Below are 72,089 nucleotides of genomic sequence, written 5' to 3'. Positions count from 1 at the left end.
TGATTTAATGGTTTATTATGTTATGTGTAGCTTTCTCTTAAAAGGGAATATTGTGTCATACATTGCAATGTAGGCTAAAGAGACATGTTTAGATAAAAATGTTTTAACAATAGGATGAAGGCAAGACAGAAAGTATAGAATAACATCATAACCAAAGTTACTTACATCAGTCACATTCACCACACCAATCTGGGGTCGGAAAAGGTCCACCTTAAAGGTTTTCTCCCAGTATGTAGTCAACTGCAGACAAATGAATCATTACAACATTACAACAACGCAGAGAAACACTATGTAGAAATGGATAGAATATTGTCTCACCAGAGGAAATTCATCAGGATCAATCCAAACTATGCTGAGATCTGGGTTTTTAGTATTGTCCCTTGCAACCTCCTTTAGAATTTCCAGGAATTCGTAACCATCTATGAAATTAAAAAGAGATCAGAAAAAAATGAAATGTTAAAGTCTTGGTAATGGCAGTAAGAAATTGTCAGCTTGTTATTCTCTGTTGTATGGATTAAAAAACCTGGATCCTCCTCCTCAGCAAAGGCAACAATGTGGATTCCGTCCATGTCATCCTCCTATTGATTGAGCAGAGACAGATCACTTCAAGCTAAGAACCAGCAGCCATTTAATGTACTGTTAACCTTGGCCTACTGTACAGATACTCCCACAATCCAGTCTTGCTCACCCAAGTCTCAAACATGTCCTCAGCACGAAGCTTCCTCAGAGTGGGCCTGAGTGAGGATCAAACACTGTGATTTAAGAATGAAAATTCATATTTTAGATGATCTTTGGCAATGGCAAAGTTCTGAGGATGCCACTGATATCACCTTCTGTGTTGATTGACAAAATCCACTATCTCCTCCTCTGTGTTGGGTTTGCCAGGGATGGTGACAGGCTCTTCCATGAAGGGCTCATAGAAATCGATTTCATTCATTTTCAGAGTCAGTTGTTTAGCCACCTGCAGCATGAAACAGTTATAAATGAAGGCAATACATAATACCTTTTCATTAAAGATGGAGGACACATAAGTATCCTCTCATTCTTGTGGTTATAAATACACATTCTTCTAAACCAGACTAATATATGTCATGGTTTCATTCTTGTTATCGTGGGAATGTACTGTACGCACCCTTTTGTCAAAAGTGGCAAAAAACTTCACATATGGTTGGAACTTCTCTGCGGTCAGCTGAAAGGCCTTATAATCTGAGAAAGAAAAATAAATTATATATATATATATATATATATATATATATATATATATATATATATATATATATATATATATATATATATATATATATAAACACAAATCTAAAAAACTGTAATGACATGGTAAAATGTGGCAGTGTTGAAGTACCACGCAAGCTTCTGTTCTCACAACATAACAAGATGTTACAGCAAAGTCTTCCCAGCTGTAACTGTGTTTTTAATAAAAGCTGTATACAGTAGCAGTCAAATGACTTTGATTTTATTGGAAAAGTGACTGTGCCTTTTTGGGAAATGGCTCTATAACTGTGTTGATCTCTTTGAACATTTAGGCAGCATTTAATAGTCTCTGGGGTCATTATAGCTCCTGGTCAAAACTTCTGGTGTCGTTTGCGTTGTTTGTTTTGTTTTCTCACAGGCTTTATTAGCTGCACCTATGTCCGCAGCTTGCCCTTTGTTGTGTATGGCTGTCCTGTACTGTGCAGAGGACTGAGTTTTAGTCCTTTCATTCTATATTTCCTGTGTGTGCGTAATTGACCCTGTACCCTGACCCTGTGCCTTTGTTTAATATTTAGGGGTTCAAGCACGCAGTGCTGAAACCCTATTGTAATTGTTAGGATTTTTATTATTATTATTATTAGGGGTTCAAGCACGCAGTGCTGAAACCCTATTGTAATTGTTAAGATTTTTATTATTATTATTATTTTTCCGCCTTAAAACTGAACGTGCAGCCCAAACCGTAAGGCCTAGAGAGCTGAAACTTGGTCAGATGGTAGTAGTCTTGCTCGCTACTCAGATACAAAGAACCGGCCCAATCGGCCTAACGGGGGCGCTACAGCGCAAAAAACTAAAATTTTTGACATTTTTGGCCGCAGGTCGTAAACCGTTAGCCGTAGACTCAAAAACAAGGCATCGTTGCAATCCTTGGGTTAGCCCGAACAAAAGTGCACAGCTGCATTTTTTGCTCTACGACGCACCGTTTTCTTGCAAAATCGAGCTATATCCGAAACCTACTTTTGCGAACTAGTCCTAGGATTTTCAACCAATCGGAACGAAACCACTGCAGAAATATTCCCTGGACACTCAATATAAATAATTATCAAAAAAAAGTTGAAATTTCGATTCTTACGCGAAACAGTACGCCAAAAAGCGTCTATGCTAACGTTAGCCAAATGTTATTTTGACTATAACTCTTGAACGGAATGAGATATCTTGACCAAACTTGGTACACATATGTATGAGCTCAATCTTTGGTCAAATAAAAAAAAATTGCGCATCTCTGCCACTTGGGGGCGCAATAAGATTTAAAAAACACATAAATGGCTATAACTAGGCAACCGTTGGCTCGATCGACTTGAAAATTGGTATGCAGTGTCTTGGTCTGAAGGGGCACAAGTACCTATGAGGACATTTGCATATCTCAAAAAACATGGCTGCCATTGGCCAAACAATTTTAAGCACCTATTTGAAAGGGTTAACTGATGTTGTTCGGAACGAAACTCGCTGGGTACGTTCGACTCATGAACCTTAAGGTCTGTAAGAATTTTGAAAGAAATCGGCCACTAGTTGGCGCTAACGAGTTTTATGGCTCTGTAATCACGTGGTGTTTCACATATCAACACAATATGCATATCATTTGATAGATCTCCTCATAATGCACAACTTTGCCTCAAGAACCATTGCTGTCAATCAAATCGTTCAATTGTTATTCACAAATATGTTAAAAAACTACTTTTGCGAACTAGTCCTAGGTTTTTTGTCCGATCGGAACCAAACCACTGCAGTAATATTCTGTGGACTGTCTAGATCAATAATTATCAAAAAAATGTTCAATTTTGTACTTTGGTTAGCGTTAAATGGGTAATTAAGAAAAGGGGTGTGGCCAAACATACCCCAAAGCCTATAAAACCTAAACGAAAACTCAAAACTTTATGAAACGTGGTGAGAACATGTAACAGGTAACTCTTAACAAGCATGCAAAGTTTCATGGAGATCGCACCATAGGTGGCGCTATAACAGTAGAAAAGGTCTCAAAACACAAGATTTATATGGTAAATGGCCTCAAATTGTTTGAAAATGCTCATATATTCACTCAAAAACACTAGATCTTCATATCATATGATAGATCTCCTCATTCTGAACAACTTTGCCTCTGGGACCAATGTTGTCAATAAAGCTGTTAATTAAATATTCAAGATTATTTCAAAAAGTTACTTTGGCAAACTAGTGATAGGGTATAAGCTGAAAATCAATAAAACCACTGAAGTACAATTCTCTAGACTCTGAAGGTCAATAATTATCAAAAACATGTTGAACAGTTGCATTTGGACAACTATAAACCAGTAATTTTATAATATGTTATTTGCATAGTGTACACTAAGGCCTATTAATACAAACAGAAAGCCCACAAATTATCAAAACTGTGTAAAATAATGCATAATTTCATTCTAAACAAGCATGCAAAATTTAAGAGAGATTGGTCAAAAAAAATAACAACACTATAACAGTTATATTTAAAAACACAGTGTTGCTTGAGTAAATGCAATTTAGAACCACTAGATGGCAGCGGGAGACCACTAATGGGCTCATTCAGCAAAGTTGAACAGTACTGTTGAAAGGATTCATTAATTCATGCCAAAACATAAAAAAATTAACTGTTATAACATTTTAAATCTCATTGAGTCAATGTTTTCCATTTTGTTCATACAGATATATCAGTTTTTACAATTTTGCCACATTGTGATTACAGTTTAACCTGAAAATGACATCTAAACTGTTAAAAACTAGTTTAATCATTTAATTTCAGTGTTTGTGTCTGTCTGCCAGCCTATTCTTCATTTTGGATGTCTTTAACTGTCATCCATGCATCCAGGTTAGCCAAGACCACCTCAGAGGCCTTAAATGCTTGAACCCCGTAAAATGCTGCTTGCAGCTTTAATTATTATTATTATTCTTCCCTAAAACTGATCGCGCAGCCCAAACCGTAAGGGCTAGAGAGCTGAAACTTGGCCAGATTGTAGTAGTCTAGCTCGCTACTCAGGCGCAAAGACCCGGCCCAATCGGCCTAACGGGGGCGCTACAGCACAAAAAACTAAATTTTCAGACATTTTTGGCCATAGCTCCTAAACCACTTTACGTAGACTCAAAAACGTTATATATTTTGCATCCTTGGGTTAATAGGAACAAAATTGCTCTGCGCCTTTTTTTACTCTAGGACGCACCGTTTTCCCGTAAAATCGACCTATAGCCAAAACCTACTTTTGCAAACTAGTCCTAGGTTTTTCAGCCAATCGTAACAAAACCAGTGCAGAAATGTTCTATGGACAGTCATTATCAATAATTATCAAAAACAATTAGAAATTTTCACTCACTGCTGCAAGGGGGCGCTAATACCTTCACAAGTCGAGGACCAATTTCATTCAAAAGGCCAGAACTCGTGAACGAAATGAGATATCTTAACCAAACTTGGTACACATTTTGATGAGCTAAAACTTTGGTCAAATAAAAAATAATTGCACAGCTCTGCCACTTGGTGGCGCTATAAGAGGTAAAAACATAGAAATGGCTATAACTAAACAACTGTTCGCCTGAACGACTTCAAAATTTGTATGCCATGTCATTGTCTCATGTGACACAAGAGTCTATGAGGAAATTGGCGTATCTAAAAAAACATGGCCGCCATTGGCCAATGAAATGTAAGCACGTTTTTGACAATGTTAACAGAGGTCAATCGGAACGAAACTCGGTAGGCACGTTCGACTCAGGGCCCTAAAGGTCTGTAAGAATTTTGAAAGAAATCGGCCACTAGTTGGCGCTAATGAGATTTTTTGGCTCAGTAATCACGTGGTGTGACATAGATTCACACAATATGCATATCATTTGATAGATCTCCTCATGATGCACAACTTTGCCTCAAGAACCATGGCTGTCAATCAAATAGTTCATTAATTATTCACAAATATGTTAAAAACCTACTTTTGCGAACTAGTCATAGGTTTTTCACCCAATCAGGACCAAACCACTGCGGTAATATTCTCTGGACTCTCTAGATCAATAGTTATCAAAAAAATGTTGAATTTTGTCCTTTGGTTAGCTGTAACCAGGTCATTAATAAAACGGGCGTGGCCACATACAAACAAAAGCCTATAAAACCTCAACAGAAACTCAAAACTTTACAAACTAGGAGAAAACATGGAGCAGATGTCTCTGAACAATCATGCAAAGTTTCATGGAGATCGGACAATAGGTGGCGCTATAACAGTAGAAAAGGTCTCAAAAACACAAGATTTATATGGTAAATGGCCTCAAATTGGTTAAAAATACTCATATATTCACACAAACACTAGATCATATGATAGATCTCCTCATTCTGAACAACTTTGCCTCTTGGATCAATGTTGTCGATAAAACTCCTAATTAAATATTCAAGATTATTTTAAAAAGTTACTTTGGCAAACTAGTCCAAGGGTTTAAGCTGAAAATCAATAAAACCACTGATGTACAATTCTCTAGACTCTGAAGGTCAATAATTATCAAAAAAATGTTGAACAATTGTATTTGGACAACTATAAACCAGTTATTTTAAAATAAGTTATTTACATAGTGTACCCAAAGACCTGTTAATACAAACAGAAAGCCCACAAATTATCAAAACTGTGTAAAATAATGCATAATCTCATTCTAAACAAGCATGCAAAATTTAAGTGAATTCATGCCTAAAAAATATAAAACACAGTTACATTTTAAATCTCATTGAGTCACAGTTTTCCATTTTGTTCAAACAGACATATCCAACAGACGTAGTGGTGTTGTTGGCGCAGTGGATAAGACACATGCCATTGGTGCGAGCGACCCGGGTTCGAATCCACTGTGAGACACCGATGTGTCGCTTAGCAAGACACTTAACCCCAAGTTGGTCCAGAAGCATGTGACCTCTGACATATATAGCAAGTGTAAGTCGCTTTGGATAAAAGCGTCAGATAAATGTAAACGTCAGTTTTTACACTTCTGCCACTTTTTGATTACAGTGAAAGCTGAAAATGACATCTAAACTATTAAAAACTAGTTCAATCATTTAATTTCAGTGCGTGTGTCTGTCTGTGAGCCTAATCTCCATTTTGGATGTGTTTAACTGTCATCCGTACATCCAGGTTGGCCGAGACCACCCCAGAGACCTAAAATGCTTGAACCCCGATAAATGCTGCTTGCAGCTTTAATTATTATTATTATTCTTCCGCCTTAAAACTGAACGTGCAGCCCAAACCGTAAGGCCTAGAGAGCTGAAACTTGGTCAGATGGTAGTAGTCTTGCTCGCTACTCAGATACAAAGAACCGGCCCAATCGGCCTAACGGGGGCGCTACAGCGCAAAAAACAAAAATTTTGGACAGTTTTGGCCGTAAATCGTATACCGTTAGCCGTAGACTCAAAAACATGGCATTGTTGCAATCCTTGGGTTAGCCCGAACAAAAGTGCACGGCGCCTTTTTGGGGTCTACGACGCACCGTTTTCTCGCAAAATCGAGCTATATCCGAAACCTACTTTTGCGAACTAGTCCTAGGATTTTCAACCAATCAGAACCAAACCACTTCATAAATATTCCCTGGACACTCAATATCAATAATTATCAAAAAAAAGTTGAAATTTCAATTCTTACGTGAAACAGAATGCCAAAAAGCGTCTATGCTAACGTTAGCCAAATGCTATTTTAACTATAACTCTTGAACGGAATGAGATATCTTCACCAAACTCGGTACACATATGTATGAGCTTAATCTTTGGTCAAATCCAAAAAATTGTGCATCTCTGCCACTTGGGGGCGCTATAAGATAGAAAAAACACATAAATGGCTATAACTAGGCAACCGTTGGCTCGATCGACTTGAAAATCGGTATGCAGTGTCTTGGTCTGAAGGGGCACAAGTACCTATGAGGACATTTGCATATCTCCAAAAACATGGCTGCCATTGGCCAAACAAATTTAAGCACCTATTTGAAAGGGTTAACGGATGTTGATCGGAACGAAACTCGCTGGGTACGTTCGACTCATGAACCTTAAGGTCTGTAAGAATTTTGAAATAAATCGGCCACTAGTTGGCGCTAACGAGTTTTATGGCTCTGTAATCACGTGGTGTTTCACATATCAACACAATGTGCATATCATTTGATAGATCTCCTCGTAATACACAACTTTGCCTCAAGAACCATTGCTGTCAATCAAATCGTTCAATTGTTATTCACAAATATGTTAAAAACCTACTTTTGCGAACTAGTCCTAGGTTTTTTGCCCGATCGGAACCAAACCACTGCAGTAATATTCTGTGGACTCTCTAGATCAATAATTATTAAAAAAATGTTGAATTTTGTCCTTTGGTTAGCTGTAAAGGGGTAATTTAGAAAAAGGGGTGTGGCCAAACATACCCCAAAGCCTATAAAACCTAAAGGAAAACTCAAAACTTTATGAAACTCAGTGAAATCATGTAACAGGTGACTCTTAACAAGCATGCAAAGTTTCATGGAGATCAGACCATAGGTGGCGCTATAACAGTAGAAAAGGTCTCAAAACACAAGATTTATATGGTAAATGGCCTCAAATTGTTTGAAAATGTTCATATATTCACTCAAAAACACTAAATCTTCATATCATATGATAAATCTCCTCATTCTGAACAACTTTGCCTCTGGGACCAATGTTGTCAATAAAGCTGTTAATTAAATATTCAAGATTATTTAAAAAAGTTACTTTGGCATACTTGTGATACGGTTTAAGATGAAAATCAATAAAACCACTGAAGTACAATTCTCTAGACTCTGAAGGTCAATAATTATCAAAAACGTGTTGAACAATTGCATTTGGGCAACTATAAACCACTCATTTCATAATATGTTCTTTTCATAGTGCACACAAAGGCCTATTAATACAATCAGAAAGCCCACAAATAATCAAAACTGTGTAAAATAATGCATAATTTCATTCTAAACAAGCATGCAAAATTTAAGAGAGATTGGGCAAAAAAAAAAAAAAACACTATAACAGTTATGTTTAAAAACACAGTGTTCTTGGAGTAAATGCAATTTATAACCACTAGATGGCAGCGGAAGACCACTAATGGGCTCATTCAGTAAAGCTGAACAGTACTGTTGAAAGGATTTATGAATTCATGCCAAAACATTAAAAATGAACTGTTATAACATTTTAAATCTCATTGAGTCAATGTTTTCCATTTTGTTCATACAGATATATCAGTTTTTAAAATTTTGCCACATTATGATTACAGCTTAACCTCAAAATGACATCTAAACTCTTAAAAAGAGAAGACTTGCAATAAGTTTGTCACCTATCACTTATTTCAAATACCTATATCTGCAACAAAATGTTTGTGCATGTATATGTGTGTCTTTGTGTGTGTGTGTGTGTGTGTGTGTGCATATGCTTATAGAGTATTAATATATTAGTCTAATTATTTACTTTCAGTGTGTGTGTCTGTCTGTTAGCCTGTTCTCCATTTTGGATGTGTTTAACTGTCATCCATGCATCCAGGTTGGCTCTGACCACCTCAGAGGCCTTAATGTGCTTGAACCCCGGTAAAATGCTGCTTGCAGCTTTAATTAATATTTATTTTGTATGACTTAAGTTTGGCCTAAATGTTTATTTTCATGCTTGCTATGTTTCATGTTTAGGCATGTGCTTTAGTTATTTAAATGTGCATTTGATGAGCTTATATTATCATGTACTGGTTAGATTATTTTATGCAATGGTCAGTCTGAATACTCAATTCTGATTGGCTGGCAGGTATGCATTATGTAAGGAATAACTGACGACGAGCCATTGAATTATCACATCGTGGCCATTACACCTAAAGTATGCATTATTTTTCTAATAATTCAATGACCCAGAGTGAATTATTCCGCTTATATTACAGTTACCAAACCTCAAGACATCGATCAGACAAATAATTGCACACCTCAGAACGTTTTAAGGCAAGACACTGCAGGTGAATAGGGTAAAAAACAAAAACAAAAAACTAGTAGTTATCACCTTACTTACCCAGTTAATTGATAACTTTGATTATTGTAAAAAAAAAAAATTGTATTAGAAGTTTTCAAAAATGTTATGTTTAAATATGCAAAATAGGCATTATTTAATGAAATATGCGCTAAAGTGCTTGAAAAAGGGTTTTTGCCTGCAGTGTCTCACTTTAATGTACAGGTATTTCCAAGTCATTTTAATCACTGTTCTATATTAGTGTGCTGCTTTAATTAATGTGCACACACACACTATGTGCGCACAAACATGGTGAGAGGGAAAGAGATTTCAGAGATTGTAGATTGCGGTGCATTGACACAGAAATTTACTGTGCCCTGCGACTTTGATAAAATAGCATAAATACTAGATTGCTTCATTATAATCCTCATTAAGGTAAAACCAGAGAGAAGGTGCAGACAGGTCATTTACACACACAACAGTCATATCTTTCTTTCTCTCGATAGATCGATAATTCATTCAAATAAATGTTATAATTCAATCAAATAAAAGTGGTCTTCATCTCTGTATATGATTTGAAGTGAGCAGAACGCTAGAGCTAACCTGATGAAAATAGCCATAATTTTCTCCCTTCCAGTTAAATATTGCACTGCTAACAGGTGGTTCTTAGCCTCCACATAGTGTATTTAAAATCCTACTGCAAAAATTCTGTATTTCTCTGTTCCCTTGTAGAGATCACATGCATACACACACTCCTAAGACACTACTTGAGCCTCACATACATACACAATACCTGATTGGATGTGCAATAAAATCTCTTATTTCCTGATTTGACTAGACTGGACCTGTTCTTAAGCTGGCTGCACACTAGATGATTTTCAAATCTTAAACGATTTTAAAACAATGGGAGACCACAGACAACCGATATTTAGCCTTATAATCCTCTGAACGCACACACTAAACAAAATTCGGCCAGACCACAAGACCAAACACTTGACTGTAGGAAAGATTTCACAGTAACACTTGATCTCACAGAGACTCGCGAGATCAAACGTGACTAGAGAAGAAAAACAAATAAAGGACGATCAACATTGTCAGCTGGCTCTTCTGGTGCACAGTCTGTTTCACAGTGAAAAACAAAGTATAAAAAAGAATATAACTGATGTTCTCTGCTTTCATGGCATGTTTGTGGCTGCCAAGTTTCAGATATAGAAGCATGCAACATCCGGTAGGTGATGCTTGCTCGCTCTCATTGGCTATCATGGTGATTACATCAGAGGCAGCCCAATCAATATCACGTTTGATGCTTAATATCATTTAGATCCTGTTCTTTTATCCCAAAAAGAAAAGCTACAACCACGCTGTCACAGAAAGATGGATCTCTACATATGGATCTAGCAGCTCCAAGACCTTGCTCATCTCACTTGTAACATCGACGACAGACTCTGTGAACAGGGGCAGGAATCAGCATTTGGATATAGGCATGCCTGCCCAGAAATGCTCCTCTAGGGACATTTGTGGAATATGTGGAGAAAGGATGATATTTACCCTTCCACAGTCCAGCCCACCCAGAAAATCAGCGAGCCCTCCTTGGAAATTGAACTAGAGCCCACTGCAGACCCAGAGCCAGAGCTGATGCCTGCTCCAGACCATGTGCCAGAGCTTAAGCCCTCTATGAAGGCAAAGCCTGCTGACACATCCATCCCAGGGGACAAAGTTGGCCTACCAATCTTACCAGGTGTGTGAGCCAGCAACACCTTGTGTTCCATTGAGCATGCTCATGTAGTTTGAGGGCATGGAGTGGAGCCACACCCACACTCCCATCAATAAGGCTGAGCTGCAGCAGGCCTCTGCAGCATTAAATGAGGATTTATTTCCCTAAACTTCCCTTTCTGACTGGTTCTGCCTAGACCTAAGTAAGTAATACACAAGTATTACTACTGGTTCTGCCCAGCCCCGAATCTTCTGTTTATCAACTGGTTTCACCCAGTTCTGAATTTCCCATATCTCACTGGTTCCGGCCAACCTTAAATCTCCTATGTCTCTGCTGGATCCATTTAGCACTAAATCTCTTTCGTTAATTAGTACAAAGTCTCATTAATCGGCATTGCTCCAGCCCAGACCTACTCTCTCTCCTCTCTAAAAAAATTAATCCAGTTCTTCCTCTCTGCCTCCACTGTATAAGGGATACAGTGGAGGCAGAGCTGAAGAATTTTCTGAATTTTCAGTCTCTCAGTTCCACCATCAGTGCCTCCATACAGCTGCTCCGAGTCACCTAGGGGTTCCAGGTCTCCAGCTCTGCCCCTTGTCTACACCCCAGGTCTCCTAGCCCTGTACTCCACCTTGGCCCTCTGACGGCTTCGGCTCCCCCAGAGTTTCATGCTCCCTCAGCTCCACCAAGATCCATCAGTCCTCGGACTCCACTAGGCTCCGTTGTCCCTTTGGCTCCAGCTTGGTCAATTGTCGATCTGCCTCCACCATGGTCTTCCAGTAATCTGGCTGTGCCTTATCCCTCTTGTTCTGCTGGGCTCCCCCTTCCTTCCGTATCCACCTCAGTACTCACTCCCTCCAGCTCTGACTTGGCCTGCTGAGCCCCCATCTCCGCCTCAGTCCTGTGAGCCTGAGCCTCTGTTTTGGCCCTCAAAGTCTCAGGAGTCACCATGGGTCTTTGGCTCATTAGTTCTGCCTGGGTCTCTGCCATCCTCATCTCTACCTCAGTTGGTCGGCATCCTGACTACACCATGGCTCCTCCCTCCTTCACTGACAATTCCTCCTTGGCTCCTCCTGCCATCATCTCCTTCCCTGCTTTTCCCTTGATTTTTAGGTCCCATCTGCCAGGTCCTTATCCTCCTCGTAAGCCCCCTCCTTCCTTCATCTGTTGGGCTTATGTTAAGGCATGAGGACACACCGTTTAGAATAATGTCACAGTAGATCACATTTTGGTCTGAGTTTGAATTGGACTTTGAGTTGGTTTTTAACACTTTGCTTTTTTCTTTGTCAGATATGTATTGAGGTCCCACTCTATAGAAATCGTGTTCTGAGGGCCCACCTAGTTTGCATGGTGCCTAAACACACTATTCATTAGAGCATAGCAGCAAAATTCTATTTTTACATGCAGAGTTTATATTAAAAAAAACTCACGTTCAGAGACTTCTCCCTTAAAGTAGCCAATAAGGCGTATGTCTTCATCCATTCGTTCAAAGGCACGTTGTTCCATTGGGTTACTGATCAATTCCACTGGGTCCTCCAGCAGCTGAAGAATAAAGTGAAACACACAGCACTGAAAATTAACTGGAAAATTAAGTCCGAAATATTATTCATCTGAGAAATATGTAATCAATGAAATAAATGTAAATATATAATACACAAATTTTTACAACCTAAACTACTTTATATAGAGTAAATATGTAGAAATGACTAAAGTAACAATTTAGATTACCATTTTTGCAGTGAGAGAGCCATATTAGCACGATCTATGCAATAAAATATATTTTAAAAAAACACAGCCACAGAATATGCACGAAATTGTTTAGCTTAAACTATGTGCTATTTATAATGACATTCTTGCAATAAGTAACTATAAAATACAATAATACTGATCCAGAACAATAATCTTATTATACATTTGTGATGTTATTGAAGAAGTATAACCGTATATGCCCTGTTAAGAAATCACAAAATAAGCTGTAGCCAAAGACCCGATACTTATCCAGCCCAGCAAACTCACTTACATCCAGCAGGAATTCAACCAGTGTATCTGCAGAGAGTTCTCCATCAAACTCAATCACTCTTTCATCCTTAAACACATAGATACTTTCTTCCTCCTCCAGACCTAATGGACAAAAATCACATGATTCAGTGAGGATGCTATGTGTCCGAACTCAACAATACCAACACATATTGAGTGTTTGTTTCTGAAACGCTAAGAAAGAAAACTTTATCTAAAAAGTAATTATTACAGTGATTCATTGGAACAAATCCTCTTACCAAGCTTCTTGGCAACCTTAGCATCTTTATGTGAGTCTACCAATCCAAAACCAATATCCTTGTCTTCGAGAACTTGAGCAGCAAGCTGGTGATGCATGTAAGGAAGATATCAGTACAATTATACTGTGAGAATTATGTGCAATTCAGTCTGGAGCAACACTTCCACAGTATTTCTAAGGAGTCTGGATAAGTTTTGTATAATATATGGCTAATATCGGCATAATCAAAACTATACTTGATCAACTTTATCATAAGCAGACTCAGCACTGGTGTTTGTGGAGCTTTTGTCAGCCTCCAAATCAGGTCAGTCTTCACACTAAATTGCACGTGAGGTAGACACAGAAAGCAGATATCTGACCTCCCTGTGCAGTCAATTGTAACTCTATGAATCATTTTATATGGAGCAAACATCTTAAACAATTTTGGAAATTTATGTTATAGTACTTCACTTATCCTGAAGAGACTTTTTCAGATCTAGTATCATCAAATATATTTCAAGTTACTGATTTCCAACCAAGGGGTATTTATGCAGGTTCCAAGGATCGCTTAGGTTAAAAAAAAAACTGAAACTGCAAACTGGGTCAATGACAAACAGTTAGTCCAAAGAATGTAAATATGTACTTTAAATGCATGTCAATTTGGTAAAAATGTAATGTTTGTATCATACTATATCATACAAAAATTTTCATATAACTTTAAATAAATGTCATTTAAAAAAATAAAATTTACCTTACATGACCATCAAATAAAAACTGATACATATTTTTCATACACCTTGAAAACATATGAGTGTACTCATTGTTACCATTCTAATTAGGTTTTGCAATTTATATTTTAAAAAGGTAAAAATGTTTTACAGTCTTAACTAACTTTGACGTAAGAAAATTTGAAACTACAAGATATTAAGATACTTATTGACATTGACAAAGGGATTTTCAGAGGTCTTCTCTGGTATAATTTGCATTATTTTTTTTATCCTACCGGTTTCCACATTTTGTTTACCATGTGAGACCTCCTCCCTCCCAAATATATGTCCATCGTAATTCAGATGATGGTCTGTTCTAAAAGTATGCCATGCAATATATCTGTTCTTATTCATCCACTAAATTTCTCTCAATAATTTCTTACCTCCAGAACCATCACCCTCATGTGAAACTGCTGCTGTAGCTCCTTATCTGAAGGCATGGGTTCGTGATACAGCAAACACATCATGTCATACTTCTTTAATGCCTTTTTATAGTTCCTCTCATTGACATTTAGAACTCTGTCCTTGCCATCAAAACTGGGAAACATCAGACCCTCCTCTGCAGAAGAATACAAGAGAAAATCTATGCAGGAAACCAAGACAAGCCAGATGGACAGCATAGTAGAAATGGTTAAACAGATGAATAAAAAGTGTCTGATAAGATCCTGCAGGACAATGAGAGTCAATGTGTAGTTCTTCAACACTAAATAACATCTTATGCTCTCTCTCTCATTTTTTCCACCTCACCTCTTCCCAATAATTAGGCACAGACATGATAGGATAAGATATTTGATAGACATTCCAATGAGTGTTCCCCTGGGCAATGTAGGCCTCTTTTAGTGACCCAGTCATTTGAAAGCTAAAAATAAATCATAATGTGAAGAAAAAGAGGACAGACATGTGTATCATAGGGAATAACAGTACTAGTCTCTCAACATAGATGATAATTATTGTGAAAAAAGGGTACACTCTCAGAAAAATGTACAGAAGCGGTCACTGGAGCGTTTTTTACCACACATTTGTACCTTATTTACCCTAATGTGTCCATACCTTAATGGACAAGCTGGACAAGTTTATTTAGTGTGCAGAACAGCCACCCAATAAAGCATTACAATAATTTAACCTTGAGGTCATGAACGCTTGGATTAACATCTTTGCATTTGACATTGAGAGCATAGGTCGTAGTTTAGATATATTGTTGAGATGGAAAAATGCAGTTTTACAAATGCTATGAATGCAAAGAAAAGATTGCTATCAAATAGCACACCTAGGTTCCTAAATTATGACAAAGAATTGACAGCCATCAAGTCTTAGACAGTATTCTATGTTATTAAATGCAGAGTTTTTAGGTCCTATAATTAACACTTCTTTTTTTTTTCAGAATTTAGCAGTAAGAAATTATTCCTCATCCAGGTTTTAAACAGTAAAATCTATTACCATGCTTCCTGATGATATGTCCCAAGGGTAACATGTAAAGCGTGAAAAGTAACGGCCCTAGCAATGAGAGTGAGGTACACTATACTGCACTTGTGATCGATATGATACATCTTCATTCACTGCAATGAATTGATGGCGGCCAGATAAGTACTATTTGAACCATGCTAATGCACTTCTATTAATGCCAGCAAAGTTTTCTAGTCAATTCAAGAGAATGTTGTGGTCAATAGTGTCAAACACAGGAATAAGACAATAGCACTAAAAGAGAGATACAACCACAATCAGATGATAAGAGCAGGTCATTTGTAACTCTAAAGAGAGCAGTTTCTGTACTATGATACGGTCTAAATCCTGACTGGAAATCCTCACGGATACCATTTTCCTCTAAGAAGGAATATAATTGTGAGGATACTGCCTTTTCTAGTATCTTGGACAGAAAAAGAAGATTTGAGATCGGTCTGTAATTAACTAGTCCTTTGGGGTCTAGTTTTTTATTTTATTTATTTTTATTTTTTATTTTTATTTTTTTATAAGCGGCTTAATAACAACCAGTTTAAAGGTTTTGGGGCATATCCTAATGACAATGATGAATTAATAATAGTCAGAAGAGGATCTATGACTTCTGGAAGCACATCTTTTAGTAGCTTATATGGAATAGGGTCTAAAATACACGTTTTTGGTTAAAATGATTTAACAAGTTTAGTATTAGTATTCAGTATTAAATCTAGAGTATGATTTAGACAATGAGTAGGAGCTGACACGTGTTGTCTAACCCCAATAGAGTTCAAAATGTCTATGAATGCTGATCCCAATGCATCTTTTTCATGATCAACATGAATATTAAAATCACCAACAATTAAAACTTTGTCTGCAGCCAGAACTAACTAAGATATAAAATCAGCAAATTCTATAATACATTTTGTATGGTGCCCTGGTGGCCTGTATACAGTAACCAGTACAAACCAAAGGGGATTCATCATTAATACTTGTTTCTCTGGATAATGTTGTATGGAGCACCATTACTTCAAATGAGTTATACCTTAAACCCACCCTCTGAGAAATACTGAAAATATTTGTAAAAATTGTAGCAACACTCCCGCCTTAAACTTTTGGACATGGCTCATGTTTATAAAAATAATATTGGGGGGTAGACTCATTTCAAATAATTTAAAATAATCATCTTGTCTTAGCCAGGGGTAATGTGTAATCATCTTGTTTTCCCTTGTTTTAAATCAGGGATTGGGCTTCGATCACTTGTGTGTCCCCAATGGTATGTACACACAGACACAAACAGTGTTTTTTTTTTTTTTTCATAAAACCTTTCTCTCTGATTATTTCATTCTGAAGTGGGGGTAAATTAAAGCGAAAGCCTCCAGTTCACTCACTCTTTAACATCTTTAACATTTTCAAGTGACTTGTTATTTAAGGACAAGATATCCCCGGGGCCATTTTGAGGTGGCATCTTACCCCAAGGGTAGATTTAACTTTACACTTCAGAAAGAAAAAAATAAATAAAAATAATTATTATTATTGGGGCTTGCTAGTCATTTTTTTCATGAAAAAATAAATAAATAATGCACATCCAGCGTAGGCCATAGTTAATTATCACGTATTTACTTCATTGCATATTGATTTACAGTTTAACATAACCAGCCATTAAATGAAGCCCAAGTGCCACCTACAGGCCGTTGTGAAGTATAGGATGTTGAGTCAAGAACAAGTGAGGGCATGACGTTAAAGGACTTTTTACATTACAACATTCACGTTAATAATGCAAAAATATTTAGCTATACACTATCCTAACTGCTAGGCTATATTGTAAATTCTCCGTAGTTATAGTAAAAAAATTATTTTATTTTTTTACAGTTGACCCCCTGAGGAAGCATTATTACTTTACTAAAATGCCCTAGCTATTCCAATGTTTAGGGATCCACTAAAATAGTAAGTCAAATCGGGGACTTTTAATCTAGTTTCAGGCCACGCTAGTACATTCATCGACTTCTCAGATCGAGCCAGTCAGTCACGCTTAATTGATGCAGGGAAATGGAGTTACCATGGCTGCTCATGCCGTCTTTTATCCTTCTGATCAATGGAGTTGAATTGTGTCTTTCAGATAACGGTGAGATTTATAGAATTTTGGTTTGATGCTGGCAGTTATCTATATTTGGTCGGTCGCGCTTTAATTTGTTAATTAAATGTAGATTCTTTAACTGCGTCTTTATAGTTAGCTATTTTTTATACCCAGCAAATCTTCTGAAGGCTTAAATTCACAAAGGCACGGCATAAAATGTTTATGCAAATGTATATATATATTGCAAATATAAATATCTTTCTCGGTATTTTTGTCTTGTTTTGCAATATAGAATCCAAACATCCTTTAATGAAGATACATTTACTTATGGTGCGAATTGTTCAAATGAAGTCTTGTTTTCTGAGAACAAAAATGAAGTGCTTTTGCTTAAAAAAAAAAATATCTTTCAGTGGAGAAAGAAAAGTTTCTCCTTTGAATTGGGTTTATTTTTCTAATTCCATTGGCAAATAATGTTTTTTTTTTTTTTGTCGTTTTTTTTAATATCATAAACTCATTTCATTTTGATCAGTTAGCATACTAAAAAAAAGTCAGTATAATATCATATGCCTTTTTGCTTCTCAAGTAAATGTGTTTAATGTTTTAGACATTTGCAATGGAAAACGAGACAAATTTACAAGAAAGAGCATAGATTTTTTTGTAGTGTGATCATAAGGTGAATGTAAAATGAATTAAAAAGTAATGAAGATCAAACTTTCAAGTATTGCTTGTAAGACATTTACATTTAGAGACCCTATTGATATATTGCATTCTATTTAATTGATTTATTTATTAAATTTACCTTCATAAAACCTGCAAAACTACGGTTTTGAAAATATGCATGTATTACTTCTATAGTTGTCAACAATCTGTGTTTAGAATAAATATTGAATGAACAGACAAGTGTTTTGAACAGTTTCTCTCTCTCTCCTCTCTCTCTCTCTCTCTCTCTCTCCATCAGCCAAGTGCTGGCAGTCATTCATGAAGAAGATCACAGAAGTCACAAATAATTACCAGTCATGCAATCAGGAGAACTGCAGCTGTCATCTCAGGTCAACTTCACAAATATAAAGTAGCCCTTGTTCAAAGAAGATCTAACAAAAGAATACATACATTGCAGATGCATACAGCTAAATAATGTAGACTTTGCTCCATCACTCTTTTGTTTGCAGTGTCTTAAAAGGTGACCTTAGGCCATTTGAAAACGGTATATCTGAGGGGTTGATGGCAGACACGGTCCACAGAGGTGTTGGTACGCACTACCAGATCATCGGGAACAAGTTGTACAGAGAACAAAGCTGCATGTTTCCAGCAAGGTTGGTGAACTATTATTATTATTCTTTTTTTTTTTTTTTTTAAGTAAAACCATGACCCTATGGTGTGCATATGGATTTTGAATATCAGACATTATCCTTTCTTTGCAGATGCAGTGGTGTTGAGCACTTCATCCTAAAAACGATTAACCGGTTGCCAGATCTGGAAGTGGTGATTAATGTGCGTGACTATCCACAAGTTCCTGGATGGGTTCAGCCAGTCATGCCTGTACTTTCTTTCAGTAAGGTGTGTACAACCACACACCAGTATATCATCATTGAACAATATACTAATTTTATTTTATGGCATCTCAGGAATATATGGTATATCATGCTTAATTATATTAAGGCAACTTACATTAATTTGTGCCTCTGCCTTCAGATTACTAACACTGACTGATCCCATAGCTTCACTTTCTAATAAAGGCACAATATGTAAGATCTTTTAATTAAATTATCCCAAAACCACTAGAACAGTGTTATATATTTTGCTGACTTGTGAACTGTTTCAAAGAATGTATAAAATGCACCGTGTCCATAGGTTCATAGTTTCGCCTGCCAATGACGTCATAAGCCCTCAATTTCTGGTTTTTAAATATTACAAAATATATATTTTTTTGGTAAAAGAATATGAGTGAATAGAAAATCCTATTTTCAACATTCAGAAAGTGCTTGGTTCATTTATTTCCACAACAAAATGAATATTAGTAGGGTTCTAATTGTTGTAATGCCTTTTCACATAGTTATACTTTTGTTCATTGTTTAGACTGCAGACTACCAGGACATCATGTACCCTGCATGGACATTTTGGGAGGGAGGTCCTGCTGTATGGCCTATTTACCCCACTGGACTGGGCCGATGGGACCTCATGAGGGATGACCTAAAGAAGTGGGCACCAGAGATTTAAGAAAGCTTGAGAATATACAGAGAGCTAACTGCATTACAGTCGATTTATTTCAGGCCAGATATATTCTAATGTTTAGTTCACACTCTTCAGATCAGCTGCTCGATGGCCCTGGAAGAAAAAAAAATCCAAAAGGATTCTTTAGAGGCTCTAGGTCAGTTGTGTCTCCATAATCTTAAATGCAGTGTTGTTTTCAGGGTAAGCTATTAGTTTTGCCAATATTTGTAGGACCAGTTCAGAAAGGGACCCTCTGATCCTTCTCTCAAGAGAAGCCCCTGAACTTGTGGATGCTGAGTACACCAAGAACCAGGCCTGGAAGTCAGAGAAGGTTTGTTTCTCCTTATTTAACATATAAAAGGCATCCTCGATCAGTATCGAACCATTCATTCGCCTAGGCCGCTGAAATGGTCTCCTGACTTGCACGTCCTGATTTTGCCAAGTCCGATGTGTTCCTAGGTCAACATATTTTGTTGACCCTGGAACAACATTTTACTCCAAAAATATATTCTTAACCATATCCCTACACCTAAACCTAACCTTAACCATGAGTAATCCCTAAAATCAGAGGAAATGATAGATGAATGACACTGATGTACAAGCACCAAACACTGATTTTAAGCATAAACTTCACAAAATCTATAAACTGGTTCTTCAAATCTGATTGGTTAATCACAATGTTGTTCCAGGGTCAACAACGATGTTGTCCCAGGAACGTGTCTCACTTGGTAAAATCAGGTTAGGCCTCCTGACTTGAGCCTGATTTTTGGCATCCCTTTTTTCTTCTCCATTTCTGTCATCTAATGGAGTTTGGGTGCCTTGCTGCTGTTGTCTTTTTCTTGCTTAATTGGGGCCTGAAAGACACTTAACTTTCAGAAATGTATTTTTATATATTTTTTAATAATGATTTATTGTCAACAAATAGCATGTAGTGTATACTAACTCATTCCATGGTTTAATATGGAAACATTTCACATGTTACATACAGTTTCATAAAAGGAACAAGGAAAAAGACTGATTCTTTTAGAGCTGCTTTATGGGAGAATCTGAACTGTCTCCTTAACTGAGTTTGGTTCACTGATTCTGCTATATCCAGTTTATTATTGTGAAGGTGAATTCCAACAGGGCAGCCCCTCAGTTTTATATGTATCATTATTGCTTTGATTTTGAGGGGCATACAAGGACAGGCTTGGGTAATACTAATCTAGACCAAGCTAGAGGTGCTTTAATATTTTCAGCAAACTCAAAATCTGTTTTATCTATTTGCTCTAGACTTTGTCATATCAGAACTACTATTTTGTGGTGTTTTTTCCCCCCCTCAGGATACTCTGGGTAGACCCCTTGCCAAAGAAATTCCCCTAGTTGACCACTGTGAATACAAGTAAGACCTGTCTGATTTCTGCTTTTGCATGAGCTACAGCAAAGAAACAGATGTCTGTCAGTGAATCAGCATTTAGACATTTTGTTATAGATTGTCTGTTCTCCCTATCTCTTAGATACCTTTTTAACTTTAGAGGTGTGGCTGCTAGTTTCCGCTTGAAGCATCTGTTCTTGTGTGGCTCGCTGGTTTTTCACGTCGGCGAGGACTGGCTTGAGTTCTTCTACCCACAGCTCAAGCCCTGGTTTCACTACATTCCTGTCAAACAGGACTTGTCTGATCTCAGGTAACTTCCTCTGGCTAGCTCATATTCACTCTTTTCTGTAACACAGTAAATAGTTATTTTAATTCCAGTCATTTTTGTCTCCATTAACAATTTTGCTAAACTTTACTAATGTGCCAGTGGACAATGACAAAGAGTTCAAATCTAAGTTTGTGCTCAAAAGCCTTATGCATTTCACAATGTTACATCTGTATTTCTATGTCAAATGACATGTCCAAGAGCAATCAAAGCACCAATTTCTTCAGTCTTGCATATATGGGGAAAAGGAAATGTTAGAAATTACGGATCTGTGTAAAATCTTCAGTTGAAATGTTGTCATTGTTTACCCTGCCCTCATATTGTTCCAGACCGGTTAAAGTAATTAAATGCAGAGAACTGCATGTAAACCGTTTTTCTTTCTGTTGTTAGAGAGCTGCTTCAGTTTGTGAAAGAAAACGATGCTGTAGCAGAAGAAATTGCTTTAAGGTAACAAATTGTTCAGACTGAAAAAATGAGTTTATCATTTAATCTTGTTTGTCAGGTATATACAGAGACCAAAAAATTCACTCACCCTCATGTTCCAAACCTGTATGACTTTTTTTCTCTGGAATATAAAAGAAATTTAGAAAAACGTGGAAGTGTTTTTCTTAATGGAAGTCAATGGTAAACCAAATAAATTGGTTACCAATATTGTTTAGACTAGCTTCCTTTATTTTCTGCAGAAGAAAAAAGGAGCATATAAGTTATGTAATGTAAACATATTATATATGTTTGGCTGAAATATGCCTTTAAGACATTGTCTGTGCTAATAGTTAATTTTATGGTTCTGTACTTCTTTAGGGGCCAGAACTTTATTCTGGATCATCTCCGTATGGAGGACGTGTCTTGTTACTGGGAAAGGCTCCTCACTGACTTTAGCAAGCTGCTCAAATACAAACCCAAGAGAAAAACAAACTACAATCAGATCATCCACAAAGCCAGCAGATCTGAACTCTGACCTTAGGATATCATCATTCTTTTTGTTTGCCTTTATTCTTGCTCTTCATTCTGTTGCTCTTTAAACTGATCTTAGCTGGCTTAGAAAAGCGTTTAAAGGCAGCTCTGTGCGGTTAATCCAGTGAATCCTGCCAAATGTCTTCAAGACTGTCTATATCACATCAATGGTTAAGAACTAAAGGAATGTTTTAAAATCAGTTAAGTTACCATATATCGATCTGCATAATTAAAAAAAGATCTGTCTAGACCCTCATCATCTTGATGTCAGGAAGATTACATCTAAAATATGTTTGGTGTCTTCAAAGCATTAAGGTCATAAGAAGTCAGTTTGAAGTGTGTTGTTAAATCTGATGCAAGTGTAACAAACTGTAAAAATAATTTGTGAAACAACACACAACAACCTGCCAGAATGCCTTAGAGAAGTTGTTGCTGCAATGTTGTTGTTGTCATAAGTTTTGTTTGTAGACATTTTTCCTTTGCTGAGTTATGGGGTTATTTCAGTTGAATAGTGTGGACTAGTTATTTCAGTTCAAAGAAATCCTGTCATCTAGGCCATAAGACCACATATATTAATTACATGAGACACTGTCAGTAGATTACTTTGATTAAGTGCAGAATGTCTTTTTCCAGTAAAGAATCTCTGGATCCAGATGATGATTAGTGATTTTGGATGAACTTGTACCATTTGTAACATGTCTTCTATGTCACGATCAGTGGAACAATACCAGCAAAACCTCAGTAATGCAGTATTAGTACTAAAGTATTGATGATTTTGATTTCACACTTAAGTGCCACTAGTGGAACATTCGAATGTAAACAGAGCTGAATTGATACTTCCATTTTGAATATGTTCTAGTATTCCAGTAGATAATTGTCAGTGTCTGTAGATTTAAGATTTTTTCACATTCATTTTTATATGACCTCAAACCAGTCGTTTCAATAAAGGTAATAATGTTTAACCCCTGAAAATGTTTTTTTCTTTATTCCTTTATCTTTGGAAGCCCTTGATTACCAAGATAAACAAGAAATGATGCATAAAATATAAAATAAGGCTCGAGACTTCTTAATGCAACGACACAACGGTGTGGAAATTACACCCTTGCAATTAGAACATGACTTTAAAATAAAAATTTTGCTTGGAAAACAAATAAAAAACAACATTTCAAGACGCTTTTTTGAGCAAAACTAGACAATCAGTTGGGTCCTCCACCACTTGATGGCGCAAAAGGACCATTGTTTAAGGAAGTGAACATGTTGACATTGTAATGGTTGCTGAAGAAGCATTGAATGAAAGCAGGTGAGACGTGAAGGGTTTTGTGCGAACAAGTCCATATATAAGTCTAGATTTATATTACGCTTTGCTCCATATGTAATGTCATTTATTTTCAGAAAATCTAATCTTTTTGGAATTGTACAAATAATCCTATAATGTCAAGCGATGTCAGTCGCCTACAGTACATACTGTAAAATATAACGTCTTTAGTTTAACGTAACTTACTCAGTATGAGTAACGTTATGACTAGATTTCTATTAGTGCTTGTTTAGAATGTGGAATATTATTTCGTGCTTCGTTAAACATTCTTCTCTCCACTGCACTTGTTCAGAATATGTTGAATTCTACTTTGTTGTTTGACTATCCCCCAAAACAGCATTCATATATTGCCTTTGGTTTAATTATGATTGTCTTCGAATGTAACGTTACGACTGGATCTTTTTCTCTTGAGTTCTGAGAAAAAGAGAGAATTTCGAGATGACTATCAATTCTGAGAAGAAAGACAGCATTGTGAGATAAAAGGTGACAAATCATAAAGGATAAAATATAATATTTGTATATATATATATATATATATATATATATATATATATATATATATATATATATATATATATTACGAGAATTACAAATTCTGAATTCTGAGGGAAAAGGGCAGAATAAAGAGATATAAACGAATTTTAAGATGTAAACTAGTATTTTCAAAGAAACCTTTTTGTTATCTTTTTCTCAGAATTGTGAGAATTAAATCATGTTATATAAAGTGGCAATTAATTTATTTTTATTTATTTATTTTGGAAGCGAGCTTCCATACTTTATTCCTCTGTGATGCAGAAACTCTTTTTGGCAGCTGTGTTGCTTCAGGTGTTAAATGCAGCCTGTCTGTATGATTTTGTCATCTAACTATAGGGCATTGTCCGTGTGGATGAACATGCATAAACACGCTCTTATACCTCTGGCTTTGTGTTTCTGTGATTGAACAGCTTGTTGATGTGTACTGCAGGCGGGCAGGGGTCTTCACTCACATGTGGGGGGACAGATGCACATGGACTTGACGGCTCACATTTGAGTCTTCCTAATGTCCAAGCGTCTGATACCTCCACAAAGACCTTACCACAGCACTTAGGTAAACCAGAGTTCCCCGACACAGGATGGAATCGTATCAAAGATCTTTTCTACAGGGGGTAAGTATCAGTGATGTGTCCGCAATACATAACACTCTGTTGTGTTGCTCTGCCGTTGTAATTGGACTTTAAATGTATAGTTATTTATCTTTCACCGGCCTTGCTACATGTGATATAAGATTTCATTCACAATTATCTAAGCACGGCCAGATGTTATGCCATAATTGTATTACACAATATCAGACATTCTTCTGTAATATTTTCACTTGAATCTCTTTGACTCTGTTCTGCTCTCCACACAGTGAGGGTCAGATGTACTCAGAGGAGTTAAGGAACATAGTAAAGAGTGGCATTGCTGCAGCCATGGTTGGGATGGTCTACGGAGGCCTGCCAGGAGCAAGACATGCCCGTGAGAGATTCATCCAGCTCAGCCAGGCTGAAATTTACCTAAACAGAGTGGATGCAGTGGTAAGACAAAAAATGACAGAGCCTGAAAATATAGGTATAATATATATCTGTTTTGTACAGTGGGTATAGAAGTCATTTATCAAAGCCATTTGACTTTCAACTGTGATCAGCTGTGGTCATTTTGATTAGCTCATCATGAAAAGAGTTTTCCTGGAGCATTTCAGTTCTTGGTAGTGCAACTGAAGCAAATAATCAATTATGGGTGCCTTCTTACTTTTTGTGAACACTTCGGTGGCATTACGCAAACATTTCCACATAGTGCTGTAGACATGTTAGTGTGTGTTTAAATGAGCCGTTTTAGGGGGGCGTGTCATGGCAGAGACTTAATTTTGATTAAGAACATCTCTGTGGATTTCAGACTTTAGTCTTTGCAACTTCACAGATCTTCTTCATGTACCAAAAGCTTGTAACTTGTCAAATTGAAATCGCATCATATGACCCCTTTAATGGAGCTGAAATGTGCACACAGTGATGTTATGTGTATATATTTTGTCTCTCCAGCGCTCAGCCCATAATGCAGCTATTCGTGGGTTTGTGCGCTTTGGCTGGAGGTGGAGTTGGAGGGTAGCAGCTTTTGTGACCATGTTTAAGTAAGTTATGTTAATGTTTAATTTGTGAGACATTTAATTAGATGTTTAAATACGCTTGTATTAGACAAAGATATAGATCACCTAAAAATGACAATTTGCTGAAAATGTACTCATACTCAAGGCACAGATGAATTTGTTTCTTCATCAGAACAGATTTGGAGACATTTAGCATTACATCCTTCCTCACCAGTGCATCACTCCGACTGTAAATTTGACATTGTTTTCTCTTCTGATTCCACAATCCATCACTCTATTTTTTGAAAATTGTGAAAAAACTACTGATTTAGCCAATGGTGTGATTTTGGGGAACTGTTTAAGGAAACATTTCTTTAGGCACTGCTGGTTTGTTAATTACAAACTACACCTTTCCAGTGTGCAGCAATATTATAACTGCACATCTGAGTTTTAGAAATATATACAGCTTGTGTCTGTAAACAGAATAGAATTGGATTAGAAGTACTGTACTAGGATTGTTGTTGCAGGAAAATGAATAGCCTGTCAGTTTCCGGATTGATGAAAAATGCTTTATGCCATTCATGTCTTTTTTTACAGCACTGTAAGTACTGGATTGACAGTGTACAGAGACAAAAGTGCTCTGAGCCATTTCGCTGTTGCAGGTGGTAAGTTCACAAACTCACCCTCTGGGTGATGGTACTTTAGTAGGCCTGTGTCTGTGCCTCAAGTTAACTGATTTGTGTTTGTGTTCAGCTCTCACAGGAGGAGTGTTCCGGCTGAATCTGGGACTTCGAGGGTTGCTGGCTGGTACAGCCATAGGAGCTGTTCTGGGGTGAGTAGAACACACACACAGATAAAGAGAGAGATTGTGGGTGCTTGTGTGGGTGTGTGTGTCTGCGCGCATCTCAAGTCAGTCAGTATCAGCGCTGTTGCTCTCTCTGGAGAGATGTGTCTACCCTTGAGCTACACTAGACTCTTTGCTCCATCACACTAGCATCTCCCTCCCTCTCTGAGGGTGTTCTGGCAGTCAGCTGTGGCCTTCCCTGTAACCCTGTTTCTTACAGCTGCATCTCCCAGCAAAAACAGCCCCCTTTTGCTCCCCCAATCCTACTTTTGTCTCTTTTCATTTCTCATTATCAGAGATACCGATATGCTTAACAGAAGTCTTTGATCTGAAGAGCCATCAGCTGTGATGTGCTTTTATTTCATTTACTTTGTTTTTCTTCTCTCCCAGTTTTCCTGTTATATTTCATCTTAGTTTCAGGTTCATTAATACTTTCTCACTCTTTCCCCTCATTAGCTTAAATAGAAGAGCCTCACACAGCTGTTTAACAGTCACCTGAAGAGACTTATATATTTTGCTCACTTGAGATATGCGCATGGAATAAATTCTTGGCATGTCGTTTCATGAAAAGTTGTTCTTTGTTCTTTTTTATTATTGAGAATTTCATATTATCATATTGTTACTGAAATGAAAGTTGACTATTATCCAGCACTCAGTTTTGGTCCCACCACCTGTCAGATCAGAATTGCACCCCTGCGGTACATAGAATGCCAGTGTTTCACTTCTGGAAGTATTTTCATTAATTAAACAAACAGGAACAAAATGCATAGCTATATTGTGTCTGATTTTGTTCTAAATATCTGCATGGCTGTGATTACCTGTGCACCTTGTGTTTATATCTGTGCTTATATTCAGCGCAGCAGCACTCTCGCTCATGTGATATTGCTTAATTGCTCCGAGACAAATATGTGATTTTATAACAGGCTGCCGGCTGGAGTTGTAATCATTGGTCTGCAGAAGCTGGGGGGCGAGACCATGCATGACAAGAGACAACGGCAAAGACGAGAGCTACATGAGCTGAGAGTCGCAGAATGGTTAGTTTTAGAAAATCTTTTAGTTCTAGGACAGAACTGATAAACTAGTCATTTTGAACAGAACACTGAGCTGATGTCTTCATTACAGGAATGCTCGTCTCAAGCTTACAGATGATCTTATTGGAGAAATGAAGTGTGAGAAACATCAGGACACCGATGATGACGTTCAACGAATAGAGAAGCTGCTCAATCAAGCTAGGAATGAGAAAGGTGCAAAGTGCTCGGACAGCTAGTAACATCAGAGACTTGAAAATACATTAACAAAAACTTGCTGATTATTCTGAATGTGATATTTCTAGGATGTTTTCTGAATTCCTGGTACCTGCTCCCATTATTTATTTCAGTCAAAATCATTATAAATGTAATACTTATTTTCATTTGTAATTGCTATTTACTGCACTTGCAGATGAAGCTGATTCAGTTGGGTAAAGTATTTGGATTAGACACATTTACAAGTAAAAACTGTTTTGTGTGTTATTGTAATCGATGGGTCTAACCAATGTAAAAATATCAGTGCCAAATAAACTCGGCAAAAGAAAAAAAGAAAGAAACGTCCATTTTTTTTCAGGACACTGAAAATATATTTTAAAGATAATTTGTAAAATCCAAATTAGTAATATTTTCCATACTTGTTCAGTGAACCATAAACAATTATTGCACATGCAGTTGCATTGTCCTTAAACTTAAAACTTTATGCTGATTGTGAATGTTGTTTGCCATTAGCTGTAATTAGAATCTACAAAACCCTTTCTGTTCATTTGCGCTGAAGTGGCAAACTGTACCGCAGAAGTTTCGATTTCAAGTAATTTGCATGCTATAGGCTTTGCTGCTAATTAGAAAGGCATGGACAGATCTATTCACTATAAAGTGGGTTAACCCTCTAGTCTATGGTATGCATCATGCTGTAACAATGAAATATTTTTTCCAGTAAGTTTCCAGTTTTTATTATATTAAATGGCTTCATTCAAATTAAAACAGGTCTTTGGGGGGATACTTAGGCAATGCTGTACATGGCAATCAATGCTGTACAACAATGGAAAATGGTCATTTTCAATTTAAATGTACATTTCTTTTAGAAATTGATAAATTGATATAGTCAGAACTCATCAAAAATAAGCAAATCCCTATCATTTAACCTTCAAGCGAACTCCTCATCAGTCTCAGAGCTAACTCTGCACTCTTCCTATTAGCCTTTCCATAAAATATTGCTGTATTCTTTTTCTGAAGAAATAATTTTTTTGTTATTATTATCATATTATTTATGCTACTATCTATAAAAAATATCAGTGGGGAACATTACTGCAATTCTACTCTGGTACAGCGTAGCCATATGATGATATACCTATTTTTCAGTAGTGGTAAGTTGTTCGCTGGCATGGAAGCTTCAAAACTCCTCGTGCGAAGACCGATGAGGTAAAGACGTGTGTGATTCAACTGCGCAATGACAAGGTAAATGCACCTTATTATCTTTCCTTTATTCTCCTTTCTTTCCTTTCCTCTCTCCACCACTTTCCACATGCACTTCTATTCCTGTTGTCTCTCAATGGAAAAACTCTTGCACAACAAGGTTCAATCATGCTAGCCTGCATCATATCCACAATTCTTCTATTGCACCCTTTTCTTTTTCTATGGGCCTCTGGAATTGTCTTTTAGTTGTCAACAAAGCTGACTTCATTCCAGCTTTTGCTTACTCAGTCAGCTCTAAGTGGCTTGACTGAGACCTGTATTAAACCTGAAGACAGAGCAAACCCTGCTGCTATTTCTCCTTTCTTCTGTGGTGTTATCCTCTCTTCCCACCCCGACACCGCATCATCAGATGTTAATTGTACCACAGATAATCTATATTCTACACTAACTAGCTTCCTAGACAATATCTGTCATATTTCCTCCAGAACAGCAAGTGCAACACCCCATCAGTACAGCACCAGTTTACCATCCAACTGGTCTCATCAATGATAATCCTATCAAGTTCAGCCAGGAATCTTGGGGTGGTCCTTGATGATCAGCTGACCTTTAAAGATCACATCACATTGCAAAAAAAGCATGATCATACAGGTTTGCACTACACAACATCAGGAAAATCAAACCCTTTCTAACAGAGCATGCAACACAGCTTCTCATCCAGGCCCTTGTCACTTCTCTTCTGCTCTTCTGGATGGACTTCCAAGATGTGCAATCAGACCTCTGCAAATGATACGGAATGCAGTAGCATGTTTTGTTTTCAGTGAGCCCATGTCACACCACTTCTCATCTCTGGCTTCCAATCTCGGCACTTATCAAGTTCAAGACATTGGTGCTTGCCTAACAGCCACAGGCTCCATACCCTCCTACCTCCACTCTCTCCTATGCATCTATATCCCCTCTAGAAGCCTGCGGTTGGTAAACAAGGGGCGGCTTGTAGTCCCATTGCAGAGAGACACCAAATCTCTCTCAAGGACGTTTTCTTTCACCATTCTCTGTTGGTGGAATGACCTAACTCCATCCAAGCAGCCAAATCCCTCACAGTCTTCAAGAAACAACTGAAAACTCTCTTCAATCTAACTGCCTCCAATAATAATAATACAACTCTATGCCTTCACTTTTTCTGTTCTCTTATTATCCTCCTGTCCTATCTTTTAACTATTTTGAATGATGACTCAAACCTTGCATAATGGGCAGCACTTGTGTTTATTGATACATTGCTTGTTGTATTCCTTAACTTTAAATCGATTTGAATGAAATCATCTGCCAAATTAATAAATATAAATGTTTACCATAACACACCAGAAGAAAGATGGCCAGGGCCCCTGTTCACCTGCAGATGTAGCTAATAAACGGCAATGACATATAAGACAGTGCTACAAAGAGACAGGAATAGGTTATTTAACAATTTAATGTTAAAACCATAATGTTAAAATATATTTATATGAATTTAGACACTTGTTGGAAATAAAAGCAGTTAAAAGTCAGATAATTTTTCATTTTTGCTGAGTTTATATACAGCTGAAACTATAATAAACTGATTTTAAAATATCTGAGCTGTTAACAAATGAAGTAAGGAATATTTTTAATGTTGTCTATTGCACATGGCATTACAGCATTTTTAGACCAGAGGTTAATGCAGGTTTTATTAAGAATCTTTTAAGATCACGTATAGAACTCAATTTTGTTCAGTTCTTCAAAATCTTGAATTTGCATCAAGTAAATGTATCTTGATTCAATGACCTTTGGATATTTGAATTGGAAACCAAACAAAACACTGAGCTATATATATATATATATATATATATATATATATATATATATATATATATATATATATAATTTCTTTTTTTTTTTTTTTTTTTCAGAATATTTAAGGCCACAAATTTATGAATTTATGCCCTGATTTAAGATCTTTATATGGCTTTATTTTGTCAAAGACAACTGTATAACTACAGTACTTACTGAGGTTTGATGTTGTCATAAAGAGCATAGTTATATGTCAAAATTACTCTTTGATAATACAGCATATTGAGCAGGGATGATGCTTGTCAGCTGCTGTTAGCTCTCCTCTGTAAACAACTTCTCCTCTCCAGCCATCCTACAACAAGCCCTCTAGACCCAATCTCCTCACACCCTCTCGAAGCAATCTCTCCTACACTTTTACCAGCACTCACACACATCATCAACACATCTCTCCTCACAGGCGCCTTCCCCACTGCATTCAAGCAGGCTCGGGTAACCCCACTGCTCAAAAAACCCACATTAAACACTTCTCTTATAGACTGCTACAGACCTGTCTGTCTCATTCCATTTATAGCAAAAACCCTGTTTTTAACCAGGTATCATTGTTTCTTTCACAGAACAACAAACTGGTTTCAGGAGTGGCCATTCAATGGAGACTGCGCTATTGTCAGTCACAGAGGCCTTGTGGATTGCAAAAGCTGATTTCAAATCATTAATTCTTATTCTGCTGGATCTGTCTGCTGCATTTCACACTTTTCAAAAGAGAACCTCTCTTTATCTCCTTGCACTGGCTTCCGGTTGTGGGTCACATCAATTTCAGCAACCCTCTACTTCCACTCACTACTATGAACCTACATCCCCTCCAGAAGTCTGAGATCCGCTAGTGAGCGATGCCTTGTGGTACCATCACAGAGAGGCTCAAAATCTCTTTCCAGAACATTCTCCTTCACCATTCCTGGCTGGTGGAATGATCTTCCCAACCCTATCCGGAAAGCTGGATTCCTGACTAATTTACCGCTGAAAACTCTCTTTCAACACTACTTGACTTCATCCTAACTTAAAGAAGAAAAAAATAATTTGTCTTTCTCTTTATTTTTGCCCTTTCTAGATTGTACTTATTTGAACAATGCCTGAAACTTGGTATTACAAGCACTTTCTGTGTGTTTGACTCTTTAAGAAGAATCACTTTATGTATTCCCCAATTTTAAGTCGCTTTGGATAAATGCATCTGCAAAATGATTAAATGTAAATCTAAGATGTGACAACAGCTGTGTTTCTCTCAGATGTACGGTAATGCCTAAAACAGTCTGATACAGTAATAGACAGCATACTGTTCCTCATTTCCAAATAAGATAACTTTTGGCAAACAGCAGGCAAGAAAGAATTAACCCAGTATTAAAAATGGCTGTGAATAATGTATGCACATTTAAAAGACTTTTTAAAAGAATTTATGTGAAATACATATTATAAAGTTTACAACCAAATTTGATACATCAGTATTTTTTTAATTACTGAAGAGGATATAGATGGATTTATAGAGCCATCTGACTGACTGGAAAAGTAGAGTGCGTGTGAAATATATTATTCATTATTCCAGTCAAACTAAATATTTAATTGAGAACATGTACAGCAGCACTACTTGTAATTGTAATAAAAATTCACATTGACTGCACAGACAAGACTCAGTGCTCCATACATGTGCAGCTATTACTCTAATTACTCTGGTAGACCAATAGCATCACCATGAGTACAAATTGTAAATTGCACCTTTATACACAAAATGACCTCGGGAGAAAGTAGTCAAGTTTGTGTCATTCTCATTTGAGTGAATTAAATACTGTAGCTAGTTCACAAATGTCAGAAACAGAAAGAGTAATGGGATGCCACTATAGAAAGGTACTCATATTATCAGTGACAACATGGATGGAATTGTTGCTCTGTTTTATAAAGGCAAAAATCAAGCTGATAACAAACAACCAGCTTTCTATGGCCTCTCAATAGTCCAGTTATATTGGCTTTGTTTTCACTCATAGAATGTCGCAACACACCTGGTCTCTATTTACCCAAAGAAAACTTAATTCACACCCCTTCTGATCTTACTCCAGTGGCTCCCAGTTTCAACCAGAATTATGTATACACTAAATGTATATGTATACACTGGCTATTGTGACTGCCACTGAAACAGCACCTCCCTACCTCAATTCACTAATTCAAGTGTATTCTTTCTTCTGTCAGCTCAGATCACTGAATGAGTTATGTCTTGACGTTCCTTCACAGTGAGGTAAAAAAAATAATTTTCCAAAACCTTCACCTTCTCTGTTCCTCTCTGGTGGAATGGTCAACCTCCATCCAAACTTCTGAAATCATCACAAGTTTCAAGAAGCAGCTGAAGACATGTCATGTCAAGTCAAGTCACCTTTATTTATATAGCACTTTATACAATACAGGTTGTGTCAAAGCAGCTTTGCAGTGCTGAACAAGAAAAACATCTATTTTGCTTGAGTAGATCATTTACAATAGTAAACAAAGTCAGTTCATAATTGATCTCAGTGTCCAGCTCAGTTCAGCTCTATTCAAACAGTGTATTTGGAATCATTTGTTCCCAAATAAGCAAGCCAAAGTTGATTGTGGCAAGGAACCTAAAGTATGTCATGACAGAAATGAATAAAAAAAAAAAAAAACTTGGCAGAAACCAGGCTCAGTTGTGGGGCCAGTTCTCCTCTGGCCAGAAGAAACCAAAATGGTGTGGTCAGACTGTGCAAAGGACTCTCATATTCTCATACTCTTTGCTGAGGATTTGTACCAATGGCCATCGAGGTCCACCCAGGACTGTTGGGACACTGTAAAAATTGTGAATAAAAATAGAGTGCATTGATATGGAAATGTCAATATTTTATTCAGAATACAACATAGATGACATATCAAATGTTTAAACTGACAAAATGTGTCATTTTAAGGGAAAAATAAGTTGATTTTAAATTTCATGGCATCAACCATCTCAAAAAATGTTTACCACTGTTTGGCATCCCCTCTTCTTTTTATAACAGTCTGCAAATGTCTGGGGACTGAGGAGTCAAGTTTAGGAATAGGAATGTTGTTCCATCCTTGTCTAATGGGCTTCTAGTTGCGCCAAATGTTTTCTATGGGTGAAAGATCTGGACTGCAGGTTGGCCATTTCAGTATCTGGATCCTTCTACGCAGCCATGATGTTGTAATTGATGCAGTATGTGGTCTGGCATTGTCATGTTGGAAAATGCAAGGTCTTCCCTGAAAGAGACGACGTCTGGATGGGAGCATATGTTGTTCTAGAACTTGGATATACATTTCAGCATTGATGGTGCCTTTCCAGATGTGTAAGCTGCCCATGCCACACGCACTCATGCAACCCCATACCATCAGAGATGCAGACTTCTGAACTGAGCACTGATAACAACTTCTCTTTAGTCCGGATGACATGGCGTCCCAGTTTACCAAAAAGATCTTCAAATTTTGATTTGTCTGACCACTGAACAGTTTTCTACTTTGCCACAGTCCATTTTAAATGAGACTTGGCCCAGAGAAAACGCCTGCCCTTATTTAGAATGTTGCACATGTTTAGATATGGTTTATTTTTTGACATATAGAGTTTTAGCCGGCAACGGCGAATGGCACGGTGGATTGTGTTCACAGACAATGTTTTCTGGAAGTTTTCCTGAGCCCATGTTGTGATTTCCATTACAGTAGCATTCCTGTATGTGATGCAGTGCCGTCTAAGGGCCCGAAGATCACGGGCATCCAGTATGGTTTTCCGGCCTTAACTCTTACGCACAGAGATTGTTCCAGATTCTCGAATCTTTGGATGAAATTATGTACCAGATGATGATAACTTAAAACTCTTTGCAATTTTCTCTGAGAAACTCCTTTCTGATATTGCTCTACTATTTTTCACAGCAGCACTGGGGGAATTGGTGATCCTCTGTCCATCTTGACTTCTGAGAGGCACTTTATATACCCAGTCATGCTGCCAATTGAACTAATAAGTTGCAAATTGGTCCTCCAGCTGTTCCTTATATGTATATTTAATTGCTACCTTTCCCAACTTTTTTTGTAATGTTAGCTGTCATTAAATCCAAAATGAGCCAATATTTGGCATGATATTACAAAATGTCTCACTTTCAATATTTGATATGTTATCTATATTATATTGTGAATAAAATATAAGTTTATGAGATTTGTAAATTATTCCATTGCTTTTTTACCCACAATTTGCACTGTGTCCCAACTTCTTTGGAATCGGGTTTGTACAAAACATTGTTGTGTTACTAATCACAAAACCCATCATCGCATTACATTTATTGCATATGTACAGATTTATTACAAACTTTATTACAATTCTCTATAATAAAAAGTTTAAACTCCAAAGTTTAGATTCCAACGTGTGATACCTTCGGTAAATAGTGAATGCCAGACTGATGTTCACTAGAAAAACCCTCCTTCTGGAATGGGGCGTGTGTTTACGTCATCCCGTGCCACGCACTCGCAGACGTCGTCTAGGCTGGAGTAAAGGGCGGAGCGCAGAGCAGCCAGTGTCCAGTCTTATATTTCTGGCTGCTGTGGTCACTCACTGATTAAATGAACGGCACAATGGCTGCATCGTCGAACAGGATCATGCTGGGTCCCCTTGTAGCTGCTATCGACCAAGGCACGAGTTCTACACGTTTTCTGGTAAGTCGCATCTTGAGGACATGTCTTCGTGTTTTGGTTATAGACTGTATGGTTGTGGTGGAGCTTTAAGTGGCTCGCATACAGACAGACTGAGATTGGAGAGTCCTCCGTGCCCTTGCCAACATGTCCGGGTAACTGTTAAATATACCGGAGCCGGTTCAGTCATGCCGGTTGCTACCCACATGGATATATATCATATTCAGTTTCTGAATCTGCTCATTCGCACGAGGCTAATTGAACGTTAACCGATTCATTCTTTCTATTTCTATCTATTTGTATTTAGCCTTCATACATACGAGAAATGTGAAATCACTGTCAAATAATAGTCTGACTCACCTAATTAATATTAATATCTTTAACTTCAAACTATAGGCTAACATACACTACCAGGCAAAAGTTTATTAACAGTGAGATTTTTAATGTAAAAAGTATCATCTGTTCACCAAGCCTGCATTTATTTGATCCAAAACACAGCAAAAACAGTAACATTTTGAAATATTAGTACTATTTAAAATAACTTTTTATTTGAAAATATTGTACATTTTAATATTTATTCCTGTGATTTCAAAGCTATATTTTTAGCATAACATCTTCAGTCATATGATTCTTCAGAAATCATTCTAAAATTCTGATTTTGCTGCTGTAAAAACTGTTGAAAACACCAGAGTAGATTTTTTCAGTTTTCTTTGATGGATAGAGAGTTCAGAAGAACCGCATTTATCTGAAATATAAATCTTTTGTAACATTATAAGTGCTTTATCATCGCTTTTTTTAAAGCATCCTCACTAAATAACAGTATTAATTTCTATAATATATTTAAAAAAAAATAATAATAAAAGAAATAAAGAAATAAATCATAGTGACTCCAAGCTTTTGAATGGAATAGTGTATAATGTTGCAAAAGCTTTTTATTTCAGATAAATGCTGATCTTTGGATCTTTCTATTCATCAAAGAATCCTGCAAGAAAATGTACTCAACTGTCTTAAATATTGATAATCAGCAAATCAGCATATTAGAATTACTTCTGAAGATCATGTGACACTGAAGCCTGGAGTAATTATGCTGAATATTCAGCTTTGATCACAGGAATTACATTTTAAATAGTAATAATATTTCAAAATGTTACTGTTTTTGCTGTACTTTGGATAAAATAAATGCAGGCTTGATGAGCAGAAGAGAATAATAATAATAATAATAAAAATGTAATACATCTTACTGTTTAAAAACTTTGACTGGTAGGTGTAGGCTGATTATTCTTATAGATTGAAATGCATGTGCTTTAGCCAGTATAAAGTGTATGAAAAGTGCTCTGAAAAAAGAGCAACAACAAAAATGTGAACTGATTGTCTGCCAGCAGGAGGCGCTGTGAGAGCAGCAGAACCAGCCGTTTCTCCAGTAACGGCTGTAATCATAGCAGTTCTTCTCATAAAAGCTTCTTTGTCAGATAAAATGAAAATGCCATCGAAACTTTTCAGAAGACAGTCTAATCCCTTCAGAGATACATCATATAAACATCCATTTATATGATTTTGAAACGTGCAGTGCTCATGTTTATTCAGCTAACACACGTCACAAATAAATCAATGTTCTGTCTGAGAAACACGGGTAATGTATCAAAATACTGGAAAGGTGTTTAAAAATCATATCATCGTTATTAGAAAAAATATATATATCGGGATACATATTGATATCGAAATAATTCTATTTAATTCTATAATTCATATTCTAGTATTTGGCAGCAGAGCTATTCAAGCCTTAAGCTTTATTATTATTATGATTATTATTATTATATTTTTTTTTGTGTAAAATTATTATCAATGTAGTGGAGATCTGTTGGAACTCATTGTGTTATTTAAATGTTCTTACGAAGGTCTTAAGTTTACCTTCATAAAACCTGCAGAAACCCTGCTTGTGGTGCTCTGTTAGAAATGTCACTATTGGCTAATGTGGACACTATGTGTTAGATCTGACAAGGTTGTGGCACTTATAGTGGACAACCCAATTTAATATCCTCTGTTTGTGCGTCCATCAGGAAGACAAAAATGTATAAAAGAATGTGTGTTTGTGTTAAAGAGGGTGTGCTTGTAATTCCAGGCCCTGACAAACATTCTTCATATTGTTAAAATGATGTGGCTAGAATTGTTACTCAAAAGAAGACATCAGAATAAGGTCAAACAGTGTGATTAATGCCTTTGTAATTCATTGTTGGAAATTCCAGATTTCAACATCACCGACATTTCACTACAATACTGCTGAAATGCAGAGTTTTCCAGAAAGCAAGGTTAACTTACCGTCACATATACCCTGAACTCTCTGTTGATTAACCCAAACCTGTCTTTCTTGAGCTTTACTGGTTCAGTCAACTCAGAGCATTTTCAGTTAGCACAGAAGACATTCTCTACAGAGCAATGAATCGAATTGATGGTTGTGCAATAATTTGTCTTTTTTTCAGTTTAATCTTTTAATCACTGAGAATAAATATGATATTGTTTGTTTCGTGCTAATTAAATACTAATAAATATCATATTTATTTTTATTATAGAAATACAGTAGAATACAATAGAAAACTGTGAACCATGATGTGAGGACAATAAAATATGATAAATATATTAGAATAAAATAAACATTACCTTGTTATAATGTTTAACATTATAATTATATTATTTATTATAACAATAAAATAAATATAATAACATATTAGAATATAATATTACCTTATGTAATACTTAATAGTGCTTTATAATTAACAAATCACACAACTAAATGATGTGTGTGTGTATATATATATATATATATATATATATATATATATATATATATATATATATATATATATATATATATATATATATATATATATATATATATATGTGTATATATTGTAATTGCATAATATTATGCACAATAAGGCATAGTATACCCACTGGAGTCTCATCAATATGTCACGCCTTCACAGATACTGTTGCTCTGTGGGGTGGGGTTATCCACTTACTTACTCCCAAACATACCTGCGTACTGTATGTCACATAACCTGCTTTCTGGAATACCCCTCAGGTACTTCTCAGAGAAACACAACTCTTGTTTCTCTTTCTGAAACACTGAGTTTTTATATCTGATTTCTGTCTTTCTAATACTGTATGTTGAACAGGGGCAGATTGGAGGGAAAAACTGATAATTGACTCTTATTTCATCAAAAAACTTAAAGGTTTTTGATAACTTAAAAGTTCTCTGTTCTTTTATTTGTAGGTTTTCAATGCAAAAACAGCAGAGCTTCTCAGTCACCATCAGGTTGAGATTAAACAGAGCTTTCCCAAAGAGGGGTGAGTATTGTGTCCTTTGTATTGACTCACGCTGGTTCAATGGGGCAGTGCATTAAGCAATACAGCGAGAGTATAACTTGTGATTCAAATCACAAGTTCACTATTGGTTCATACTGTCATTCTGGATGAGCTGAATAGGATTTCTTCCATTCAAACTGATTGCAAAGATGTCAGCTGTGTTCAGTTATGCACAATGTGCTATATTTAAGAATCATGCAGATTTCATGTGGCAGGTTGGAGTGAGAACCAGGGTTATTTTAGAATCATTGAGATATTATTGTAGTTTTTATTAATATTTTGGATTTGTTAAATGTTCTGTTTTAATTCTAATTTTAATTAGAGTTGTAGTTGTCTTGTTGTGTTTTCCCCACATTTCTTATTTTTTAAAATATGCAGTTTTTATTGTTTTTAATTTTATTTCAGTTAAACTTTATTTTATTTTAAATAAATAAAAACTGGTATTAGTTAACTGTAACAACCCATTAAAAAATGATTTATTGTCTTCCCTCAGTTGGGTGGAGGAGGATCCAAAAGAGATTCTTCAGTCTGTGTATGAGTGCATGGACAGAACCTGTGAGAAACTGACCCAGCTCAATATTGACATCTCGAACATAAAAGGTATTAAGAAGACAGCTTGTTATTTCTCCATTCAACTGTTATTACAAGCTCATGATTGTTTATTATTATTTCTTCACATGTTTTAATCTGTCTGCAGCTGTTGGTGTGACCAATCAGCGGGAAACCACTATTGTTTGGGACAAGGATACGGGAGAACCACTTTATAATGCTATAGGTAAATAACATTACAATCCTATCATATATGACCAGGGGTTGACTGGCAGTCTGGAGTAATGAGAGTTTTCTGGGTGGGCCACTGGACAATGTGGCTAGACGTCCCGTTGCTACACAGATGTAAAAAGAACGACCGATGATCATTCATTGGCCTAGGTAGTCAAGTCAAGTCACCTTTATTTACATAGAGTGTGTCAAAACAGCATTAGAGTGTTAAACAGGAAAAACATGTTCTGATCAGTGTTAGGCAGTAATTAGTTACAGTAATAATAAGACTTTATGCAGTAATTAGTAGTAATATTTCAGTAACAATATTATAGTTGCCATGCATAAGACAGCTTGTTACTTATTTACTTTTGATGCCTCAACCCATACTGATTTGAAATCCAACAACACAATAATTCCTAGTTTTTTTTTTATATATATATAATTTACATGACTCACACAGGCACATGAAGTCACCAGTTAATCAGGAAAGCTAGGAATATGGAAACGTTTACATTCAGGAGATGGAAATAATGCCATTGCACTGCTTTTTCTCAGGAGAAAAGGTGATCTGAAGTTGTGGCTTTATGGAAGTTGTGGTATTACCAGGGGTCCACATAAGTGGTCCAAAATTAAAAATTAGTTTAGTTTGTTGTTGTATTTTGTTGGAAAAAAGGTTCATAAATGCTTCTCATGTTTGGCATATGTTGCTTTTTCAAATGCACATTATAAACAGTGTTGGGTAATTTACTTTTGAAAATTAATGAATTATTATGACTTATTACATCATTAATATTGTATTTAAATGACTAATTACTCTGTCTGAAGAGTAACTAATTTACTCAATAAGTAACTTAATTATTCAAATCGCTAATTAGGCTACATCTTAAAATCCCTATAAACTTTCAATTTGAGTCAAACATAGAATAGTTTAGCCTTTTCACATGATCATGTGTGATTTGCAATAAGACAGCAGCGCTGTACAAATGCGCCTGTCTCTGGCTCAGCGCCAGCCAAAGCGCGAGCACAGATTTGAATTTAGCAGCTGATTGCTTTGCCGCACTGAACGATCTAATCACACTGGTGTGATTGTATCAAAGCTAAAAAATAATATTTGGCTATTTTTGTTGTTTGTAAGCTGCATTTCTGAGGGGGCACGCTACTCACTTTGAATGGACATGACGCCTCTGAAGTTAGTGATAATGTCAGTTAATTTCTATATAACGTTAGCTCTAATTTATTATTATTGCAATTTTATCTTTAGACAGTTTAGACAGATTTCAAGTTCAATGTTGATTTTAGAAGTGTTGAAATGATTTACTGTATGTAACGCAAGTACTTTGTAAGTAACTATAATTTAATTACCTAAAAACGAGCAGTAATCCCTTACTTTACTTTTTCAGTGGATAAGTAAATTAATTTAGCAACTCAAACTTGTGGTGCTTTCAGATGGAGCAGCATTTACTGCTGATTGCAGGGCCATGCTGCACTGTAAAGCTGTGCAAAACAGCCTTCCCGATTTCATAATCACACTAAACCATATGATTTAATCATGATTTCAATTTGATTTTGATTAATTGTGCAGCCCTACTTAAGACATATCAGACTCTGCAAACATTCATACTCGTCAAGACGGGTATTTTGACATAAAACTTGTGTATTTGACTATTCTAGTGTAATAATGCACGAAAGAAAATGTCTCCAGTTACTGTCGTAACCTCTGTGGGAACTCCTCCACATCTCAGAAATCTTATAGGATAGCACCAGTTAAAAATAACTGGCCAGTTGTAAATACTGAGAAGTCTGCGGAAAGTATTTAATGCGTAGAGAGCGTCAATTCCCTTAGAATCTGAGACTGAATACTTAAAAAAAACAGATCGAGCAGTGTGCATGGTGATCTTCGCAATGTCTCGTTCCCACTCTCAGGGAACCAAGGTTACGACAGAAACCGAATACATTCCTCTTCGAGAGTTCACTCTACATTGATAAGCATTCACAGTGGGAACACTATTCTTCTGTGAGCTCGGCAAAGATCACACCAAGCATGGAGTAGAACAACATACAATTCCAAACCAATAGTGATGCCATTAATGAAGCCTGCAGCTGGTAGGCAGAGCTAGAGCAGTGAAATCAAGGAATACAAAATTAACATATCTGGCCAGAATAAACAGTGTCAACAGTTATACACAGTAACAAACAATTGAATGCATTGCAATTAAAAAGAATAGTGAGATTAGTGACTCAACAAAACCACTTGAGATGCCATGGATGGCACATCCAACTTGTAAAACCTGGCGAAAGTATTCTGTGAAGATCAGCCAGCTGCATGGCATATATCCCAAATATATGTCCCTTTAGACCAGGCCCATGAAGAGTCGATAGAGTCATGTCCAGCCTCGGCATGGGCCAGGCCCAGGCGGGCGATGCCATGCTCGTGGGTGTCCAACGGACTGTTGGAGCCTGCGCAGATCCTCCAGAACATAGCCATCAGATGCTGAAGAGACGATCATTTCTTATGTTGCATCTTCAGAAGTGGCAGCAGAATGGCAGACAATGTGAAGGAGAATATTCAGAGGCAATTATCGCTCTCGCCGCATTTATACTGCTTGCTAGTATTTGCATGCGACTGCATAGATTAGCGACAATTGGCCAGTTTATTGAACTGACATTATCCTATAAGGTTTCAGGATTTTGGTGAAGGAGAGGAGTTCATATTGCGAATGCTTCGCAATGTAGAGGGAATGCTTAAAAGGGAACTAAAGGAATCACGTTTTCAGGTGCGTCCGACATCGGAGCACAAGACAGCAAGGAGTTGTTTTCTGGCACTTATTGCACTTAATAACTCTTTTTAACGTCAAGCAAGGCACATCACATGCCAAGTGTATTCTCTGCTATATGCATTGACCGACAATTTTGACTTTTTGCAATCTTTTTAAGTAGCCTATTATTAAAATAATTTAGGCATGGCATGTCTTTGCAATATGAATATCGTGATATCTACATTTGCGATATTTTGATAATTTCAATATATTGTGCAGTTGTAACTGTTCCACAGGAGATGAGAGATAGGAGCAGAGACTGTCAAGCTCCAAAAATAACAAATATAACCAGGAGAAAGACACCAAAAAGACAGTCCACATGACTTCTGCACTATATTCACCATATAATCTAAAAATTCTGAGGCCATAAAAGTGCATTTTGTTTTATGGGTGGATTTTATGGTGTAAATTGACTTTAGCAACCCTGTATAAAAAAAGCTGTGTACAAGTTCTTCTATTTGCCATGACACCAGGAAAGAACAGGCAAATTATTAATTTAAAGAAATGTCAATCATTCATGTTAATAAGCAAAAAAAAAAACAACCTTTATTTCAAACAAATGCTCTGCTCATAATGAGCCAGTGTGTTATGATGTGGTGTATTGGGGATCAGGTGTGGTGGGCTGCTCTATGCCAGAAGATCTAGGGAAACTTTTTACTCCAAGTCCACCCCTGTTGATTAGTAGTCATATCTACTGCTTTACATTCCAGAATCAAATAACCAAATAATTCCTTATTTGTTTGGACGTGTTTAAGTTTGGCTTGATCTGCGGACCCAGTCAACAGTAGAAAGGCTGATCAACAAAACTCCAGGCAGAAACAAAAACCACCTCAAGGTGAGAGTGATGGTGTCTCCTTGTAAACCTGAGCAGTTATATACAAAGTCCATTATTATGTTATTTTTTTTTTTTCAATATGTCTGACAGTAAGTCTTTTTTAAAAGGATCATATGATATAAAATATCATTATTTTGTGTATTAGGTGTAACCAAATATGTTGGCATGCTTTAATGTAAAAAAAAAACACATTATTTTTCATGTACTGTACATTATTGTAGGTCCTCTATGCCCCACCTCTCTTATTTTCTACCAATTCACTCCTTTCCGACAAGCGCAGTCTGCTCTGATTGGCCAACTGACCCAGTGCATTGTGTTTGGCTGAACACAGCAAGTGTTCGTCGGAAATGTAACACCCATTTCCATAATCGCGAGCTTCATTTTTAAGCTTCTGTTCAAGCCCGAAAGGGGAACAGAGTGGTGTGACAGACACAGTGATGAAGCTTGTATGTGTTTGCAGAACACAAGCTACAGACGGTTAAGACAGCTGACTCCACTGTGTGACCCAGTCTCTCTCTCTCACACACAACTCTGCATTTGAACAGTCAATAGTAAATACTTAAACTAATAACGAAACATACTTAAAATAACTGATTCAGAAACGCCAGATTGTCGTACCAAAGTCAGAATTACCTCCTCTTCTATGTTCACGTTTGTCCATAAAATGCGTTGCTGTTCTGTTGTAACTTGTAAGTAATCTTAATGATTCCTAAATGCATCTACTTTCAGAAGGCCAAATAAAGTGCTTTTGCTTTTGCCTAGATACACACAGCATCTCCCTGATATGGCTGCTTCAACACTAACTCCGGTTACTGAAACTACACCTTCTTTCTTTGCATGAACATTTGGACGGCATTACGCAAATATTTCCACACAGTGACGTAGACATGTGGGGGCGTGTTTAAATGTGCATTTTCGGGGGGCGTGGCGTGCGTGGCGAGACAGAGTCTTAACTTTGATAACGAATATCTCTTTGGTTTTGAGACTTTAGTCTTCAGAGATCTTATCTATGCACAATCAGCTTGTAACACTTCAAAGAGAAAGGAAAACTTGAAATCGCATCATATGACCCCTTGAAAGTCCCCATGAAAACAAATAGGAAGTTTTGGCTTAAGTCTGGCCATGTTAGCCCTCCCCCTGATTTCTTATTTCAAACAGTAATATATCAAAACATCAGAAAAATTACACTTATCAAGACACTTTACACAAGGTTGGCAAAACGGAATAATATTTGTTACTTCTCTTGCTTCATACAGCACAAGACTGGCCTACCCATCAGCACATACTTCAGTGCAGTGAAGTTACGCTGGCTGATGGATAATGTGGAAAAGGTCCATGAAGCTGTGCTCTCTCACAGGGCCATGTTTGGAACAGTGGACTCTTGGCTTATCTGGGTAAGAACAGTGGCATTGAGGTTTCTCTTATGCATTTATATAGTGTTTGTGTACATGGTAAAAGAAGAAATCTGTGCATGGCTTGTAGGCAATATACTCCAAAATAAACTCAAGCACTTGGTCATGGATTGATTTCAAATCTTCTAATCCAGTGGTTCTTAACCAGGGAACCACTGCTCTAATCAGTATGAAGTGATCATCATGTCAATATTTTGACTAGTTTAAATAATCCGTGATAAAACCTAACTTCCAGTGCCTGACTGGGGGGAAGAAGGGAGGTGTTCATTGCACAGATGTAACCAATGCCAGCCGAACAATGCTCTTCAATATTCATACAATGGACTGGGATCCAGAGCTCTGCAAGTATGTACAAATTTTCATACAAACAGTTTTATATGAATCTTTCTGGACCAATGCTTATTTACATACGCAAAACTCAAAATGGATACTCCACCCAAAAAATTAAAGACTTTGTTTCATAAACTGGGCTTATTTGGACTACCATTATATTTGCTTTGTTACATCTGAAGAATGTAAGTCATACATTTGGATGAAATTATCAGGCTATTTCCAATTTGGATATGGAGTATCCATTTTTATGACTGGAATACACTTTTAAAATCTACTCTACACATTAAACACTTTCTAATTTGTAAATGGTTGCAAGAGAAAAACTGATCATCATACCCTAAATGAATGACTATCACACACTACCAATATTTTAAATCATTCCAAACACAACAAACTCCAGCAGAAACATGCACTTCATTGCTAGGAAACCCCTGAAACCAAAATGAAAATTATATTGTTGTAAAATCTGCCCAAAATATCAAAAAACATGAATTTGTTATGCATCCTCTGACTCTATGGAAGAGTCTATAAAATGTCAACTCTGACTGCTTAGAATCTAGAAACTGGAAGCCAAACAGCAAATATGCAATAATTTTGGCCAATGTTGTGTAGTGTATTCCAGTCTTTAATGTTTTTAAATATATATTTACAACAAATATTTTCTTATTCTTTAACAGATATTTTGATATACCAATGGAAATTCTGCCAAAAGTGAGAAGTTCTTCAGAGATTTATGGTTTAATGGTAAGTGTTTGACCCAAAAGAGAGAACTACTTTCTGTTCTTATGTTACATAAATCACGGGTAGGATTCTGTTGTAGTAAATTGTCACATTGGTGTTAATGTGTCCTATTCAGGGTGCATTATAAGCATTTCTTTGAATGCAGGGCAAGAGAGAAATGATCTTTGCTCCAGAGCAGTGCCTGTCAAAGAGTAACTGTTTATTCTTTAACTGAACATACAAAAAAACCACAAGCCCCAATAACATATTCCATCCAAAGTTGAATTTTGCTGTGAAGCAGTCATTTTAGTGTGTCTTTTTTTATCATGATTATATTTTGTGTCCTGTGATCTCTTCGGGCTGACTGATAGAAAATCAGCTCTAAACTGGTGAGTATCTCTAGTTGTCCACACTGTCATGTCTTGGCAAACTGCTGTGTCATGTTATCACAGAAATTGGTGCATTTCCAATATTTCAGATTTTGGTTGCAAGTGCATTTTATATATTCCTGAGATAAGGTCTTATTGGAAATGTACTTGGTGGGGATCTTGTCATTGTTTTCCATTGTGTTTTGGCTTAAAACCTGATGCACTGCCTGTCCTTCAGTTCTTGAACTTTTTTCATTTAGTTTTATGGCTATGTTCCTCTTCTTTGTTACCTTTTTATTCACTGTGGTTGAGGCCACACCATCTTGAGTTGCAGTGATGAAAATAAAGCAGCTTTTTAACATATTTGGAGAGTCACTGATTCTTCTTTTTTTGTGGAGTATGTTTAGAACAGAAAGTGCTTGCAGCACAGAGCAGCAGATGATTTGCCAAACATTATCATGTTCACTAAAGTTTTCAATTTTATGATTATTAATCTGACTCAAGTTTTTAAGTTCTGACTAAGCAGGGGGCTGTATAATGCATGTTTATTATTATATTAATTTGTATATTATTAAATTATTCCCCTAATGTTTTACTTTTTTAATATTACATTTTTCTTACAGAAATCTGGCCCTTTAACTGGTATCCCCATATCAGGGGTAAGATTATTATTAAAAGATTACTTTTTTTTTTTTTTTTTGCCTTGTTCTTATTTGGCTAATGTCTCTTAAAATAAAATATAATATATTGTGTCATTAATTATTTACAGTTAAATTGACCATAATGCATATAAAGTATAATATCTTCAGATTCTCCAAATTAACACTTTTCCTTTAAAGTAACTTTACATTTGTTTACAGTGTCTTGGGGACCAATCTGCTGCCCTGGTGGGACAGATGTGCTTCAAGGACGGACAAGCCAAAAATACGTATGATTTTGTTTCGTTAATTGTTTTTTCAGTTCATATGCAGTAATATCACTGCGCAGATTCTACTCTGTAAAAAGTAAAAATAAACTGTAAAAAATATGGTAGCAACATCTTAGTTTTTTTCAGACCTAAATTCACAATTAACTGATTTAATGTTAATATACCAACTTATTGAAGTACTAATATCTGTTTTGTACCATTGTAATACACTGATAACCACCAAAAATAATGAGAAAGTCACATGATGTATCAAAGCACATCACAAATATCTTTTCCACAAGCTGAGGGCAATACTTATATACAGAAGGTGCACAGTGTCATTCACATAAATACTAAACATCATCACGGTAACACACACGATGCTGAAATAATGCAATTAATATAAATTTAACAACGATAAATGCAAGGTAAAACCCTAATGTACACAATGGATAAGAAAAACTAATTAAAAAAGAGTTATAAAATAAAAATCAAATATGAAGTGTCTGCAGGGAATTCTGGGACTGTCATCTGTGTTTTTTTCACTGTCAATTATACAATAACGTTTTCTCTTTTAAAAAACATAATTTGAATAGTATTTTACTGTAAAATTACATTAAATGTAATTACAGTTATTCACTGTATATGGAATGGAAACTTACTGTTAACCAATTAACAGGGTTTTACTTTGGCATGTTTACAGACTTTTACTGTTAAAAACTTAAAATCACGGTAATTTTTCCCAGTGTACTTTTCTCTGAATAGCCTTGTTTGTCAACATGTAAGAATGTGTGCTTAGACTAAAGGAAGATATTGTGATTTGTATATCTGCTCAAAATGTGTAACTTGTTTGTTTTTTTATTTACAGATATGGGACTGGTTGTTTCTTGCTTAAGAATGTAGGGACTAAGGTATTTGACATGAATATAGCTTAAAAAAAAATATTTATATATATATATAAAATGTTTATTTTTTTATCTATATTGTTTTTTTGTTTTTCATATCTTTATCTTCATCTTTCATATAAGCCTGTGATGTCGGACCATGGACTCCTGACAACAGTCGCATATAAACTAGGGCGTGACAAGCCTGCCTGCTATGCACTAGAGGTAATGTTGTTGAATGTGGACATTGTTTAATACATATCATGCTCCTGGCAGAGTATTTCTTACCAAAGCAATGTACATGCTTTGTTTATGTGGCAGCTATTTCATTCCACATCTCAAAAACTTGAAAAGTCAATTCATTTCTCATAATTAATGAGTGATGTCGCCAATCCTTCACCCTTGCTGAACTGGAGTTTTTCTTTTCTAGGGTTCTGTTGCCATTGCAGGGGCAGTTGTGCGTTGGCTAAAGGATAATCTTGGAATTATCCAAACCTCTACAGAACTTGGTGTGTTTGTGTAAAAGGTTATACTTATATTTATACCCTGATACAAGAGCGTAACCCAGTTTTGGAATATTTCATTTGAAACATTTCAATTCTCACCCCAGAGCAACTAGCTGCTGACGTTGGCACATCATATGGCTGTTATTTTGTCCCTGCATTCTCTGGATTATATGCGCCATACTGGGAGCCAAGTGCTAGAGGGTGAGTTACTGATACATCCATATGAATGATAATTTTCCATTGATGTAAGCGATGTAGAAAACACTTAAGCCTTAAGTTTTATAAGAAGCAAAAATATTCTGTTTCAAAAATATTTCTGTTTGTGAATTTCATAATGAGTTTATTATGTGAAGTCCAGTTGCAATTTTTGTGTTATTACCTGTGAAATGTACAACGTTGAACCTCTGTTTCTTGCTTGCAACAGAATCATCTGCGGTCTAACACAGTTCACCAATAGGAGTCATTTGGCTTTCGCAGCACTTGAAGCTGTCTGCTTCCAGACACGAGAGGTATCCCTCCATTAATTGCCATCGGCATGATTATACTGTACATTCTTATTACATGGCTCTCTGGAATAATTGATTCTGAAAATTAACTGTTGTTAAAGGAAATGTTTCTGTGTCCTACATGGCATCTTTGGTCTCTGCAAACGAATACATAACTTCAACTCAAATGTTTATTTCTTGTCTATTTTAATAGATGTGTAAAGAAATGTAGGATGCTAAAGGATGCTCAAATTTGTTTCAGATTCTGGATGCAATGAACCAGGACAGTGGTATTCATCTGTCCCAGCTCCAGGTTGATGGAGGCATGACGTCTAACCGGTTACTGATGCAGCTGCAGGCCGACATACTGTGTATCCCAGTTGGTAAGATGCACATGTTCATTTTGTAAGTCTTTATATGTACTGGTATAAATGTAATTCTACGGATGTTTGCAGATGGGCAGATATAATAAGTATTTATTTACAGTAAAGCCGTCCATGCCTGAGACCACAGCTCTGGGTGCTGCTATGGCAGCAGGAGCAGCTGAAGGAGTCAGTGTGTGGAGCCTAAACCCAGAAGATCTCACAGAGGTCACGTCAGAAAGATTTGAGCCTCAGATCAACCCAGAGGGTAAAGGAATCGAAAGTGCATTCATAACTAATGGAACTTGTATTTAAACTAATGTAAGTTTTCTAGTTGCAGATGAAACTTGACAGTTTGTTTTTTCCCTGCGCAGAGAGTGAACTTCGATATGCTCGCTGGAAGAAAGCTGTTCAGAGGGCTATGAACTGGGAAACCACAGAACCAGTCAGCAATGGAAATGGTGTGTTTTTGTTGTTGTTGTTGTTGTTTATTTGACAGTTGGGTCTCTAATCAGAGAGAAACACCTTATACAAATGCAATAAATAACAAAATCAGGAAATAGTTACTGGTATATGTAAGTATATGTTCTTGTTTTATATTTAAATTAGTAAAAAATAATAACATTACAAAAATTTTTTTTATCTGAAAATGAAAATCTTTTTGCTAAAATTTGTTTGTTCTATTAATTATATATATATATATATATATATATATATATATATATATATATATATATATATATAAAATTAAATTGACATTTATGCATTAAGCGGACAATTTATCTAAAGTGACTTATATTGAATTCAGGCTAACAATTTTCTCCTAACGTGTTCCCTGGGAGATAAATATATTCAACCAGGCCCTCAAAAGTAGTCAAAGAATGATGTAGGTTTGCAGTAATCAATAACCCCAGAGGTATTGACCCAGAATGTCCAAAGTCAGGGGAAATGGTTGTTTTGCAAGATTTTTACAGAGTTACAAAGTCCTGTTTCTGGAGATTAACTTTTCTGCGAAGTTATTGATTGTCTGGTTCAGGTAGAACTAAACTCTGAAGTAAATGTCCAGGAGCAGGATAACGTTTTTGTTGGTTTGACAAAATCAGTAGTTACTTAATTGTCGCACTTGTTCTCTCTTTCTTTCCACTGTCTTGTGTGACATGGACCTGTGTTTCTGGACAACCAACAGAGGAGACTAGTATCTTCAGTAGTGTTCCCTTGGGCTTTTACATTCTGGGTAGCATGTTTATGTTAATTGGAGCAAAGTACATTGCAGGTCAGTGTGAGAGCGAGTGTATGAGAGATATCTAAAGAGATAGATGCATGTTTATGTATGTGTCTCCTCCTTAAAGTCCATCAGCTTGAGAGAGAGTGGTGAACGTGAGTGTACTCGTAGGATAACCACCACACATTAGTTTTCTTCCAGAAGATGTCTTGAAGTATGTGTGAATGAATGGTGTAGAATAGCTTTTCATGTGAGTCTGTAAGGAGGAAATTATGGAACAGGTCCTGTTCATGTGCGATGGGATATACTTTTTTGTGAATTGGTTGGGACAAAAGGTACCTGTTCTAAGAATCTCCCTGTCTGTCCCAAACTTGCTTTTGCTGTCACCTCTATTCAGTCTTGGTTTTCGCTTGTTCACGGCCTCTTTTCTTCTCTTCTCATCCAGTGTCACGCTATCTTTTAAACATTTGTGTGCATGTTGAAAACCACTCTGCTCATCGGTTGAGCAAACATGTAGTTTTTGCGGTTTTAACATTTCCTTTTTTTCCCTCTCACTAAAGCAGGGCAGAAGTAGACTTGAACCTGCATTTCAGAAGATGGAAGATGAAGTCATTAGAAGGCCCATGGCTTACCCCTTCGAACTCAAGATGTGCTATAGTGGCCTTGACAAAAGACATTCCATTGAAACCATTGTTACTGCTTTCTGCAGACATGGTACCTGAAAATTTTAAATTAAGACCTGTCAGGCCATGTAGCAGAAAGTTTTATTGACCATATCTGGTATGAGGACATCTTGATCTTTCATGTCCTCATTACTGTACAGTAGTTTCCCCAAACTGTTCTCTAGAAGGAGCTCCATACTTTCACACTGAAGCTGCTGTGGCTTTGTGTTTCTGGTATTTTTCATGTACAGTACATTCTAATGGAATTGTCAATGATAATAATCAACTCTCAGCTGTGCAAATCAGTCATTGTCCAATGTTATTTTATTTTTGAATGGCACTAACAGTCACAGACATCCAAAGGCATGGGTCTGTGTATGGTGGTTAAGATTTAGTCTGAAGTTTGAAAGAGCAAGACGTACTATTAGTACAATATAATTACTTCTCAAACCTATTCAGGACAGTTTTAGTGCACTTTATTAAGTATTATGCTGTTATGTGTAACAGCAAAGGATCTCCACATAATCTCATGTACATAATGTTGTGATGTTTTTCCTCTTTTACAATTTCATATGCCTTTTGGAAATGGTTATTTTGTATGTAAAAAATATTGTTTAGAAATCAACTAGTCCAAAACACTGTGTTCCTGCTGATAGAAGGTGCTCTACTGCATAGCTTCTGCCTCCTATGAGAGAGACCATGAAACAAGATGTCACTTGAGCAGTATTGAGTCAACATCTCAACAATTACTGACGATGTCTGGAAATATATTTGAACAAACTTATCAACTTATTTCTTATCAACTGTAGCGCACTTAAATTAAATTGTCACTGTAATTTAATCTCTTAAATTGTGCATGTAAATGACATTACTGTGCAGCCCAAGGAAGCAATGATGTTAAAATCTTAAATTAATTTAATCTAAGTGTTTCCTTTCAGTTCCCTTTCTGTTTAAATAACTAACTTGAAAGAAAACAGTTGGCACCTGATTTTCTATCATATTTGATGTCTGTGTTAATGAAGTTTCATGACAGTGAAGAATATATGAACAGATGTAAACAGATTATATTTTTATTATTTGCTAAATTTTTAATGATACAATTGCAATATAGCAATCTTCTTTCAAAGAACAATTAGCATTTTAAAAAGCAGTTTCATGAGAAGCATTTGCATAATGTAGTACTCTGAATGGTACTTAATTTATTTTTGTCTTTGATTTGTCCATGAATACTTGAAATGCAAAAATTATGTTAAAAAAAAAAAAAAAAAACATAAAAAAAGGAGCCAGTATTAAACAGTGATTTGTTTTCTTCGTGGTATGTGCCTTTAATTGTTGAGCATTTAAAATGAAGATATCAAAATTCATACACAAGTTACATCTGGGTTGTAGATGTTAGTGAGTGATTATGTGATGTTCATTAGCACATCTTTATGCATTTCAGTTCTTTCCCCAGGATTCAAAGTACGTTTTCATCATTTAATTTTCCATTTCTACACTTTTAGTACTTAGTACTGTCTTGAAATTGCTTCTGGGAATTAAATGAAAAGTATGTTTAGTCTGTCAACATGCCGGATTTATCAAGAAACAGTCTGATAAGATGGACCAAAGTGGTGGACTTTGTATATTTATACACGCACAGAGCTGGGTAGTAACTGATTACATGTAATCTGGATTACGTAATTAGATTCCAAAAATTAGGTAGTTGAAATAAGATTTTAAAATACTCTTAATCGGACTACAGTTACTTTTTTATTGATTTCATGATTACATATTGACACAACAGCAATACATCATTCATAATTTATTGATTCTCCCTAATTTCTATTTTTCATCTTTTGAATGTTCCTTTCTAAAACAGCCTAATATACATTCAGTAAGTCCTCCAGTTTTCTGGACATTATTAACACAAAGACCAATCACTAGTCAGGTGGATGTAATTAAACAAATTTGAGAGGCCACTCAGCATAATTTCAGTTTTAAGAAGAGGTTTCTCATCTCAACATTTTAACAATGCATCAACTATTGATGAACACATTAATGTTCATTCACTGTCTTGGGAAGACTTTTGTCTTTCAAACACATTAAAATGCACAAATTCACGTAATGGTTCTTATCTACATTTAATGCAGGGATTGGGATTCACAAACGTTTTTTTGTCAGCAAAACCTCTTTCGCCCAATCTATTTAGTTGGACTACCCCTGAGATTTAAGGTAATATTTATGCATTTAGCAGAATTTTTTTTCATGCATTTAGCAGACGCTTTTATCCAAAGTTTTATATACAGTTATATACAGTTTTTACCTAACATGTTTTCCCTGAGAAATGATGATTTTAATTACATTTTCCGCCATTATATTACTGTTTTACGAGTCAGCGATAAAGACTGAAACAAATGCACTGAGCAAATCAACAGATGAAAGGATAGTAGGACAAAGATGTGGCTTTTCAATTTAATGTTTTATTGTGAATATGAGATTAATCTGAAGAAAGAATGCAGGTAATCACAATCGCTCAGTAATCTATCTCATAATTCCCGACTCCACATAATTCAGAGAGCTTTTAATACAGTGATACAAGTTTTTAATGAAGCCACTGAAGTCGGTTCTAAAGTGACATTTTCGAATTAGTGAAGGAGGCTTGAGCTCAGCTGTTAAACTGTCGACCTGAGATTTTGTCAAGGTTTAGTGATTTTTGGTTAGATAAGTATCAGTATTTACAAAGATTTTGTAGGCTAATTAATTAATATTTTATTCAATGTACTTCAATAAATGTTTAATGTTGCAATCTTACCGGTTCATTTATATGTGTGTGTGTGTGTGTGTGTGTGTGAGAGAGAGAGAGAGAGAGAGAGACCCTTTTTTTTATTTCTTCCATTTATTGATTGTGTCTATTTTGCACTCCTGATATTTTGGAGAGTCACCCCCTTGATTGCTGCACATTTTTTTCCTGACCAGTGGCTGACTTGTAGTTTGTACCATCAAAAGATGAGAGTTTTCAAATTTTTTCGTATTTCCCATTCATTTCCTATGTCGGTCATTTTTGACCGCGAAGAAGGTAATTCACAAACGTTGACTCTTTAACATATCCAAATCATGTCCATTATTTTTTGGTGTGTTCATATTGCTAATATGACAAAAGTCACCAAGTGTCATCTCATTCTGATGAAGCTACGATTTTTTACATTTCATAATATAAAATTTTTCGGTCAAAAATGACCGAAGAGGGCCAGAGGGTTAACGAGAACTTTGTTATGTTGCGCAAGTCAGGACGCCACTGCGCCTTCGTTGTTACAGTAAGGACAGTGTTGTTTGCTCTTACATTATCTACAGCAGTCCTCGCTTATTTGAAGTTATATACATACAATACTTGTTGACGTTATGAGTGAATTGACGACCTGCACAGAGGGAGAGTTCTATGAGGGGCATTTTGACTCGCGAGCGTATGTGAAGAATTTTTATTCCTGCCCTCGCGGTCACGCTGACGAGAAGGACTTCCTTACTTTCGTTTTGAAATGCCTTAGTGGAGTTTTCTCAGCGGGTAAGTAATCCTATCAATCATTAGAAAAGCTAGATGTTCTATTTTAACTAAATAATGTTGACACAAATGTTTGTTTTTAAAGGAGAACATAAAGGCAAGCTGCTGATCGATGTGGGCAGTGGACCCTCGATCCACTCCGTCATCAGCGCCTTGCGACCATTATGACGAGATCGTGCTCTCTGATTTCGCAAATGACAATCGTAGAGAAATTGAAAAATGGCTGAATAATCTAGAAGGCAGTTTAGATTGGAAACCTATATTGCAGCACGTTTGTGAACTGGAGGGCAAAAGGTAAGGTCATTTTATTTCGATATTGTTTATTGGGTGCGTGTGTGTTTAACAATAATAATAATAATCCATTTTAAAAGGATAATTGCTTATTATCCCATGTTTCCCCAAAGATTTCTGAGTTTACATCTTGTAAATGTAACTTTTTTTCCCTCAGAATTATGAGTTTACAGTTTCCTTACAATTACATCTCACAAATTAGACCTCTTTCTCTGCTTGTTTTATTAGATTTGTTATGATAATCATTATAGATCATACTATGTTGACATTGTTTACTTTAGAAAAAAACATATGTTTAATTGCTTAATTGCACAAGGGAGGTGGAAATCCCATTTTGAACTTTGAATTGAAATGCATGTTCTTTTGCCTTGCCAAGACTAATTGCACTGCTAAAACTGTTAAGTTGAAGAAACACCAATTATAAATATGACAGAGCCTACATTTTAAACAGCAAGTTCTTAAAACACTTCTTTGTATTTTGTTCTTAAATATTTATCTTTTAATTCATCTTTGAACTGTAGCCCGTCCGATTTGGAGGCTACACTGAAGCAACGAGTCAAGAAAGTTTTAAAATGTGATGTCCGGTTGGAGAATCCATTCTCTCCACACACACTGGAACCAGCTGACTGTGTCACTACATCCCTGTGTCTGGAAGCAGCATGCAAAGACATTCAAACATACTGTCACGCTTTACATGGACTGACCAAACTTTTGCGTCCTGGTGGACTTTTGGTAATGATTGGTGTTCTGGGCGAAAGCTTCTACAAGGTAAATGATAAGCGCTTTTCTTGTCTTAGACTGAGTCAGGATAATATTGAGGAAGCGCTCCGTGGTTTAGGCCTCTCAATCCTCGAGTTTAATTTACTGCCTGCAGAAGACAGAGAGGGCAACTCTGTGTCTGACTTTGAGGCAGTTTTTCATCTTGTAGCGAGAAAACCCTCTGAGTGACAGATCAAACAGGAATTTATACAACAACAAAACCAAAATAAATCCATTTTCATAGCCTATGATTTTTCTGCTTGTTAATAAATCCACTGTAGAAGTTTTGGCATTTTAGATGAATACGGCATGCATGAATCTTAAAAACGTTGAATGGGTTTTAGAATGTAAGGCTTTTTAAAAGATGCATAATAAAAATAGTTTTTTTTTTTTAAATGTACTATTAAAGTATTAAAATTTTAAATAAAAACATTACTATGAAATCGATTTCATTATTTATGTTCTTTACACACATACAAAAAAAAAGGGTTTCATCTGTGCACTTGGGTATATTAGAGAATTCATCCAAACATTCCTCTCTATGAACCATTTAAATAATATACCACAAAGGAAATAAACCAAGACCAAGTTAGTATAGTACTGTACAGTAAGACTTCATGTCATGAGACCATCTGCTTTGTATCAGAGTAAGTGTTCCAGATTGAAACAAGTGAACTGTAAATGATTGGATCTTGCTCTCTAGCAGAAATTTGTGATTCTCATAGACTTTCAACACGAACACTACTGTCATTCATTGATTAAAACACTTAATAGTCTGATTTTCCTCATTATACATTATAGATTTAACAATGGTGTTTGATTCAATTTAGTTTTAGACCCAGTTTTTTCCCCATTTTTTTCCCCATCATCTCTCATGAACTGAAGTCAACATTTTAAGTAAGCTTCAATATCCGTCTGTTCCTCATACAATATGGCTTTGGAAAACTTTCTTCCTTATCGAGTTGTTATTCGGTTTAAAAAATATTGAAACCGGTGGCCAAGACCTTGATCAAAATCTCACATTTTGTCTTTTCATATGGGTTTAGAACAACATGAGGGTGAGTGAATAATGCCATTTTGATTTTTGAGTGAACTATCCCTTTAAGGAGACTGGTGAAATCATTCAAAAGTCACTGAACATTCAATATTTATGCTAAATAAAACATATTTACACTCTGATAGTTTGATATTGCAGATACTGTATATAAGGTGGTAGTTCATACAGTAAACAGAGAAACCTGCTGAAGTTTTGTGCATGTAAAAGAGATCCTTTATCAATTTTTCAGTGCAGATTCAAACATTCCACTCTGAACTATTTAATTTCACTATATCTTGAATTGAATCCACAGTTAAATTTTTTGTGATATAAGTGACAGTGGGGTAAGGTGTGTGCTGTAGATGAATGGAGTGACTCAAAAAATAAATTTACAAGTGCCAGTCATATACAGCTGCCTGCAGGGTCTAAAGCAGGGATCAGGAACCTTTTCGGCATGACTTGCCATTTTAAATTCTTCTGATTAAGCACTGTGCCAACTATGGAAGACTGTTTCCACCACTGAATAAACAATAAAACAAGGTACATTAATTTTTATCAGATTTGTGTGATATAAACTCAAAAGTCAGAACTGCGACTTTATATCTCGCAATTCTGACTTTATTTCTCAGAATTCTAAGAAATAAAGTCTGAATTTTTAGATAAAGTCAGTCACAATTACCTTGTTTTATTTATTTTTTTATTCAGTGGCAGAAACGGGCTTCCATAGCCAACATCCAAAATGGTAATTGCAACTTCTTACAATTTAGGGCCAGTGGTTTTCAATGGTATTGCAGGTGGGTCGTAAATTACTATTAAAAGAAATAATAATATTGTTAATATATGTAAAAATGTCTAAGTCATAACATATTAACATCATTACATATATATAATTAAATAAATAAAAGAATCTATATTAAACTGTAACTATGCTTCCACTATTTGAGCTCGCTGATTGGTTTAAGAATAAACCACCAATTTATCGTAGATATTTTTGCTGCATATGCTACAGAACAACAAATTCAAACATGCATAAATGGCTGTCAACAATTTCCGTCCTGACTGCTTGCTCCACTGTCTACCCGCTGCCGAGCTCTGCCTGGATCTGCTTTTCCCGTTTTGCTGAGCAGTGCCAGCCAGAGTTATTTTCGGTTCATTGCCAGTACATTCATTAAAGACAGTTAACAATCTAGCTAAGTTATTAACCCAACAATAGCAGAGTCAGTTACTTTTTTTGCAGTGGGACACGCAAACATATGTGTTTGGCTGTGTGGACCGCGAGTTGAAAAAGGTTGGGAACCACTGCTTTAGGCTTTTTCCAATTGTAAATTAACATCTTGGAGAAAAAAAAAAAAGTTGCAATTACCCCAAATGTTTTTTTTTGACAGGAACAAGCTTCCAAATCTTTAGACAAGAATACAAAAAAAAAAAAAAGGAAATAACACATTTATCAACAGTTAAACCAATGTTCATATTTTATATATAAAAGTCTAAATGGTGTCATGTCATTTTCTTACAAGGTTACAGATGCTGTCTGTCCATGTTTACAATGACAAAATACATAAACCTGCATAATAACTGCTGCTTGTCCACGTTTCAGCTGAAGTGTTCATGATCAGTTTTCCACCACTACTCATTCATTATATTCTCCTCATCGCCTCCGGAGTCCACTGACACCTCCTCCTCCTCTTCCTCTTCCTCATCACTGAGGGATTCTGCTGCTGTTCTTTTCATCCCTCTCTGTTTAGACAGAGCAGCGGCGTAACGAATGTTGTAGATGTTCCAGTCGCAACTGGGAAGAAAACAAATGTTCCATTTAAACTTGACAGATAAACAAACATGGTTTCGGTTTTAGAATTAGAGTTTTATGGCCATATCAGCAACAATGGTTATACATCAACAATATCTTCCTTTTTAGAATTCAGTCAAGCTTACAGTTTGGACAGATCATCACTGTGTCTTTGGATGCTCTTCAGCAGCTGCTGTACAGTAGGCAACACAGCTCCAGATCTGAAAAGGAGATATACAAGCAGTCATACAGTGCTCATCAACAACAGATAAAACAATGCAAAATAGGACATTAATCATTTTCCTTACGTTTCTGTACAAACCAGCAGGGAAAGAAGTATAACCTCCAAAAAATATTTGTGGTCAAAAAATAAATACACTTATTCTATACCTTCCCCCCATTAGTAAAAAAAAAAGAATAAAAAAAGAATAATTATAATAATTATATATATATATATATATATATATATATATATATATATATTTTTTTTTTTTTTTTTTTTTTTTTTTTTTTTTTACAACAACTGAAAATCAAATATATGACATTGTATGCTTTTAATTTTTTTTTAATATGTTTAAAACTAGCTAATTTATCAATGGTATGATAAAGTGATGTAACAGCTAATTCGGTCTCTATGCATATCATTTTTGCCAAACGGCAATTTAGGGGAAATATAGTATAAGCAAATATAGTATAAGAATTGGAAAACTTGGATTGGATAACCAGTGAGAGCTCATTCTGAAAAGAGCTTTGCTTTTGCTGCTGACCGGTTCTTGAGCTTTTGTCCATGTAAGGTGAGCAGACACTGAGCCCAGCTGAGGTAGAACTCCAGGTGGTTGGACTTCTCCAAAGTTGAGGCCACAAAGTTCAGAAGCTTATCCACATACACATCTGGCAGGGAGCTACAAATCACCCGAACTAAAAGATCAAACAATAATATGAAAAGAATGATATCAAAATTATGTAGTTTGAATATGACAAGAAATTATTTGACAATTTTAGGAGGGAACATACTTTGGTCATAAGGAACTGCCTCCAGAACCTCTCTTATGAGTGGCATTTCATTTAGCCGAAAAGACAGCAAAATGGCCGATGCCCACTCTTTTTTCCTCATCTGCTGCCGTATGCTTGCTGGCGTGACATCCATGTCTAGATCATAGGGGTCAAACACCAGTGAGGCGTCAAGAGAGTAGATCAGCAAGCCTTCAGTGGAGGCTGCTGCCCAACTGCGCCCTGAATGGAGAAGTAGGCCAAAACATCATCAGTCCATATTCAATAAAAATGTCATAATAAACATGATTCTGAATAGTTAAATATTCTGAAATCAATGTGTTGTGCTGAAAAGAGAAAAACTCTACCAGTAGGTGAAAAGCAGAGAGAGCTAACACGGATCTCTGGTTTGAAGCGTCTGGAGCTCATATCACCTGACAGATGAGGAGAGACAGGCATAAGAGTTGCATGCAAAAGCCAGTATACATTATATATCCAGTAATACATTCAATGCTCTTAAAAACAAAATGCTCGTCTACACTGATAGGATTAATCAGTGAGATGTGGACTCACCTTTCTTGACCCCAGGAAGACTGAGCGCCACTCCGTCTCCATCCCCTGTGCCTTCATCCACTAAAGAGAGACTACCAAACTCAGTCATCTTACGCCTGTCGAGGAACTCCTGAGAAAAGAACAACATGGCAGAAAGACTTCAGAAGCTAGAGTAAAATAATTATGACATGCTAATTCAGTGAATGTACTGCATGATTGCTGTTGATTTTTCCAGGTGATATAGGAAACTAAATTACAAAGGGGACGTGAACTGCATTTCCTGTGTTAGTATTTTTACATCAAAAACTGTCAATTTAGAAACAGAAGGACAGATTAAAACAATTCGTTTAAATGGGTGTCTTCTTTTCTGTCACCGATGGAGTTTTGGTTCCTTGCCGCCTCTGGCTTGATTAGTCGGGGATACTTAATTTCCAGCGATATCGTTGACTTGATTACACAGATGCTATTTAAACTGAACTGAGCTGGATGATGACATCACTGAATTCATGCGTGATGAATTTACCTTAACTGAAAATTAGTGTTTACTATTGTCCTATTGTACTGACAGACACACTATTTTCCTATACTGTAAAGCTGCTTTGACACAATCCATATTTTTTAAAAGTGCTATATAAATAAAGGTGACTTGCCTCGGCTTAAGTCTACAAAGTAAATGTCCACTGATGTGATGGCTAACATCTCTGCATATGAAAAATAAATGTGTAACACTTTTGAAAAATTGTACTATGTTGCTCTTTTAGAGCTGCCAAGATAAACTTATCATGAAAAATGTTGATTGCTGCATTAGGTTTAGATTTTTATTACATCTGATCACAGTCATGTCTACAGAGTATACAAGAACGCAATTATCTCACCACTACAACTCAGTTTCTGCACAATTACTAACATCCAGGGCCTAAACATAACCTGCCAATTTCCAAATAATCCATGAAATTATCCGAACAAATAATCTTTGTAGTTGTAGTCCAGTGATCATATGGCATTTCTCATGCCTGTTAATGTGCAGGCCAAAGAGCTGATTATGAAGTAGTAGGTGTTGATTTGTGTTAGCTCGATTTCCAAATAAAAACACCAAGTAGAAAATGAGTCATTTTGGGAGCTTGGTTTCAACAAAAGCAGTTTTTGGATTAATAAGGATGTTTTAAGTTCTAGAAAATACCGTATGCCTCTATATTTTTTATTAACATTTATGTGTCATAAATAATGATCAGAATACAATAAGCTATTAAAAAATCATATTCCCATTAACAAAATGGAAGCTTTGTGTTCTAGTTTATTTATGTCTGTTTCTGCAGTGAATACCGACAAATTTGCTAAATAAGTGTGTGTGTGTACCTCCATAGCGTCCAGAGAGAGATTACAGGAGATCTCAAACTTCTTCATTAGAACATGTTCCTTGATGTTATAAATGCACACAAACTTTGACTGGCCACCTGCAAGGATCGATTCACCATCTGCTGAGTAGCACAAGGAGGTGAAGGACCTACAAATCAGTTAAGAGGAAATAAGTGATTAATGCTGGTAATACATACAGTACATCTAGGTTCAGCAGGGAATATTCGGTTTATTGGGGTTAATCCAGCCAGTTGTTATCACAGAATAAAACCATAGGGGTTTATGAACATTATCCCAGTTACAACACAGCTGCTTACTGCTACATAAGTAAATAAGCCACAACATTTTCAACACATAAATAAAAATGAGGACATAAAACATTATTTGAGAAGAAAGCCTTTTAAATCTTACCAGATTATCATCATAAATCCATTACAGTGTAAGAAAAATAATTTACTTCAATATTTGCTTTAAAAATATACTCCAACAATGTTACCACAGGCCTAGTATTAAAACTGAAGTAATCCAGTTTCATTTTACTGTAAACACAGTCAAAAACTATTTACTAAATGGTGTAACTTTATGGTATATTTTTCAGAGTTGCTAATGATGACGGTTGTTATCAGGCAGTAAAATAGGTCTAGTATGCATGTATATGTGTGCGTATATATATATATATATATATATCTGTGACATACTTTCCCTTGGCAGACTGTTTAGCAGTGATCTTTTCGGTTTCTTTACGGCCCATCTGCAGGTCATGGCGGCCAGCGATAGAGCCAGTCTGTCCTCCAGTCTGAGGGTTCCAGAATGTGATTTCACCATCCAGAGAGGCAACTGCCAACTCCTGACCATCAGGACGATATGTAACAGCGAGTCCTGAATAAAGACAGGAGAAAGACATCTATATATATAACACATCCTTTTCATTCCAAACCACCTGCTCTTTTTTTTCCTCTCTAAACAGTTTTACATAAACCGGTCACTTGGGGAACTTGCCATCAGAGGTGAGCCGCAAGGTCTCTTTGGTCTGCCAGCTGTCCAGCATGTCCCACAGGCGGACTGTTTTGTCCCATGACACACTGGCGAGCACAGACTGGACTGGACTGAAGCACAAGTTGCTGACAGGACCCTCATGACCACTGAGCACCTACTCCAGCAGTAAAGAGTTACAAAGAATGCAATTACATATCAACTGTGAGGCTCAACAATGATTTTTGCACTGGAATGATTAGTCTTGGCTGAAAATGGACCAACAACCAAATATTAAGCCTATCTATAGGTTTGCCAATAACAGTCATTTCTAATATTCATCCATTTACAGTACAACAAACCATACTGTTTTTTTATTGACAAATGTATAACTATATACAAGGATGTTACACACTGCACTTGTCACATGATCAGAAACGAGCATCCTAATTCGGTGGTATCTGACCTCTAGCAGTCGTCCAGTCTGCATGGACCATAGGAAGATCTCAAAGGAGTCCTGAGAGCCGGCACACACCAACTCCCCACTACTGTCCAGCGCCAGAGAGGAGAACTGAGCCGGTCGTGGAGACGTCATGGTACGGAAGTTCCGGTACCTGAGAGAAGAGAATGAGAACAAAACGAGAATAAAGAGAGAGCAGAGTGTTCAGCAGTGCAGAATGTGCATAGGAAGCAGATTTCTTTTATTTTTTTTTATTCTTTAGAGTGCAAAAACATACAACATAGGGTGAACACAAAATGACAACAAAACACAAAAACAACAAAACAGCAATGATAGCAACAGCAATGAAAAGACAAATGAGTAAGTATTTAAATAGTAATAGCATGTATTACAATAATAATATTATTGTGATGACGACAACAGTAATAACAGTAATAACAACAATGGTGATACTAAAGATGGTGATGATAATATTTTGTGTTGACGAAAATAGTAATGTCAATAATAATAATAACATTTATATCAATAATAATAGTAACCGTAATAATAATAATAATAATAACAATAGTAATACTAAATATGGTGATGATAATATATGTAATAAAATATTATCATCATCATCGCCATCTTCAGCATTACTATTGTTATTATCACTATTGTTATTATTGTTGTTGTTTTTTTAATGTTATTATATTATTATTGATTTTACTATTGCTGTCAATACAAAATATCATCATCAAGATATATTTCTACAAGCAATACTTTTACAAGTCTACAAGAGAGCTATAAAATCAGAGAAATCTGCAAATAAATTGAGCGGTCTACTTACAAATCACAATCAACAGATTCAAAACTCATTCAACACTTTAATAATCAAATTTATCTTATTTATGATCACATTTATATTTACATGTTTATAATATTTATTTTACATGCCATAAGAGATTTAAAAAGAATATGAAAATAAAGGTTGAAGTAATAAACAGACCAGGAAACCCAAGCATGAAGTATTGTGCAACAGTGAGCACATGGTTGGAAATGGAGAAGTTGATACCTGTGCAGGTCAAATGCTCGAACAGTGCCATCTAGTGAGGCGCTGACCACCACAAAGCCACTGGAGTTGAAGGCAACATTAGTGACACTGCTGGAGTGTTCAGTGAACGTCACAAAACAGAGGCCACTGTTGGTATTCCACACTTTAACCTGGAAAGCAACAGTTTAATTGCATCTCTCTTATTTAATCCCAAGACAAAAACCTAGTGGTAGAAGACTTACCTTTCCATCATCCCCTCCAGTAACAAGATACTGACCATCAGGTGAATAAGCCAAAGAGTTCATGTTGTTGAAGTGTCCCTGCTGTTTGAACACATAGGACTCACTCTGCCATTCCCAGACCAGCAGCTGGCCCAGACCTTTAACACGGGATGGAAACAAGGCATTACAGCACAGGACAGCATAGTGTTGTGCTCCGATGAACAAACCTGGTTGAGAACAATACCTGAGCAGCCAAAGCCAATCCAGTCACCAGTGGGATTCATAGCAATGGTAGAAATCCTCTGATCTGAAATACTAGATGTGATATTATGCTACATTAGAATTCATTAATCAGTATGGAATAAAGCCACAATCACTTGTGGCTAAGACTGAAGATAAATGAAATACATAATACTCTAGTTGTAAGGGCTAGGAAAAAATCTAGCAATCTTCATCAAAGTCTTCTATATAATTTCTATAAAACACATCTTTCTATTGAATTGTCCTCGTGGGTTGCAAACAAAAACAAACATTGCGAACAGTGCAGTCTGATTCATCAAAAATATCTACTGGATATTTTTGACAAATATTCACTGGAAATATTACAAACCTGAGTGAGTGAATGAGGTCAAATTCTGGCAGCTCATGCAGGTGGAACGCTCCAGATGCGAAACCGGTCACGAGGATACGTGTCTTCTTGTGGAAAGCTGCAGCGGTCAACTTGTTGAAATCACCCGCCTTGTTAAAATAGTGCCTGCAATAAAAGACCGATTTAAAATGTAATTACAGAGACATTGGCGCTTTCGCCATGTTTTATAACCAGAACGTCGATCTTGGTGTGAACAAGTCTAAAGAAAAGACCCATAGATTGAAGAAATAATGAGAGTTTCAGAGGGAGGAAAAAAAAACTCACTTGCTCCTTTGAGAATAGCGGACATTTTTGATGCCTTCCACTTGTTTGGGTGTATCTGCGTTTCCTTTAATCACATCTCCTCTAGTCTCTCCATCCTCCCCTACAATATCCTCAATGTCATCATCTTCGTTGCTTTCCACTTCTTCTCTCTTTTTTTTCTCCTCCTCCATCTTCTTTCTCTCAGAGTATTTTGGGCCCTTCTGTAAGTCCTCGAGCTCAGTGTCACTTTCCCATACACACAAAGTGCCCTCTTGACTCACTGTGTACATCTGTGAAAACAAATGAAACCGCTTAAAAATGGCATATGTGAGGTTTGCCAGTACTGCAATGCAAAAACAAACTTAACATTCACTGTGCTACACAAACGCAGCAGACACTTTACAAACGTACATCTAAGCTGTCCTTCTCAAAGAAGCAGCCCACTATGATGTCCTTATGACCCCCCAGCGAGTAGTAGATGAGATTTGCCCATCTCTCTGCTCCAAAGATCCAAGTGGTCATGTCCTTACTGCCCACAGCAAAGCACCTAGTTATCAGCAAAGAAGAGCAAGAATTTAATCGGTCACATAAATACAGGGCATTCCCACCTGCACTGTTTGCAGTTCATTACATTTCAAACATACTACTATAGAAATCCATAGAAAAGTCAGGACTAGAGCATCATGTGGTAAACCAGTATTCAAAAATGATCGATCCCTAAAATGAACAGTTAAGCCAAAAATGTAAATGTTATAGTTAAACACATACTTAGACTTCGGGACATCAAAGATATAAGTGAGCTGGTTCCTTCATGGGACAGATTTGGAGAAATTTGGCATTACATCATTTACTCACCAATGGATCTTCTGCAGTGAATGGATTCCTTCAGAATGTGAGTTCAAATGGATAATAAAAACATCAAAATAATCCACAAGTAATCAACATGAGTGAGAAGCGAAAAGATAAGTGTTCCTAATGAACAAATCCATCAAGACATTTTTACTTCCAACCATTGTTTCCAATAAGAGGCCTTCTATTCATAATATTACTCTCTCTCGTTTAAAAGGCGTCTCGTCTGAATCAGGACATCCAACAGATCAAGCGAAAACAGGTCTAAACAAATATGTGGGTGGATTCTGATATGAGAGGACAACAGTGGATGGACTTTTTCACTAAGGAAAGTTATTACAGATTATGGACTTGTATTTTGTCCAGAAGCAATAGTTTGAAGTCATGTTGATACTTGTGGATTATTCTAATGTTTTTATCAGCTGTTTGGACTTTCATTCTGATGGCACTCATTCACAGCAAAGGATGCACTGGGGAGCAAACGATGTAATGCTACATTTCTCCAAATCTATTCCCATGAAGAAACAAACTCTACATCATGGATGGCCTAAGAGTGAAAACATTTAACAAATTTTCATTTTAGGCTGAAATATTCCTTTAAAATTGCAAGGAAGTAGAAAATGCACAATAAAACAGTGAATGCTTTTTGCTGCAGAATCCATACATTTAAGGATACGGGGAAAAAAAAAATCTGTTACGCACTTGGAATCATCTGTCCAGTCGATACATGTCGTCTCATCAAATGGCCCATAATAACTCTTGTCTAAAGCAAACGCATTAAACTCTCGGTTTCTTCCAGGTGCATGATACATTAGAGCCACGTTTTCCTTGGTTATCACAAACCTCCTTTAAAGAAACAAAGGAACAAGACCAGGGAAAATGTAATAAGAGCTGTTCATGCATAAAATCATATTGCAAAGTTAATATGAGCTGTGTGTAATAGCTGACCTTCCATCAGGGGAGAAGGACACGCTGTGAACAGGACTGTGGAAGTGATGATGGTGAAGTACTGCCCGAGTGACCAAACTGACCAGTATGGCTGCTCCATCTGAAACACATTAATCAAACACTAAATTCTCTCATCAGCAAAAAAACTAACCACCAACCTGTATAGATCACCATACTTGGCCACAACTTCTCTTTACTTCACTTGGTTTCCTTTACAGATTATATTATTATTGAAAATTAAATTAAAATATTAGCATCAAATCCTCCATATATCTCAAGCAGCATTTACTTGAGCATGTTCCAAAGAGTAAATTAATACGGCTATACAATACAGATTGTTTCAAAAGAGTAGCACCGTAGTGATAAATAGGAAAACAGCAGAATTAATTATGGAAACAGTTCAGATTCTGCTGTTAAGGAGCTCTATAAAACAATAGTGTCATTATTCAGTGTTCATTTGATTCAGTTCAATAACTGAAGTGTTGTTGTTGCAAAATCCAATTCAGGTTAAAGCAGCTCTACAGACAATAATGTGCTTCACTGGAAACAAGGAAATCTGACCTTCTGTACAAAGAATGACAAATTTGCTAACTTGATTGTTGACACAGAAAAGGTGAATATAATTTCTAATATGAAATTTCATTAGCTAAAATTATGACAAAAAGTGTGCACATCAAACAGTTAAAAAGCTCAACCAAAAAATCTATAATAATAATGGTCTTGAAATGTCACTGCTAGTGAGAAATCATAATGATTATTCCAACTATGGATTTTGTTGTTGTTGTTGTTGTTTTTGTGATTAACATTTTACATCACAGCCTTTTCATAATCCTTAACTTTTCGGCGGCAATGGCTCAGTGGTTCATGTAGGTTGTCTACAAACCGGAAGGTTGGTGGTTCGATCCCCGGCTCCACCTGACCAAGTGTCGAGGTGTCCTTGAGCAAGACACCTAACCCCAGCTGCTCCCGACGAGCTGGATGGCGCCTTGTATGGCAGACACCGCCGTCGGTGTGTGAATGTGTGTGTGAATGTGAGGCAAAATTGTAAAGCGCTTTGGATGGCCATGTGGTCTGTTGAAAGCGCTATATAAATGCAGTCCATTTACCATTTGGGGAAGTCGTGGCCTAATGGTTAGAGGGTTGGACTCCCAATCGAAGGGTTGTGAGTTCTAGTCTCGGGCCGGACGGAATTGTGGGTGGGGGTAGTGCATGAACAGCTCTCTCTCCACCTTCAATACCACGACTTAGGTGCCCTTGAGCAAGGCATCTAACCCCCAACTGCTCCCCGGGCGCCGCAGCATAAATGGCTGCCTACTGCTCCGGGTGTGTGCTCACAGTGTGTGTGTGTGCATTTCGGATGGGTTAAATGCAGAGCACAAATTCTGAGTATGGTCACCATACTTGGCTGAATGTCACTTCACTTTCACTTTTGGGTTTAAATTAGATGAAATTATATTCAAAATGGTCTCCAGAATACAATAATGCTTATTACAGGGGGAAAAACAGTGCATGGTGAATTGTATACTTTTCCATACCTTCATCTATAAGTATGGCAAGATTCCCATCCGGAGAGATTCCCAAACAGCTGATATTCTTTGTGGTGGACACTGGTAAGGTTTCTGATTTGTTACTGAAAAAAAAAACCGGATTGAACATTTCCTCAGTTGAAAACAGACTAACTTTCACTTGCTAATAAGACCGCACAATGAAATTAGGGATATTATGAAAAGGACTGATACTCACTTTTTCAGATCAAAGACTGAGATGCGGTTGCCAACAGGACTGATGACAGAATTCCCATCTTTAGAGAAACACAGGTTCCCGTGGCGATAAAATGACCCTAATAAGTTGGAAAACTAGGCGAAAATACGAACACGCTAAATTAAAATATTCACTCAGATACATTCGGTTTTAAAACAAACAATCTGCTTTTTTTTATTTGCTTGATTATAAATATTTTTGTCACAATAAAAGAAGCAGGCAGTCTCACACAAATGTCTAATAAAAAAAGTAATACAAATTATTCACGAGAAGAACATCAAAAGTTAGTGTCTGTAATACCTTGTATGCGAACTTCATGTTTTCTGAGATGTTATATTACAAATTATCCATTAAATATCATGCGTCCTGCGCTCCACACGTGAAAAAATTACAAATACGTGAACGCACATGGGCTCAAAAACACTTCCGGGTCAATACCAGACTAAAAGCACCCAGCTTCGTCACATAAAAGTCTCCCAAAGGTTATGTTTCTTCTTCTTATTTGGTATTTTATTGGCAGCTTCTAGGTTACCGCCACCGACTGGACTGGAGTGTGGAACAAGATTTATGCGTTATCTACGATTGGGGAGGGGAAGGGGACAAAAAAATAAAAATAAAATAAAATCCCCTATATATATATATACTGATAAATGGTTGGTTACTCTTTTCTTAAATATAAAATTCACACCTTGGAATATATACTGTTCCTCGATCCATCTGTAAATAAAGTCATTGACTGTGGGAGATGTTTCACAAAATACTTCTGGAGTCTGGACTGGACTATATACCATATCATAAGTCGATTATAATTGTCTTTCAGTTCCTGCTGTATAAAGTCAACATCTGGCCAGGGGAATAACCAGAGATATGGGGATTGAGGAAATTGATGGTTATTTGTCTTCTTTGGAAGAATATGTTTATGAAGGTTGTATCTCAAAGGTTATTGCAGGTATATAATAAAAAAAATATTTAATAAAATATTGTATCAATATAGCTACGAACGGTGGAGAAAAAAAGACAGAATTTTAATATAAGCAATACATTTCACTCTTAATGCGTTTTAATTGATCATTTATAGATATAAAGCAACCACCTTTTTATGTATTAAAAAAAACACGTACACACATCTAAGCTGTTATGTTGGTCCCTGCTTATATGAATAAAGTTTGTGCATGAAATGAAAAGTTAGTCTAACGTGTCCACCAGATGGTGTCTTGGCGCGATGCTGAAATAATTTCAACGTAAACTCAAAAAAGAAATAAAGAAAAGACAAATGATAGATTCATTAATCTCGTTATCTTAACTTCTGTCTTTCTGTTTGGGAATATCTCTGATTAAAACGAATAATTCTGATAATATTACATTCCTCTGACCTGACCCTGTTCTGTTCTCCGAGAGAAGAGAGAAGTGACGTCAGCGCTTGATTAGCATATCTCCCTCTATATATTTCATTCTTGCGCATTGGCGCTCTACAGTACTGCAACGCACTTCAGCAGAAGACTTCAAACTGTAATCCGTCTACAAAGGTACGTGTTTGAGAGTTTTAGAGATGAAATAATGCTGTTGGTGTCGTGTAATGTAAACCGTTATATCACTATTTTTATTGAACGTGAAATCTGTTCTTTTCAAAATAACTCTGGGGGGAAAGCATATGCTTTTGTATTTGAAAACGTGGTGTGTTCAAACATCTTCAGAATGTTACAAATAGAAATAAAGAATATGCAAATGTTGCTTTAAACTAGATACCTTCAGGCAAAGCGGTTAACCTCTTTTCCTTTGTTAATCCTCTTTGTGCTGCAAATGCATTAATAAGGATGTGACTCATTATGGCATATGGCACATTTACTGCCTTGTATCGAAAGCACAGTTGGTTAGTGCGTTATAAGGTGTGATTGGTGAAGAGGGCGTTGAAAGAAACGGCAGCATTGTGTGGAGTGGGTGATAAAGCAGTACAGGGCGGTGGTTTTCCACAATGCAATCACATTCTGCGAAAGGCAGTCAGAATGCTTTGCCTGACCGTGCACACGAAATAAATTAAATAATGAGCAGAAGTATGTAGGATTTTTGCCTTAGAAAGAAAGAAAACAGAATTGCTATCACATTTAATTATTCATATTGTAACCTCAGCGTGGGAACAGCTTTTGTTATGTAAATCATTTTTTTGACGCCTCAGACGCCATTCAGAAAGGGTGCGGTTTTGTTCAGTGTCAGGAACATCAGCGGGATGTGATGCAAATCTCCACTAAATGAACAATAGTTTTCTAGAGCTTCATTGTCTGTTTTTTTTTTTTCTTGTTTTTTTTTTTTTTTCTTCAGAAAACAAATATATGACATTTTATATTCTCTTTTGTTCCTTGAGCAGACAACCAATCATGTCTGACAAACCAAATCTTGAGGAGGTCACCAGCTTTGACAAAACCAAGCTGAAGAAGACTGAGACTCAGGAGAAAAACCCACTGCCATCGAAAGAAAGTAAGAATTAAAGCACAAAACTGGCTGGCATTACATAACGACTGTAAGCTATGATATCAGTGGCCTTAGGTTATAATAATAATAATAATAATTCTTTACATTTATACAGCGCTTTTCTAGGCACTCAAAGTGCTTTACATAGTCAGGGGGTATCTCCTCATCCACCACCAGTGGATAATATAAATATTAATATTGATAACTTATCATTTGTAATTTTCTCCCAGAGTGCTATCAATTGACATTTACACAGAATCAAAGTTAAGTTTACTCTTTCTTGTTTGTCCGCAGCCATTGAACAGGAGAAGCAGGCGTCCTCGTGAAGACACAAGTTGCCATCATGCACTGTGCACACTCCCTTCCCTGCATTGCCTTCTTTTCATTCACTTCTTTTAGCAGTATAACTTTGTAACCAAAATGTCAAAAAAGAAAATATGAAAAAAAAACAAAAAAAAAGAGAATCTAAAGCTGCATCACTGTCAGATGGGATGAGCTGACCCCTCTAGCAACATCTAGATGCATTCGGACCGCCTCCCTTGTCCAGTCCAGCGACGAGTACAGAACACTTCTGATTCCAGGAGCATGAGCCGTGGATTCATCTGGTTTTGCGTTGGTTTCTATTGTTGCCATAGGACAAGGGAGTGTGGCCTAGCGGATATTCCCAAATTTTTTATTATCCGGTTGAGCTCTTTGTCGACAAGTGACCAGCTCACAAAGTTATGGCATCACTTTTTATTTTTTAGACTAAACTGCACAATCTTTTTTTTTTTTTTTTTATGTTGGTAATGATTAACACCTTGTTAGTGCTGCTTCAGTGAAATGCTTTTTTTTCATTGGTAAGAAAGAGGAAGAGGAAAAAAGCGAATTCAATCTAGCTGTGAAAACACTTCTAAGGACCGGGTGTTGTATTTGAATTGATTGTGCTCTTTTTATTGACGTGGTTTCGGGGGTTGCTTTGTGTCGCACCCTGTCTTGGTTGTCTTGTACGGTGGTTATCACCTTTCAAAATGTAAATGCAATGTGATCGCTTTCAGCTGTAGATCATTTTATTCTTGGGTTTTGTCAAAGGAATAAACCTCAGCAACCATGT

At 36.5% G+C, this 72,089-nt stretch overlaps 5 protein-coding genes and 1 pseudogene across 11 annotated transcripts in view; 4 read left to right on the top strand and 2 right to left on the bottom strand.

Moving 5' to 3' along the window:
• The window catches only part of LOC113105563 (calsequestrin-2-like), a 15,678-nt gene extending 1,023 nt beyond the window's left edge, over positions 1-14,655 (bottom strand). Inside the window, exons 1-10 of the mRNA XM_026266704.1 lie at positions 14,306-14,655; positions 13,178-13,262; positions 12,922-13,022; positions 12,332-12,443; positions 1,133-1,206; positions 831-961; positions 689-734; positions 524-578; positions 319-419; positions 166-240 (exon numbers count right to left, since the gene is read on the bottom strand). Coding sequence (XP_026122489.1) covers positions 166-240; positions 319-419; positions 524-578; positions 689-734; positions 831-961; positions 1,133-1,206; positions 12,332-12,443; positions 12,922-13,022; positions 13,178-13,262; positions 14,306-14,542 — 1,017 coding nt within the window. The 5' untranslated portion in view covers positions 14,543-14,655. The remainder of the gene's footprint in view (positions 1-165; positions 241-318; positions 420-523; positions 579-688; positions 735-830; positions 962-1,132; positions 1,207-12,331; positions 12,444-12,921; positions 13,023-13,177; positions 13,263-14,305) is intronic.
• Positions 14,656-17,364: 2,709 nt separating this feature from the next.
• Positions 17,365-23,246, top strand: LOC113105557 (protein O-glucosyltransferase 1-like; annotated as a pseudogene).
• Positions 23,247-23,497: 251 nt separating this feature from the next.
• Positions 23,498-31,908, top strand: LOC113105545 (complex I assembly factor TIMMDC1, mitochondrial-like). Of its 3 annotated transcripts, none has more exons than XM_026266677.1 (10): positions 23,498-23,574; positions 24,534-24,734; positions 24,977-25,142; positions 25,644-25,732; positions 26,285-26,352; positions 26,441-26,519; positions 27,455-27,565; positions 27,654-27,775; positions 28,922-29,014; positions 31,390-31,908. In XM_026266677.1, exons 1-9 carry the CDS (start codon positions 23,543-23,545, stop codon positions 28,975-28,977), a joined length of 924 nt encoding a protein of 307 aa, XP_026122462.1. In that variant the 5' UTR covers positions 23,498-23,542; the 3' UTR covers positions 28,978-29,014; positions 31,390-31,908. The 3 variants fall into 3 exon arrangements, with proteins under 3 accessions (XP_026122462.1, XP_026122445.1, XP_026122454.1); XM_026266660.1 differs by having other exon boundaries at positions 28,919-29,014; XM_026266669.1 differs by lacking the exon at positions 31,390-31,908 and adding an exon at positions 29,458-29,653 and having other exon boundaries at positions 28,919-29,014.
• Positions 31,909-35,302: 3,394 nt separating this feature from the next.
• LOC113105519 (glycerol kinase-like) lies at positions 35,303-52,339 on the top strand. 5 transcript variants are annotated; one of them, XM_026266621.1, is made up of 21 exons: positions 35,303-35,476; positions 38,724-38,797; positions 39,309-39,415; positions 39,513-39,590; positions 43,149-43,228; positions 44,485-44,622; positions 44,876-44,985; positions 45,651-45,717; positions 46,065-46,082; positions 46,685-46,720; positions 46,922-46,989; positions 47,837-47,879; positions 47,997-48,077; positions 48,283-48,361; positions 48,463-48,559; positions 48,783-48,867; positions 49,106-49,226; positions 49,330-49,473; positions 49,580-49,666; positions 50,392-50,478; positions 50,991-52,339. In XM_026266621.1, exons 1-21 carry the CDS (start codon positions 35,384-35,386, stop codon positions 50,999-51,001), a joined length of 1,704 nt encoding a protein of 567 aa, XP_026122406.1. In that variant the 5' UTR covers positions 35,303-35,383; the 3' UTR covers positions 51,002-52,339. The 5 variants fall into 5 exon arrangements, with proteins under 5 accessions (XP_026122406.1, XP_026122397.1, XP_026122414.1 ...); XM_026266612.1 differs by having other exon boundaries at positions 50,988-52,339; XM_026266629.1 differs by lacking the exon at positions 46,065-46,082 and having other exon boundaries at positions 35,304-35,476; positions 50,988-52,339.
• Positions 52,340-54,335: 1,996 nt separating this feature from the next.
• LOC113105512 (nicotinamide N-methyltransferase-like) lies at positions 54,336-56,115 on the top strand. Its single transcript, XM_026266600.1, is given in 4 exon segments — positions 54,336-54,627; positions 54,710-54,777; positions 54,779-54,918; positions 55,437-56,115. Coding segments are annotated over 4 exon segments (795 nt in total). The 5' UTR covers positions 54,336-54,467; the 3' UTR covers positions 55,864-56,115.
• A 2,044-nt stretch (positions 56,116-58,159) lies between these two features.
• Positions 58,160-68,989, bottom strand: LOC113105505 (periodic tryptophan protein 2 homolog). The gene is made up of 21 exons (XM_026266586.1): positions 68,831-68,989; positions 68,513-68,625; positions 68,305-68,399; positions 66,770-66,869; positions 66,524-66,667; positions 65,384-65,519; positions 64,994-65,262; positions 64,691-64,834; positions 64,325-64,395; positions 64,102-64,238; positions 63,881-64,029; positions 62,833-62,980; positions 62,394-62,544; positions 62,093-62,273; positions 61,395-61,542; positions 60,060-60,168; positions 59,855-59,920; positions 59,511-59,729; positions 59,264-59,414; positions 58,643-58,717; positions 58,160-58,499 (listed from the first exon to the last, which is right to left on the bottom strand). The coding sequence occupies exons 1-21, from the start codon at positions 68,846-68,848 to the stop codon at positions 58,337-58,339; spliced, it is 2,787 nt and encodes a 928-aa protein (XP_026122371.1). The 5' UTR covers positions 68,849-68,989; the 3' UTR covers positions 58,160-58,336.
• Positions 68,990-72,089: the final 3,100 nt, after the last annotated feature.

Source organism: Carassius auratus, chromosome 1, assembly GCF_003368295.1.
Source record: "Carassius auratus strain Wakin chromosome 1, ASM336829v1, whole genome shotgun sequence".
NCBI classification, from domain to species: Eukaryota; Metazoa; Chordata; class Actinopteri; order Cypriniformes; family Cyprinidae; genus Carassius; species Carassius auratus.
Note: the sequence above shows the minus strand (reverse complement) of the source record. Positions and strands in the feature narration are given on the sequence as shown.

Coding starts and splice junctions, on each gene's coding strand:
- LOC113105545 (XM_026266660.1), top strand. CDS start 23,543: ATGGTTGCTGAAGAAGCATTGAATGAAAGCAG. Junction 24,735..24,976: donor AAAGATCTTTTCTACAGGGG/GTAAGTATCAGT, acceptor CTCTCCACACAG/TGAGGGTCAGATGTACTCAG. Junction 25,733..26,284: donor GCTTTTGTGACCATGTTTAA/GTAAGTTATGTT, acceptor CTTTTTTTACAG/CACTGTAAGTACTGGATTGA.
- LOC113105519 (XM_026266612.1), top strand. CDS start 35,384: ATGAACGGCACAATGGCTGCATCGTCGAACAGGATCATGCTGGGTCCC. Junction 47,880..47,996: donor TTAAGAATGTAGGGACTAAG/GTATTTGACATG, acceptor CTTTCATATAAG/CCTGTGATGTCGGACCATGG. Junction 49,474..49,579: donor GCCTCAGATCAACCCAGAGG/GTAAAGGAATCG, acceptor TTCCCTGCGCAG/AGAGTGAACTTCGATATGCT.
- LOC113105505 (XM_026266586.1), bottom strand. Junction 66,668..66,769: donor TCCTTCTCCCCTGATGGAAG/GTCAGCTATTAC, acceptor GTTTCTTTAAAG/GAGGTTTGTGATAACCAAGG. Junction 65,520..66,523: donor GACTGGACAGATGATTCCAA/GTGCGTAACAGA, acceptor GCTGATAACTAG/GTGCTTTGCTGTGGGCAGTA.